Source organism: Cololabis saira, chromosome 19, assembly GCF_033807715.1.
Source record: "Cololabis saira isolate AMF1-May2022 chromosome 19, fColSai1.1, whole genome shotgun sequence".
NCBI classification, from domain to species: Eukaryota; Metazoa; Chordata; class Actinopteri; order Beloniformes; family Belonidae; genus Cololabis; species Cololabis saira.
Window position 1 is genome coordinate 1,696,030 of NC_084605.1, and position 70,690 is coordinate 1,766,719.

The 70,690-nt window shown below is 41.3% G+C and overlaps 1 protein-coding gene across 1 annotated transcript; it reads left to right on the plus strand.

Moving 5' to 3' along the window:
- Positions 1 to 11,644: 11,644 nt before the first annotated feature.
- Positions 11,645 to 60,544, plus strand: LOC133419825 (probable JmjC domain-containing histone demethylation protein 2C). Its single transcript, XM_061709264.1, has 29 exons — positions 11,645 to 11,665; positions 13,033 to 13,176; positions 13,286 to 13,327; positions 14,186 to 14,417; positions 16,364 to 16,840; positions 19,012 to 19,354; positions 21,283 to 22,291; positions 26,485 to 26,640; positions 29,209 to 29,378; positions 30,242 to 30,404; positions 32,792 to 33,241; positions 33,944 to 34,428; positions 36,496 to 37,378; positions 39,156 to 39,624; positions 41,813 to 42,014; positions 43,473 to 43,687; positions 44,526 to 44,678; positions 45,523 to 45,612; positions 45,751 to 45,875; positions 46,731 to 46,989; positions 48,391 to 48,605; positions 49,758 to 50,102; positions 50,948 to 51,116; positions 51,769 to 51,859; positions 51,985 to 52,115; positions 53,322 to 53,444; positions 56,939 to 57,273; positions 58,420 to 58,551; positions 59,836 to 60,544. Exons 1-29 carry the CDS (start codon positions 11,645 to 11,647, stop codon positions 59,911 to 59,913), a joined length of 7,707 nt encoding a protein of 2,568 aa, XP_061565248.1. The 3' UTR covers positions 59,914 to 60,544.
- The last annotated feature ends 10,146 nt before the right edge of the window (positions 60,545 to 70,690 follow it).

Consider the following 70,690-nt stretch of genomic DNA (forward strand, 5'->3'; position numbering starts at 1 on the left):
GAAGAAAAGGAGCAAGAACATATTTATTGTCCGGGATCTGGACTCGTCGGGGTCTCAGAGTTTCTGTCCTTGGTTCTTGTTGTGAAGCAGAAGTTGTAGACGTGAGTCTCATCAGATCGTGATGCTGCTCGTCGTCACGGCGACGGCCTCCGTCCTGGAAGCTGCTCTGCATCCTCTCTTCTCTCTGCCCTGCGCTGCGTCTGGCAGGCGGAGGGGGGAGTGGAGCTCCCTCCTCATTGGTCGGGGGGTTTCTCAGGGCGGGCTCTGATTGGCTGCTGGAAACCTCTGGCTGCTCGTAGTGACGGGCAGATTATCATTATTATTCCAGCAGCACATCTGGTGGGGGGGGGGGACACCAGCTAGAACCTCCGTACGGTCCTTTGTTCCAGCTGTGTGTGTGTGTGTGTGTGTGTGTGTGTGTGTGTGTGTGTGTGTGTGTGTGTGTGTGTCGTCAGGGCCAGTCTCCTCCAGTTACTATGGCAACAGACTCAACAGGCAGCTCCGTCTCCGTCCTGAGTTGTTTACGACGTGATGCCCCGGATAGTTGATAGTCCGACTGCAGCTCTACGTGGGGGGGGGGTTTAACATTTAACAACTAGATTTCTACAATTACATTCTTCCTGTCCACAAATGTCATTTCAGATATCAACAACGTCATTCTGCCGTTCATGTGTGTGTGGTTTCTAATTCCAGATATCTACAATTCAGTTGCAGATATCTGCAATGTGAATTTTTCTTTTTTTTTTTTAACTAATTTTTTTTTCTTTCTATTTTTGAATTTTTTGTTTTGTCTTTTTAATTACATTTTTTTTTTTTTTTTTTTTACGGCTGCCCCGTTTTTCTTTTTTTTTCTTTTTTTCTTTATTATTTTTCTTTATTTATTTTTTCTCTTTTTAAATTTTTTGTTCTGTTTTTGTTTTTATTTATTTTTTTGTTTTTGGGTTTTTTTCCGGACACGCCGTTTTTCCACCGAACCGACTGCAGCGCTCGGGGATGCGTGCGAGCGTTTGTGTGTGTTTGTACGGCAAGCTGTTTTAACATTTAACAGCTAGACTGGATACTTGTTACAAATATCTGCAATTTAATTCTTCCTAAATAAAACGAGCCTTTCAGATTTCTACAATTACATTCTGACATTCATGTGTGTGTGGTTTCTAATTCCAGATATCTACAATTCAGTTGCAGATATCCACAATGTGAATTACACTAGCTGTAATTCCAGTTTCAGATATCTACAATTTAATTCTGACTAATCATAATTCCAGTTAATCCCTGTCACTTTACTGAATGGCTGCAACGGCAGCGCCGTTTTTCTTTTCTTTTTTTTTATTTATTTATTTTTTCTATTATTTAATTATTATTTTTTTTAATGTAATTGTCTTTTTTTTTTTTTTTTCTTATTTTCTTTTTCTTTCTATTTAAAAAAAAAAATTCTCATTTATTTTTTATTTATTTATTTTTTCCCGGGCATGCCGTTTTCCACCAACCGTGCGAGCGTTTGTGTGTGTTTGTACGGCAAGCTGTTTTAACATTTAACAGCTAGACTGGATATGTGTCGCAAATATCTACAATTACATTCTTCCTGTCCACAAATGTCATTTCAGAATATCCACAACATCATTCTGACGTTCACGTGTGTGAGGTTTCTAATTCCAGATATCTACAATTCAGTTGCAGATAAGATATCCACAATGTGAATTACACTAGCTGTAATTCTAGCTTCAGATATCTACAATTTAATTCTGACTAGTCATAATTCCAGTTGGCCACTTAATCCCTGTCACTTTACTGAATGGCTGCACCAGCCGCGCCGTTTTTCTTTTCTTTTTTTTTAATTAATTAATTTTTTTTTCTCTTTTTTAAATTAGTTTTTTGTTTTTTTAATTCAATCTTTTTTTTTTTTTTTCGGCCGCACCGTTTTTCTTTCTATTTTCTCATATATATTATATTATATATTATATTTTCAGCTTATATTTTGGGGGGGGGGGGGGGCATCATCCCACTGACGAAGTTCTGACGAAACGTCTAAATCCATCCCATAATCACCGTAACTATGGACCAGTCTGTCAGTTATCATTGAAACGTGGCGTCTTTTTCAAATTCAAATTGATTTTATTGGCATGAATGGTAACCATTGTTGCCGAAAGCTACATATACAATCAATAAACCACAATACAATTAATACATGAAATATTAAGACAATTATAATAAATATTTAACATTAAATATCTAACACATGCATACGATATTTATACAGAACTATTTTACATTAATAGCCAGGGCTATAAGGAGACTGTGTTGTGTTTCTCTCCATCTATGATGCGCTGATGTATTTAGCTGCTTCTAAAGCACTTTCCTTTTTTTCTCCAATTAAATGTTGGATTTTGTCTTGATCTGAGAGGGAATCAAAATCCTGGACTTGTTTTTTAATTTTAGGAAAGAACTTAGATCTAATGTCTTTGTATTGTTCATTGTTTTCTTTATTTTTGATACTCAGCGGTTCCAGCAGCAGCAGGCCAGAGACATAGAAGCAGTTTGATCATCGTATGAAGCTTTATTTTATTTATTTATTTATTAAACATATATATATGTGTGTGTGTGTGTATATATATATATATATATATATATATATATATGTATGTGTATGTATATATGTGTGTGTGTGTGTGTGTGTGTGTGTGTTTACAGCAGCAGCAGTTGTAAACAAAGGAGTCTCTGCTTCCTCCGTAGTAGCAGCATCACTCGCTCCACTGCAGCCGAGCATTGTGGGTAAAAGGGGGGGTTGCAGCCGAGCATTGTGGGTAAAGGGGGGGGGGGTGCAGCCGAGCATTGTGGGTAAAAGGGAGGGGGGGGCTGCAGCCGAGCATTGTGGGTAAAGGGGGGGGTTGCAGCCGAGCATTGTGGGTAAAGGGGGGTTGTGTGAACTCGTTGATCCCAGGCAGGAGTGGGGGATGAAAGCAGCTCTGCAGCCGCTGACATCACCGTGGTGGGAGGAGCTTAGACAGTCAGGTGGTCTGGGTCCGGTCCTGGAGAGGTCAAAGGTCATTGCTAATGATGCTATTTCTGGTTTTAAGAAGGTCCATGTGTCCCTGCTACAATATTTCTCAAAATTTAAGAATTATATAGATGTTAATTGTTCTTTTTGTCCAAGGCATCCTGAAACATATTCTCTTTTTTTTCTTTATTTTTTCTAGTGATGCACCGAAATGAACATTTTGGCTGAAACCGAAAATAATAATAAACACTTGGCCGAATACCGAACATGGTTCTTCAGCAGTTTTTCATTTATTTTGCCAATTTTTTCACCATTGCATAAATCAAATAAATTTGATTTAGGCTTTTCAAAGAAAAAAATCTTTTACAAAATTACAAGGTAGAAAATATTTATTGAACATTAAAAAACTGAACATTTTTTAATTTCCCAGCATCATGTTGTTTTGGTTCCACCTCCTGGTGAATCTTGGTAAAATTCTTATGGGGTTACTTTTTGGTTGGCCAACGATTTATGTTATGTTATGTTACAGTTACGGAGCGGCCAGTCTATTTCCTTATTTTACAACGCCGTTAGTAATTGTTCGTTTTTTTCCCCACTTATTCCACCGAACACGAAAGTGTTTTTTTGCCATTTTCGGCCAAACAATTTCGGTTACCGAACAATCGGTGCATCACTACTTTTTTCTTTATTTCTTTATTTTTTAAACATATTTGACGTACATGCACAAAAATCGGTACACACCTGTATCATGGTGCAACTTAAAGAAAAGTCTCTTGGCGCCATGGCTGAAACCCAACAGGAAGTCGGCCATTTTGAATTAATCGTGTAATTTTTCCGCAATTTATGCCATTTCTTTGGCAGTTAATACGGCCCGAACCGTAACGTGCACCCAGGTGTGTTATACATCAAAATGTGCGTCTCCATCCTGCGACGACGCGCATTACTTTTCTCTTTCAAAAGTGTTACCGTGGCGACGCTAGACACCAAAAAGCGCGCCCCCCCTTCATCTGATTGGTCCATATTTGATAGTTCCTACTTTTTGCCATAACTTTTGAATGGTTTGACATAAAGACTCGTGGTGGCGTCATCGGACTCAGTTTTGAGTCCTTGACTTTTATTGGTGGAAATTGCACGAGGGCCCGTTCATCGCTGCTTGCAGCTTTAATATTGTTTATTTCTTTTCAATTTGGTGTTGAATTCTATCTGTTTTTGTATTTTGCCTTTGATCTTAATCTTTCATTGTATTTAAAGATTTAAACAAATAAAAAATAAGAAATAATTTTATTAATATTAATATAATAATATATATAATGTGATATATAATATATTAATATAATAATAATAATATAATAATTTAATATTATTATAATTACTATTATTATATTATATAATAATAATTATATAATATTATTATTATTATAGTATATAATAATATTTTATATATATATATATATATATATATATATATATATATATATATATATATACATATATATATATATATATATATATATATATATATATATATATATATATATATATATATATATATAATAATTCATATAATAATTTTATTATTTTAATAACACGTCCCCTGCTCCGGGGGCTTGGTCCCGACTCGCCAGTCACATGACCCTTGGATGTGGAACCTGACCTCTGACCCCTGACCTCTCTCTCTTCAGGTGTACGTGGAGTTTGACGACCAGGAGTGGGAGCAGAGGGAGTGGGTGAAGGTCTCTGAGGACTTCCAGGTCTTCCTGCTGGAGAACCAGCTGGTCTGGGCCAAGAGGACGGAGGGGGCCGGGCCCCCCGGAGCCCCCGGGGCCCCCGGGGCCCCCCCAGGCCTGCAGGGGGCCAAGGCCCGGCCCCTGCAGTGGCCCGCGCTGGTGAGTGCTGCTCCTGGATCTCTATTCAGCTGTGTCGCTGGTATGGACCGATATCAGCCGTCCCTCGGGACCCCCCTACTACCGTATCGTCCCGAATATAAGACGGTGTTTTCTGCATTGAAATAAGACTGAAAAAGTGGGCGTCGTCTTACATTTGGGGTCTAGACGTTATACCCATTCACAACGCTAGATGGCGCCAGATATCTTTAAAGCGAATGCTGAACTAAACTCCCCAGGACAAAGCGAACTCCCGTCACCAAGAAGAAAAATAAAAAATAGCGGTAAGAAAATAAGAGAAGAGATAACAGAAAATGGAGAAAAGTAGCGACAATCTGGAGAAAAGTGGGTCAAAGAAGTTATGATGCAAACTACGATGCAAAATAACATGTTTTTTCTCTCGAATATATTGTTATAATCATTTGTTTTCTGAATAAAAATTTAATTTCGTGTTTAAAAAGTCTTTTTTCAAACTTGAGTCTTGAAAAAGAGAGGGTCGTCTTACAATCAGGGTCGTTTTATATTCGGGCCAATACGGTATCAACTAGCCAGTAGCTAGTAAAGGGGCCCCATTAGGGGGTTCCCCGCTGTCGTTGCAGAGTCTACGGGGGTTTCTAGGGTCGGTGTACTCTGTTTTTTGTTTTGATATTACAAAATAAAAATAGAGAAATAATCCAAAATAATCAGTTTCCCATCTTTTGTTTTGATAATAAAAAACGGAAAACAGATCGTTATCCATTATTCGTTATCCGATTTCATTGATGTGTTTGAAAATCTAAATTGGGAATTAAAACAGCGAGTGTAAAACTCTTTTCTCTATTTCCTATTGGTTTCCAACGATACTGAAAACAAGGATTGGACAAATGGGGGGATATAAGAATACTGCACATGCGCAGTAATAAAAAAGAAAGTTGTTTCTGGTTCTTTTGTTCATCAGATTGAAAATGAACAGTTTTAGATTTTTTTAATGTTGAAACAGAAAATAAATCGAATCTGAAACCTGGGAGTGAAACATGAGTTTAATCTGTAATCTGTCTTCACTCCGTCATGAAACTGCAGTGATGTTGTGACAGTCCGTTCAGCTGCAGCGTCCAATCAATAACAAACTGAACTCTAACATACTGGAAACCAATAAGAAATAGAGAAAAGAGTTTTCCACTCGCTGTTTTAATTCCCAATTTCGATTTTCAACACATCAATTAAATCGGATAACGGATAATGGATAACGATCCGTTTTCCATTTTTTATTATCAAAACAAAAGATGGGAAACAGATTATTTTGGATTATTTCTCTATTTTTATTTTGTAATTTCAAAACAAAAAATGGATGGCCGCGAAGTTCATGGACCTTCTAGCTGTGTCGTTGGTATGGAACGGTATCAGTCGTTCCTCTGGGCCCCCACTACTACCAACTAGCCAGTGGCTAGTGAAGGGGCCCGTTAGGGGGTTCCTGACGGTCGTTGCAGAGTCTACGGGGGTTTACAGCTGTGTCACTGATATGGAGCGTATCAGCCGTCCCTCGGGGCCCCTGCACTACCAACATGGAAAGGGCCCTGTTGGGGAATTTGTGACGTTGTTGCGACGTCTAAAGTTGGTCCATTATTCTGCTGTTGACGTCAGCCGTCGCTCGGGGGCCCTGGTTCTGTGGTGTCTCCGTGGAAACCGACCTACTCTCTCTCTCTCTCTCTCTCTCTCTCTCTCTCTCTCTCTCTCTCTCACGTCAGCAGCAGTTAAATTGTCGGCTCTGTAGCTCGTCCTCTGCTTCTCTCCCTCTCTCCTCACCTCTCTCTCTCTCTCTCTCTCTCTCTCTCTCTCTCCCTCTCTCTCTCCCTCTCTCCTCACCTCCTTTTTCTCTCCTTCCTCCCGTCTCTCCGGCTCCGTGACGCCGTAAGGAGCTGTTTCACGGCTCTGTTTCCATGGAGACGTAGGCTGTGACGGGTCAGTTTCCGTGGAGACGGAGGCTGTGACGGGTCCGTTTCCACGGAGACGGAGGCTGACGGGTCCGTTTCCACGGAGACGGAGGTTGACGGGTCCGTTTCTACGGAGACGGAGGCCGACGGGTCCGTTTCCACGGAGACGGAGGCTGACGGGTCAGTTTCCACGGAGACGGAGGTTGACGGGTCCGTTTCCATGGAGACGGAGGCTGACGGCTCCGTTTCCACGGAGACGGAGGTTGACGGGTCCGTTTCCATGGAGACGGAGGCTGACGGCTCCGTTTCCATGGAGACGGAGGCTGACGGCTCCGTTTCCATGGAGACGGAGGTTGACGGGTCCGTTTCCACGGAGACGGAGGTTGGCGGGTCCGTTTCCATGGTGTGACCCCAGGTGACCTCAGGTGTGTTTTTGTTTCAGGCCTTCAAGCCGGTAAAGGGGCGGAGCTTGCTGTCGTCAGTTACTGCTGTGGAATTTCTGTTGGACCGAAAACTGGACTTTCTGTCGGACCTGACGTCTTTCCAGCCGTACCAGGTAACACACACACACACACACACACACACACACACACACACACACGTGTCCTGCAGCGTACGGTTGCCATGGCGATTCTACAATCATGGAATTGATTAACTGGTCTTTCGGCACAATTGACCAAATTTTTGTGACGAGAAGTCAGGGGGTAAGGGAGCCCTCCTGCCCCGATGGGACATTTTTTACCGGATACACAATGGATTCCTGGAAACATTGGAGACCGTTGTGTTTGGCGATCCTGTCTGTCGAGGACGTTGAAGATGCTTCATAATTGGATTTATTATGCCGGACATGGCTGAAGGGTCAAGCAAGGCGACCAACACTCAGACTTTAACGTTGGGAGAGCAAAACCGCAAGCTGGATGTGATTCTCGAACAGAATCGCAGGCTGGCGGCGTCTTTGAGCTCATTGGCAAGATGGAAAAGACCTTGGAGAAGTTGGAAGCTCGGCTTGGCGGGAATTGATCACAAATTCGTCTGTTTGGAGTCGACATTGATGAACCAGAGACTGAAGGCAGACGGAAAATTACTGGAATCTGCCTGTTTCTTTTCAATACAATTGTTGATTCTTGGCCGGTTGCTCCAGTCACAATCTCCCTGGTGGAATGTAAACAAGGGACTCTGCCCCCACTAACCCTCCCCTCTCAGGAACATCTGTGGACCAGTTTCAGAACTGACCGAGCCGTCTGATAACATCAAGGACATTGGCTGAGAGCAGCTCTGGGCGAAGTTCACAGACTTACTGCTCACACACACACACTTACTGATAACCACACCTCCCCCATCTTCAACGCCTTCCCTCATAGTCACGGGAACTAATTCACAGTAGGGGGTGCGTGCCGGGTGAGATACCTCGAGAAAGATACAGAGAAAAAAAATGGAGTATTATTTCGGTTATTTTACCCTAATTTAATGGATCTTATTGATGGAAATGTAACAATAAAGAACTCAGTAGGCCTAGTAGCAGCACCAATTAATGTGGCACAGCGGTCCAACACACATACAACTGTACAGTAACTATAGCAGCCAGAAGTAGTTGGCACCTGCTCACCCGGCTGATGTTCCCGAGGAGGCGGTGGTGGAAACTCTGGTACGTTTTCCTCCTCTTTTTCCTCTTCCTCCGAATCTGATAACTGGACTACTCATTTGATTGATCTATCCTTTTTGTTTTGGGCCCGGGCCCGGTGCCAAAGAAATCAGATATCCTTTTTTGGGACATACTGAAAGCTAAACACTGAACCCGCCTCATCATAGCGCGCCGGCGATGCGTTTTGGTATACGCTGATTCGATGATAAAACTAAAGTGTAGTTTAAGAATATTTATTTCTAAAATAGTATTTTATTCCCCAACCCAGTCCAACTTTTTATTTATTTGAATAATGTGACAGGTTTTATTTTATTTTATTTTATTTTTTCATCATCCCTCCCTCCTCTGTTGGGGGGGCGGGAGCTGGAGGAGGGGGTGCGGTACCAAGAGGAGGGGTGCTACCGCACCCCCAGCACCCCTACTTCCCGCGGTACTGCCTTCCCTGGCCCCCCCCTCTTATCAGCCCCCCTGACACGGTCGCCGGGTTCGAGCGCCACGAATGCCCTCACTTGGATGAACTTGCCCACCCCCCCATACCCATGCAAGTTATGATGTTGTTTTGTTGTGTGTACGTTGCTTTTCTGTGCTGAGGTGTTTTTTTGCACCTTGACACTAGGTATTAATACACAGTGTGAAGATGCCTTTTTTTCCCTCCTCCCTCCATCCCAGTGTCATCCTTCCTCTAAAAATGGCGTCCGTATTAATCAAGTCAAGTTCTCTCGTCTGATTTATGTCTGACTTGGCAATAAAGCTTTTTCTGATTCTGATTCTGATGAGCTACGCCGAGCCACGGCTAACGTTGTCCCCGTTTGTCCCAGGACGAGCTGGACAGCCAGAACCCGGTTCTGAGGGAAAACCCTCAGCTGCACGAGGAGGTGAAGATCTGGCTGAAGGACCAGAAGGTGCAGGAGATCTTCATGCAAGGTGAGGGACGAAGACGACCTCTGGGGACGAGGGACGACCTCTGGATGACCAGGAACGACCTCTAACAACCTCTAGGGTAGTGCTGGGCGGTATGACCAAAAATTTATATCACGGTATTTTTCAAAATTATATCGGTTTCACGGTATATCACGGTATTTTTCTTTTCATGTACAACTGGGTGTTAACCACATTTTCTAATGATTTGGAAAGGAATTGCTGCAGTAAATTGGCTTAAGGTGCGGGTATGCTTCTGCGTCACACACACGCAGAGCACACGGCGCACCCGTGACGTCGTCACGAATCCTTCGGACTTCTCCGTCTCTCCATTTGGTCGCGGTGCAGTACCCCCCGCGGCCACTAGTTAGCGATCTTTTTCTGAATGGTTTATCCGACTTTTTCCGGTCACAGTAAATCAAAGAGATAAGGACAACTATTGTGCAAAAAACAAAAACAAAAAAAATCACATATAAACGAAGAAAAGAGCCCTGGAAGTTCACTACTGATTCAAACCGGAAACCGGAAATGCTTCGCTTTCAAACGAACCAATCACAGCCCTCTCTGTCTGCGTGTGGTCGGCGTCTCCTCGACGCGTAGTTACAATTTTCGGGAGGTGCACGTCACTGACGGCGCAGGTGACGGCGTGTCCTCTGCGTGTCCAAAAACCACACGCCGTAGGCACGGCGTCGTTTTGACGCAGAACCATAACTCAGCCTTTAGAATGGCCTATTTAACTGTCATGAGGAGGAAATATTGTAGAAAAACATTAATGTCCACACTAGTATAAATACAGGTTTGCACGTGTGCCGGCACTAGGACCCCGCGGACGCATGGCGTCGTCGGGCTGTGTTTTCCTTCATGATTCCCTGCAGCGTCACATGCAAACACAAACACGTACCTGACAGAAACATTTCTTTATATAATGTTGTCTGTCGCCCGCCATATTTTTTCTTTTTTTGGCCGGCGCCATAGTTGGCTAGCTACAAACTCTATACATCCCATAATGTATAATAATATGCCCGCGCTCTCAGCAGCGTACGTAGGGTACGCAGCGAGCGGCCGTACGGTGCACGTCACCGCGTGGCGCGGCAGAACGTAGCGCCGGTATTCGGTATGGACCGGTATACCGCCCAGCACTACTCTAGGGTCAACGACCTCTGGGGACGACCTAACAACCTTTTGTGACGACCTCTGAACGACCTCTGGACGACCTCTAACGACCCCGGACCTCTAACGACCCCGGACCTCTAACGACCCCGGACCTCTAACGACCCCGGACCTCTAACGACCCCGGACCTCTAACGACCCCGGACCTCTAACGACCCCTGACCTCTAACGACCCCTGACCTCTAACGACCCCGGACCTCTAACGACCCCGGACCTCTAACGACCTTTAGGGACGACCCCTAGTGACGACCTCTAACAACCTTTTGTAACAACCTCTGGTGACGGCCTCTAGGGTCGACCTCTAGCGACCTCTGACCCCGGCGGTGCTAACGCCTCCCGGCGGTGCTAACGTCTCCCGGCGGTGCTAACGTGTTCCGGAGGTGCTAACGTCTCCCGGCGGTGCTAACATCTCTAACGTCTCCCGTGTCCGCAGGTCCCTACTCCCTCAACGGTTACCGGGTTCGAGTTTACAGGCAGGACTCGGCGACGCAGTGGTTTACCGGCATCATCACCCACCACGACCTGTTCAGCCGCAACATGGTGGTCATGAACGACCAGGTAGGAACATGGTGGTCATGACGACCAGGTAGGAACATGGTGGTCATGACGACCAGGTAGGAACATGGTGGTCATGACGACCAGGTAGGAACATGGTGGTCATGACGACCAGGTAGGAACATGGTGGTCATGGCGACCAGGTAGGAACATGGTGGTCATGACGACCAGGTAGGAACATGGTGGTCATGACGACCAGGTAGGAACATGGTGGTCATGACGACCAGGTAGGAACATGGTGGTCATGGCGACCAGGTAGGAACATGGTGGTCATGACGACCAGGTAGGAACATGGTGGTCATGACGACCAGGTAGGAACATGGTGGTCATGACGACCAGGTAGGAACATGGTGGTCATGGCGACCAGGTAGGAACATGGTGGTCATGACGACCAGGTAGGAACATGGTGGTCATGGCGACCAGGTAGGAACATGGTGGTCATGACGACCAGGTAGGAACATGGTGGTCATGACGACCAGGTAGGAACATGGTGGTCATGACGACCAGGTAGGAACATGGTGGTCATGACGACCAGGTAGGAACATGGTGGTCATGACGACCAGGTAGGAACATGGTGGTCATGAACGACCAGGTAAGGTCAAGGTCGTCATGGTAGTTGGTAGGGGTGTAACGATACACTAATCTCCCGATACGGTACGATACACGATATTGAGGTCACGATAACGATACGATATTATAGCAGTATTTTTTTAACAACCTTGAATGAGGAACATATGACTGGAAAAAATGGTCTTTTATTTGAAAGACACAAAATACAAAACAATACTGTACGTTTGTCCTATTGTTACAGTTTGTAATGTTTTATAACTGTTTAAGTTTTAAAGAGAAAGCCAGGCCAACCATTTTCCACAAACTGAACTAAAAGTAAATGTCAGGTTTGCATTATGATCTTCAGTTTCATACAAGTACAAATATTTAGACACAAACTGAATAGTTTCTCTCATGTATGATATGACTTTTTTCTTTTCCAGAAATTTAACATCTAAAATTGAATAAATAAATACAAGTAAATAAATACATACAATTTTACATCATAAAAAGATTAATTCATGCTCACCTTATAAGTGTAAGAGGAGATTTATTTTTGTTAAAAAGGTTATTTAGGTAATTCAGGGTTCATTATTTTATAAATCTATTCTTTATATTGTGATGTAAATCAGGGACTATAATGACACTAGTCAGTTTATCTGTAGTGATTAGTCTGTTTTAGATTGGGCGGAGTGATACGCCACAGTACGGCACTAGGTGCTGTGTTGATGTTCTAAAATCCTACACTGTTGAGGGACATTAAAGTACACTGGAACTCAGCAGAAGTTTCCCCGTGTTTATCTACTCACGACCCCAAAAAGGTTTAATTTAATAAGGTAAGGCTTAACTCTACACCAGCCTTACATCAGTAAAAGTTCAGAGCTCAAAACGGGACTAGTTTCTTCTGAGCGGAGGAAGATTTTGGTCCACGGGTCGAGGCGCGGTCGGATGCGCGTTTCTAGTCAACACAATAGATTCATATTAATAACACAATATCAGATACACCTTGTCACCTCCACGACACGTATCGTGACGTTTTTGTATCGCGAAATTTCGTGGCACCATATATTGTTCCACCCCTAGTAGTTGGGTTCCTAGCCCCGTAGTTTGGGTTCTTAGCCCTGTAGCTATGTTCCTAGCCCGCTAGTGTGCTAACGTCCAGACCCTGGACTGACCCGGTCTCTCTGCAGGTTCTCGAGCCTAGCTTAGCCTAGCTTAGCATAGCCCGCTAGCGTGCTAACCTCCGGACCCTGGACTGACCCGGTCTCTCTGCAGGTTCTCGAGCCTAGCTTAGCCTAGCCCGCTAGCGTGCTAACGTCTGGGCCCGGTCTCTCTGCAGGTCCTCGAGCCTAGCTTAGCCTAGCTTAGCCTAGCCTAGCGTGCTAACGTCTGGGCCCGGTCTCTCTGCAGGTGCTGGAGCCCCAGAACGTGGATCCTTCCATGATCCAGATGACGTTCCTGGACGACGTCGTGCACTCGCTGCTGAAGGGCGAGAACATCGGCATCACGTCCAGACGGAGGTCTCGGTCCAGCCAGAACAACAACTCGGCCCACGTGAGTCACGACGCCGCCGCTAGCTTAAACCGAGCTGCTTCACCTCTTCTTCTCTCCTCCTCTCTCTTTTTATTCATTTAATTTCTTTGTTTTTGTTGATACGTTAAAGATGGCGGGAGGGAGACCCGGCGGGACGACCGGCAACACTCAGGTATCACTAACATTCTAGCATAGAATATTATTATTATTATTATTATTATTTTTACTATTATTTTTACTATTATTATTATTGTTATTATTATTATTATTATTATTATTATTATTATTATTATTATTATTATTATTACTATTATTATTATTACTATTATGACTATTATTATTCAAATCATAATTATCATTATAATTCATTATTACTATTATTAATATTATTATTGTCACTATTATTATTTCTGTTATTACTATTATTATTCTTATTATTATTAGAATTCTAATTATTATTATTGTTATTATTTTTTATGCTATTAAAATAATAATAATTATTACCCTATATTATATTTATATAATTTATATTATATTTTTCTGGTTGTTGTTTTGTTATTATTATTATTATTATTATTATTATTATTATTATTATTATTATTATTATTAATTATTATTATGGTTACTATTATTATTATTATAAAATGATTATTATTACTATTATTATTTATTGTTATATTAATTATATATATATATATATGTATATATATATATATATGTGTGTATATATATATATATATATATATATATATATATATATATATATATATATATTATGATATTATTATAATTCATTGTTATTATTATGGTTATTATTATTATTATAAAATGATTATTACTATTGTTATATTATTATTTATTTATATATATATATATATATATATAATATTATTACTATTATAATTATTGCTGTTGTTATTATCATCATTATTATTATTATTATTATTATTATTATTATTATTATTATTATTACTATTATAATTATTGTTGTTATAATCATCTTTATTATTCCCGTACCTGCTCTGGTTAGCAGAGTCATTATACGAGAGCCCAGGCCAACAGTCCCCGCCCCATTATGACGTCATCGGGCCCCTCCCCTAAAGGCCCCCAGGGGGCCCCGCCCCCCCAGCAGCAGAGCCCGGCCCTGCCGGCCCAGCCGGGCGAGCAGCGCAGCTCGCGCTCCTCCCGGAGGAAAGGCTCCGACAGCAGCGTCCCCGATGAGGACAAGGACCGGCGGGAGGACGCCGCCGCCGCGGGGCGAGGTGAACTATTATTATTATCATTGTTATTTTTATTACTATTATAATAATAATTATTATTATTACCCTATATTATATTATTGTTATTGTTATGGTTGTTGGTGTTTTTATTACCATTATTATTATTATAATTAATTACTACTATTATTATGGGAATCCTGGGCTGTGATTGGACGCTATTTGAGATATTTCAAATTGATGCTCCGGACGCCTCTGATGCGTTTCGCAGCGCGCAATGAATGGCAGCCGGACGCCTATGTCGTTACGTTTGAATTATTGTCGTTACGTTTGTATTATTTTATTGTTACGTTTGTATTATTATATCATTACGTTTGTATAATTATATCGTTACTTCATATTATTGTGTCATGTTTGTATTATTATATCGTTACGTTTATTATTATATCGTTACGTTTGTATTATATTGTTATGTTTGTGTTATTATATCGTTACGTTTATGTAATTATATCGTTACGTTTGTATTGTTATATTGTTACGTTTGAATTATTATATCGTTACGTTTGAATTATTATATCGTTACGTTTGTATTATTGTGTGGTTACGTTTATTATTATATCGTTACGTTTATTATTATATCATAACGTTTATTATTGTGTCGTTATGTTTGAATTATCGTGTTGTTACGTTTGTATTTTTATTTTTTATTTATCCTTTAAAGTCCCATTGAGATACAATATCTCTCCTGCCAGGGAGTCCTGGTCAAGACGGCAGCAGAAAAATAAATTCAGTTTCATATAAAAGAAAATACATACAAGGACAAGTAACTTTACAAAAAATAAAAAAATATCAAAACAAGAAACAAACATAAAACATAGAAGGATCAGAAAGCTGAAAAGAATTCATGACAAAGAATGACACTTGATTAAAAACAATGACATTGTTCTGTAAAAACTGATTTTAACATATGTTTGAACATGTTAAGAGAGGGTAAATATTTAAGGTTGAGTGTGTGTTGTAGCTCATTCCAGCTTGTGTTGTAGCTTGCGGTGCAGAAAAGGAAAAGGCCGATTTACCAACTCTGTTCCGGTGTTGGACCATGAGGAGAATTTTCTCTGATCTGGTGTTATAGCTGCTAGAGTAATATTTTAATAAATTGGATATGTACAGAGGTAGTTTACCCAGTAATGCTTTTGCAATAAATATTAACATGTGTTTTTCTCGTTTCTCGATACATTTGTATTATATCGTTAAATTGTTTTATATCGTTACGTTTCTATTATTGTGTCGTTACATTTGTATTATTGTGTCGTTACGTTTGTATTATTATATTGTTACGTTTGTATTATTATATCGTTACATTTATTATTATATCGTTACGTTTGTATTATATCGTTAAGTTTATTATTATATCGTTACGTTTGTATTATTGTCATGTTTGTATTGTTATATTGTTACGTTTGTGTATTATATCGTTACGTTTGTATTATTATATTGTTACCTTTGTATTATTATATCGTTACATTTATTAATATATCGTTACGTTTGTATTATATCGTTAAGTTTATTATTATATCGTTAAGTTTGTATTATTGTCATGTTTGTATTGTTATATTGTTACGTTTGTGTATTGTATCGTTACGTTTATTATTATATCGTTACGTTTGTATTATTATATCGTTACGTTTGTATATTATATCGTTACGTTTGTGTGTTATTATATCGTTACATTATTATTATTATGTGTTATTGTGTCGTTCCGTTTGAATTGTTATATTGTTAAGTTTGTATAATTGTGTCATTACGTTTGAATTATATTGTTACGTTTGTATTGTTATATCGTAACATTTGAATTATTGTGTCGTTATGTTTGTATTGCCGGTGCCGGACCACCGCTCTAATCATGTGGTCCGATCTCTCTTAAAGCCTCATCTCGGTCTGTGGGGTTTTCAGCGTGAATCCAGCGGTAACCCGTCTGTCCTTCTCCTCAGAGTCCAAGTCCAAGGCGAAGCAGCCGCTGAGCAAACGCAGGAAAGGCGAGGAGGAGGAGAAGAAGGCCGGCCTGAAGAGGCTGAAGGCCGACGTGACCTCCGACCTCTCGGAGAGCAGCGACTCGGAGAACCCGCAGCACAAGCGCAACGCCGGCTCCTCCTGCTGCTCCTCGTCCTCCTCGTCCACGTCGTCCTCCTCCTCGTCCTCGTCCTCCTCCTCCGAGCCCAACTCGGAGAACGAGCTGAAGAGCTCTGCCGTCTGCAAGATGGAGGAGGACGAGACGCCCGTCACCAAGGGGGCCAAAGTAGAGCGGGCCTCGGCCCTGATTGGCCGGGCGTCGCCGTGGGCGGAGCTCCAGGACGACAAGAAGAGCGTGTTGAAGGAGAAGCTGATCACCAAGGAGGAGGAGGAGCTGGTGGCCGTGACGCAGATCGCCACGCCGCCGTCCTCCGACTCGGAGAAGAAACCCCTGAAAGGTACGAGCTGCCGAGCCGCCACTCTAGTCCAGTGTTGTTTCTGGCAGACATTTTAGATTTAGTCTTAGTCTTTTGGACGAAAATGCTTATTAGTTTTAGTCCCATTTTAGTCATTTCTACATGTGATAGTTTTAGTCGACGAAAACTCAAAAAGGTTTTAGTTTTAGTTGACAAAGACTCAAAAAGGTTTTAGTCGACGAAAACTAAAAAAAGGTTTTAGTCTAGTTTTAGTCGACGAAAACTCAAAAAGGTTTTAGTCTAGTTTTAGTCGACGAAAACTCAAAAAGGTTTTAGTTTTAGTCGACGAAAACTCAAAAAGGTTTTAGTTTTAGTCGACGAAAACTCAAAAAGGTTTTAGTCGACGAAAACTAAAAAAAGGTTTTAGTCTAGTTTTAGTCGACGAAAACTCAAAAAGGTTTTAGTTTTAGTCGACGAAAACTCAAAAAGGTTTTAGTTTTAGTCGACGAAAACTCAAAAAGGTTTTAGTCCGGTTTTAGTCGACGAAAACTCAAAAAGGTTTTAGTTTTAGTCGACGAAAACTCAAAAAGGTTTTAGTTTTAGTCGACGAAAACTCAAAAAGGTTTTAGTTTTAGTCAACGAAAACTCAAAAAGGTTTTAGTTTTAGTCAACGAAAACTCAAAAAGGTTTTAGTCAACGAAAACTCAAAAAGGTTTTAGTTTTAGTCGACGAAAACTCAAAAAGGTTTTAGTCGACGAAAACTCAAAAAGGTTTTAGTCGACGAAAACTAAAAGGCTTTAGTCTAGTTTTAGTCGACGAAAATTCAACAAAGTTTTAGTCGACGAAAACCTAAAAACGTTTTACTCAACGAAAACTCAAAGGTTTTAGTCTAGTTTTAGTTGATGAAAATTCAAAAAGGTTTTAGTTTTAGTCGACGAAAACTCAAAAAGGTTTTAGTTTTAGTCGACGAAAACTCAAAAAGGTTTTAGTCCGGTTTTAGTCGACGAAAACTCAAAAAGGTTTTAGTTTTAGTCGACGAAAACTCAAAAAGGTTTTAGTTTTAGTCGACGAAAACTCAAAAAGGTTTTAGTTTTAGTCGACGAAAACTCAAAAAGGTTTTAGTCGACGAAAACTAAAAAAAGGTTTTAGTCTAGTTTTAGTCGACGAAAACTCAAAAAGGTTTTAGTTTTAGTCGACGAAAACTCAAAAAGGTTTTAGTCGACGAAAACTAAAAAAAGGTTTTAGTCTAGTTTTAGTCGACGAAAACTCAAAAAGGTTTTAGTTTTAGTCGACGAAAACTCAAAAAGGTTTTAGTTTTAGTCAACGAAAACTCAAAAAGGTTTTAGTCGACGAAAACTCAAAAAGGTTTTAGTTTTAGTCAACGAAAACTCAAAAAGGTTTTAGTCAACGAAAACTCAAAAAGGTTTTAGTCTAGTTTTAGTCGACGAAAACTCAAAAAGGTTTTAGTTTTAGTCGACGAAAACTCAAAAAGGTTTTAGTCGACGAAAACTAAAAAAAGGTTTTAGTCTAGTTTTAGTCGACGAAAACTCAAAAAGGTTTTAGTTTTAGTCGACGAAAACTCAAAAAGGTTTTAGTTTTAGTCAACGAAAACTCAAAAAGGTTTTAGTCGACGAAAACTCAAAAAGGTTTTAGTTTTAGTCGACGAAAACTCAAAAAGGTTTTAGTCAACGAAAACTCAAAAAGGTTTTAGTTTTAGTCGACGAAAACTCAAAAAGGTTTTAGTCGACGAAAACTAAAAGGCTTTAGTCTAGTTTTAGTCGACGAAAATTCAACAAAGTTTTAGTCGACGAAAACCTAAAAACGTTTTACTCAACGAAAACTCAAAGGTTTTAGTCTAGTTTTAGTTGATGAAAATTCAAAAAGGTTTTAGTCTAGTTTTAGTCGACGAAAACTTAAAAACGTTTTAGTCCACCAAAACTCAAAAAGGTTTTAGTCCGGTTTTAGTCGACGAAAACTCAAAAAGGTTTTAGTCTAGTTTTAGTCGATGAAAATTCAAAAAGGTTTTAGTCGACGAAAACTAAAAAAAGGTTTTAGTCTAGTTTTAGTCGACGAAAACTTAAAAACGTTTTAGTCCACCAAAACTCAAAAAGGTTTTAGTTTTAGTTGACGAAAACCCAAAAAGGTTTTAGTCTAGTTTTAGTCATCGTTGATGAAAACACTGCTCTAATCATGTGGTCTGGTCTCTCTTGAAGCCTCGTCTCGGTCTCAGACGCCGTCATCCCAGCTGCACGGCGGCGGCGGCGGCGGCGGCGTGGAGCTCCCGGACGACGCCCAGGCCACGGTGCACCAGGAGAGTTCGGAGGCCGTGTCGGCGCTGCTGGCCTCCCAGAAGGCCGAGTCCACGGCGCTGTCGCCCTACCTCCCCCTCAACCCGTCGCCCGTGTCCTCGCCGCCCGTCCCGCCCTCGCCCTCGCCGTCGGAGGGAGGCCGGCGCGGCGAGGCGGAGCCGCACGTCAAGCAGCAAGGCGTCGTGGTCGGCGCCGCGGCGGCGGCGGCAAAGTGCAAGATGGAGTTCGCTCCCTCCGAAGTTATCAGGTAAAGAACTTTAACGACATAATAATACAAACGTAACGACAAAATTATACACAAACGTAATGATAGAATAATACAAACGTAACTTTGTAATAATACAAACGTAACTTTGTAATAATACAAACGTAACGATATAATACAAACGTAACGATATAATAATACAAACGTAACAATGTAATAACACAAACGTAACGATACAATAATACAAACATAACAATATAATACAAACGTAACGACATAATAAAAACGGAACGACACAATAATACAAACGTAACTTTGTAATAATACAAACGTAACGATATAATACAAACGTAACGATATAATAATACAAACGTAAAGATACAATAATACAAACGTAACAACACAATTATACAAACGTAACTTTGTAATAATACAAACGTAAAGATACAATAATACACAAACATAACGATATATTAATAAAACGTAACGATATAATAATAAAACGTAACGATATAATAAAACGTAACGATATAAAAACGTAACGATACAATAATACAAACGTAACGACGTAATAATACAAACGTAACGATGTAATAATACAAACGTCATGATATTATACAAACGTAACGACACAATTATACAAACGTAACGATATAATTATACAAACGTAACAACATAACACAAACGTAACAATAAAATAATACAAACGTAACGATATAATACAAACGTAAATGTATAAAATACAAACGTAAATATAATGTATAATGTCTTCTTCCGGCTCTCGACGAAGGCGGACGCTTTTCTGCTCCTCTCCCTTATCTTCCTTCCCTGCTACTGCTTGTTTGTCTCGTCTTCAGAGTCTCTCCTTTTTCACTCCTCCGAAACTACAATCATGGAATTGATTAACTGGTCTCTCAGCACAATTGACCAAATTTTTGCGACCAGAAGACAGGGGGGTAAGGGAGCCCTCTTGCCCCGATAGGATGTTTTTTTCTGGATACACAATGGATTCCTACAAGCACTGGAAGCCTTTGTGCCTCCAGATTCTGTCTGTCGAGGACGTTGAAGATGCTTCATAATTGGATTTATGATGATGATATTATGCAGGATTTCTCTTGATCATCCTCCTGATAGGAGGGGGGGGGATTCCTGGTCTACCGACAAACGCGTAAGTCGTCGACAGCTGTTCTGGCTCTTTCAGAGCTGCCGGACGTGGCTGAAGGATCAAGCAAGACGATCAACACTCAGACTTTAACGTTGGGGGAGCAAAGCCGTAAGCTGGATGTGATTCTCGAACAGAATCGCAGGCTGGCGGTGGTCTTTGAGCTCATTGGCAAGATGGATAAGACCTTGGAGAAGTTGGAAGCTCGGGCTTGGCGGGAAGTGATCACAAACCAGAGACTGAAGGCAGACGGAAAATTAATGAGGCTGCCTGTTTTCAATATAATTGTTGATTCTATAATCTGGCCTTGACAGGGCGGTTTTGGCCGATCGCTCTGGTCACAATCTTCCTGGTGGAATGTAAACAAAGTGACTCTGCCCCCACTAACCCTCCCCTCTCAGGAACATCTGTGGACCTGTTTCAGAACTGTACCGAGCCGCCTGATAACATCAAGGACATTGGTTGAGAGCAGCTCTGGGCGGAGTTCATGGACTCATCGCTTCACATAGACTTACTGATAAAACACACCTCCCTTGGAGAACAGGCGCACAATACCATCGTGCCGCCGCCGGTGTATCCGAAGTCAAAAACTTTTTTATAAGCTGACTTAATAAACTTGATTCTGATATAACACAAACGTAACGACAAAATAATAAAAACGTAACGACAAAATAATAAACGTAACGACAAAATAATAAAAACGTAACGACACAATAATAAAAAAGTAACGATATAATAATGTTCTCTTTAAGCGGTGCTTTGTTGTTGTTGGAGTAACGATTGTTGTTCCCTCTGTTTCCGGTTCCAGGGCCGTGGCGTCGGCGGCCGACGACCCCCCCCAGGTGAAGGAGGAGAAGCCCGCCCTTCCTCCTCCTCATCTTCATCAGCACCCGCACCTGCACTACAGCTCCGTCTACGCCGGCGTCGCCGCCCCGTCTCCGTGTGAAGACCCCAGGAAACCTCTGCAGCTGCCCCCGCCCCCCCACAAGATGAACTCGGCCCCGCCCCCACCAGACCCGGTCAGCGCCAGAACCAGCCCCAACCCGGGCTCGGCCCCCCTCGAAGGCCTGAAGCAGCGGTCCCAGGGGCCCCAGGGGTACCAGGGGTCTCAAGGGTACCAGGGGTCTCAAGGGTACCAGGGGCACCAGGTCTCCCAGGGGCACCAGGGGCACCAGGGGTACCAGGGGTCCCGCACCTCTCCGGGTCTTCCCAAGCCCCCCCCAGGCCCGCTGGAGCCCCCCAAACCCAAACCCAACCCGTCCCCGGAGCTCCCCAAACCTAAAGTCCTGCGCTACCCCGACCCCTCGCCGCCCCCGCCGGTCCGCCTGCCCTCCAAGGTGGAACCGGAACCCGCGCGGTCCGGTTTCAAGCCCCTCCCCCTGCGGGCGGAGGGGGGCGGAGTCAGGCCCGCCAGCACCAAGAGCCCCCTGATCATCGACAAGAACGAGACCTTCACCGTGTACCGGGACCCGGCGCTGGTGCAGTCCGACCCGGACGTCTCCGCCCCCCCGGCCGGCTCGTCCAACCACGTGACGGCGGCGTACCTGCACCCGCACATGCACCCGCACCTGCACCCGTCCTCCTCCCCCCACCCGCCCTGCCTGGCCCCCGGGTCCCACGCCCTGCTGGCGCCGCCCCGCCACTCCCCGGGCCTGCCCCACCAGCACCTGCTGCCCCCCGGGATGCTGCCGGCCATGCCCCCCCCCTCCGCGTCTCTGCTGGGGGGCCACGCCCGCCTGGACGCCCCCGCCGGCCTGGGCCACCTCGCCCTCCCACACCCGGTCGCCGCCGCCGCGCACCAGCAGCAGTTTCTGCAGGTCGGTCTACGCTAGCGCCGCCGTTATATATATATAATATATAATATATAATATACAAACGTAACGATATAATATATAAACGTAACGATAAAATATACAAACATAACGATATAATATATAAACGTAACGATATAATATACAAACGTAACGATATAATATATAATATACAAACATAACGATATTATACAAACGTAACGATATAATATACAAACGTAACGATATATAATATACAAATGTAACGATATAATATATTATATACAAACGTAACGATATAATATACAAATGTAACGATATAATATACAAACGTAACGATATAATATACAAACGTAACGATATAATATACAAAGGTAACAATATAATAATACAAACGTAACAATATGATAATATAAACGTAACGATATAATACAAATGTAACGATGTAATAATACAAACGTAACAATATAATACACAAACGTAACAATATAATATACAAACGTAACAATATAATATACAAACGTAACAATATAATATACAAACGTAACAATATAATACACAAACGTAACAATATAATATACAAACGTAACAATATAATATACAAACGTAACGATATAATTATACAAACGTAACAATATAATATACAAACGTAACGATATAATTATACAAACGTAACGATATAGTATACAAACGTAACAATATAATACACAAACGTAACAATATAATATACAAACGTAACGATATAATTATACAAACGTAACGATATAATATACAAACGTAACAATATAATATACAAACGTAACGATATAATATACAAACGTAACGATATAATACAAATGTAACGATATAATAATACGAATGTAACGATATAATAATACGAATGTAACGATATAATAATACGAATGTAACGATATAATAATACGAATGTAACGATATAATAATACGAATGTAACGATATAATAATACGAATGTAACGATATAATAATACGAATGTAACGATATAATAATACAAATGTTGTGGTGGCAAAAATTGTTGTTCAAAAAGAATGTCAGGACACCTCAGCTGTCTTTCGGAAGTTTAATGAAAAGAGGAAGAACATTCAATCGAATGGAGTCACACAGAGCAACCGGTCACATGAACCGTCTGTCCGGAGTGCGCTGAAGAAGATTAGGGACAGGTTATTTTATAGTTGGGAGCTGGAAAAGACAAAACATCACCCATCACCCTGGCAACCGTGCCAGGGTCTGTGTCAAAGGAACATGACCTTGGCATAGGAATGAAAACAGGCAACAGACAGTGTTATACCAAAATTTTCCATTACAATGTAACGATATAATAATACAAACTTAACAATATAATACACAAACGTAACAATATAATATACAAATGTAACAATATAATATACAAATGTAACGATATAATAATACAAACGTAACAATATAATACACAAACGTAACAATATAATATACAAATGTAACGATATAATAATACAAACGTAACAATATAATACACAAACGTAACAATATAATACACAAACGTAACGATATAATACACAAACGTAACAATATAATATACAAATGTAACAATATAATATACAAATGTAACGATATAATAATACAAACGTAACAATATAATACACAAACGTAACGATATAATAATACAAATGTAACGATATAATAATACGAATGTAACGATATAATAATACAAACGTAACAATATAATACACAAACGTAACAATATAATATACAAATGTAACGATATAATAATACAAATGTAACGATATAATAATACGAATGTAACGATAAAATAATACAAACGTAACAATATAATATACAAAAGTAACGATATAATACAAATGTAACATTAAAATAATACAAATGTAACGATATAATACAAACGTAACATAATACAAACGTAACAATAAAATAATACACAAATGTAAAGATATAATACAAATGTAACAATATAATTAACACAAACGTAACGGTATAGTAATAGCAACGTAATAATACAAACGTAACAAAATAATACAAACCTAACGATAACAAACGTAACGACACAATAGTACAAACGTAACGATATAATAAAGAAATTATTGAGTACCGTTCCACAGTTAAAGTCATTTAACACGTACCAGGAAAATAAAGGATAAATGGGTAACCCTTTCTTTTACAGTACAGTAATAACCAGGTAATACCATGGTAATTACCCTGTAATTACCTAGTAGTACCTTGTATTTACAAGGTAATTACATGGTAACTACCGGGAAATTTTTTGCCCATTAAGTACTAGGTAATTATTACATAGTTTCTTGTACCATGTAATTATGTGTATTTACCATGTAATAACATGGTAAATACCTGGTTGTTTAAACTAAACATTACTAGGTAATTACAAAGACATTAGATGGGAACTATGAGGGAAATGACAGGTATTTACTAGGTTAATATTGGTAACTACCAGTCAATTTATCATGTAATTACTCTGAAATTACATGAATTATTTCTAAGTAAGTACCAGGTAATTACTAAGTATTTTTCTGCAAACTACCAGGAAATGATAACCTATATTTGAGGTAGTTACCAGCTAATTACACTTCAATGACCATGTAGTTACCTTGTATTTATATACATTTCATGGATAACTACCGGGTATTTACCCATTCATTATTGATTTATGTATTATCAATGGATTGGTGCATGTACCCCCGAGGGTGTAAATGACTCTATTGACCTTGTTATTAACCTGATAGTTACCATGTTTTACCTGGTAATCCAGGTACTTACCTTGTAGTTACTTGCCCAGTAATTCTATTTCCTAAGTATTTACCCAATAAGTACAGACATTTTTACCTGGCTTTTACTCAGTAATTAAAGTGAAACTAGACTGTAAAAGAAAGTGTGTGTTGCTTCCATAATATTACCTGGTACTTCCTCATTAAGTACAGAAATAATTACCTGATATTTACCCATTAATTAACGTGAAACTGGACTGTAAAAGAAAGCGTGTGTTTTGTATAAAAAAACATATTGTACAGTGTAAAACGTATTGCATAGTGTAAAACATTAAACTAGGCACAGTGTTGAAAATATAGGCACATTCAGTCAATCAATGCAACAAATAAAAAATACAGTGCATTCAATAACGATATAACCACATATTTAGATCTCAATCTGGCATGTCCAGATGCATTTGGCCATCACACTTAATCTCCATTTTATTTTCCAGAGACCCTCACAGAAGCAAAGATTTGAGACATGTAAACAACAAAAACACGGGGTGAACCACAATAAAATAACTTTTCATAAGTTTTAACACAAAATATGACAAGTTAATCATTTGCTTGCATATTTTACCAACTCTGGAGCAGCGTTAGCATGCTGCTACGCTCGGATGGGAACAGGAAGTTAAGCTTCGTCAATAACGGAAGTAACAGAGGAAGAACGGTGCTCTTCAAAATAAAAGCATAAAATAAAACGTAAAATGACAGAAGTGCTTAATTCACTCGTAACCTGCACGTAATCTGCTGCCTTTTACACGCACCACCTGTCAGTAAATACAACATAAAAATACATACATGGTCATTGAAGTGTAATTAGCTGGTAACTACCTCAAATATAGGTTATAATTTCCTGGTAGTTTGCAGAAAAATACTTAGTAAGCTTAATTATTGGTACTTAATTAGAAATAATTCATGTACTTTCAGAGTAATTACATGGTAAATTGACTGGTAGTTACCAATATTAACCTAGTAAATACCTGTAATTTCCCTCATAGTCCCATCTAATGTCTTTGTAATTACCTAGTAAAGTTTAGTTTAAACAACCAGGTATTTACCATGTTATTACATGGTAAATACACATAATTACATGGTACAAGAAAATACATAATAATTACCTAGTACTTACTGGGTAAATTACCTGGTAGTTACCATGTAATTACCTTGTAAATACAAGATACTACAAGGTAATTACAGTGTAATTACCATGGTATTACCTGGTTATTACTGTACTGTAAAAGAAAGGGTTACCGATAAATGATCTCGCCAGTGATACGGTGTTTCCTCAAACCAGAGCTTTTATTTATGAGAAAACCCCCGTTGGTGGACGCAGACCCGAGTAATCGATCCCTGATCCTGCCGGATCTAAACCTACATACCGGTTTTTCTCGTTTTTTTCTTGTAAATACACACCATTGTCTCTTCCTACTCCATTTCCAGGGCCACGGCGCGGCCCCGGGGCTCGGCCTCTACCCCCTCCTCTGGCCGTACGCCAACGGGACGGCAGCGTCGTACCCGCCGGGACTCAACCTGCCGGCCAACTGGGTCCACTCGGACGGGCCCGTCACTGTGAACTCGGAGACGTCTCTCAGGAGGGTAAACATGCTAAAAACATGCTAATCTCATGTAGCCGTAACGGTCGGGTATCGGTGGACGTGACGCTTTAGTACCGAGGATTTTTAGTGCCAAAATTAAACAAATACATCGTTAATTAATTAATGAATTGTTTCATCAATTAATTAAAATGGAAATGAAATATATCATTCATTAACTAAATGTATCATGAATTACTTAAAAGGGAAATTAAATATATCATTCATTAATTAAATGTATCATTAATTAATTAAAATGGGAATTAAATATATAATTCATTAATTAAATGTGTCATTAATTAAATGTGTCATTAATTAATTAAAATGGGAATTAAATATATAATTAAATAAATGTGTCATTAATTAATTAAAATGGGAATTAAATATATAATTAAATAAATGTGTCATTAATTAATTAAAATCGGAATTAAATATATATGTAATTAATTAAATGTGTCATTAATTAATTAAAATGGGAATTAAATATATAATTAAATAAATGTGTCATTAATTAATTAAAATGGGAATTAAATATATAATTAAACACATGTGTCATTAATTAAAATGGGAATTAAATATATAATTAAATAAATGTGTCATTAATTAATTAAAATTGTAATGAAATATGTCATTAATTAATTAAAATACAATTCATTTTAAGTGATATTTTTATTATTTAAGTATTTAATTAATTATTTCAATATTTAATTAATTAATGACACATTTAATTAAGGGTTTATTTCCCTTTGATTTGTTTAATGACTGTTTTGTATTTGTATTCTTTTCTGATGTTTTGTGTAATTGTTTTTCTTTTTTATTTAGTATGCTTGAAATAAAGATTTCAATCAATCAATTAATGACACAATTAATTAATTATATATTTAATTCCCATTTTAATTAATTAATTATGTATTTATGTATTTAATTTTGGCACTAAAAATCCTCCATACTTTAGCCTGAAGCTACAGGGCCGGTAGATATGGGGGGTTTGGGGGGGCTTTAAATCTGCTGGTTCTGGTTCAGGGGGCTTTGTTGCCGTGAGAACAGCTGATGAAGAGAAGGCCCTTGTTGGAGGAAGGATCTGAGCTTTGAGGCGGTTCACGGGTCCAACGGCGCCCCCGTGTGGCCGTTCCCCCGACAGCAGCATCGTGTCCAGGAATTGTTCCCTTTAGATAATTCTTTCAGTTGTTATTAAATGATCTTTTAGTTATTTTATTAAAACGAGCTGAACATTATTATTTCCTGGATGCATCTAAACGTTTGCCCTCGTTTGAAAACCCCCCGGTTTGATCGGACCACAACCTTTCAGCAGTGACGGTTGTCCAGGTCTACATGAACACATGAACCCCCCCCATCTTTAGGTGGATTACTCTGGTCTGGGGGGTAAATCCGGGCTGTGGCAGCTGCTGGGGGGTATTAGAGTTAATCTGCCCCCCCCACCCCCGGGGCTCCACGGCCCGTACGGCTCACGTCGGACCTCGTTGCAGCTCCAGCATCGTTGGTTCTGTCCGGTACCAACGATGTGTCCGGTATTTAAAGGAATAAGAGAAAATGTTCATAATACGTTAACATGAAAGGTCTTCTTTTACAACATTCATGTGCATCAACCCATTTGTACCAATACTTGTCGAATTTATCAGAGTCTGAGAGAAAATGTCAGCCTTTTAGAGCTGGGTTTCATCACTGACCTCCCGATACGATACGATACACCAGGTCCCAAGTCGGTACGATTTCATACGATTCGATATTCTAGTTACAATACCAATTTTGCTTTGGCAATTGAAGGGATTCTCAAAAAGACTAAGGGTTGGTAGAGGGAGCAACGCCCGGGACTGACTTAAGGCTGAATTATGGTTCTGCGTCAAAACGACGCCGTGCCTACGGCGTGTGGTTTTTGGACACGCAGAGGACACGCCGTCACATGCGCCGTCAGTGACGTCACCTCCTGAAAATTGTAACTACGCGTCGAGGAGACGCCGACCACACGCAGACCGAGAGGGCTGTGATTGGTTCGTTTGAAAGCGAAGCATTTCCGGTTTCCGGTTTGAATCAGTAGTGAACTTCCAGGGCTTTTTTCTTCGTTTATATGTGATTTTTTTTGTTTTTGTTTTTTGCACAATAGTTGTCCTTATTTCTTTGATTTACTGTGACCGGAAAAAGTCGGATAAACCATTCAGAAAAAGATCGCTAACTAGTGGCCGCGGGGGGTACTGCACCGCGGAGAAATGGAGAGACGGAGAAGTCAGAACGATTCGTGACGGCACCACGGGTGCGCCGTGTGCTCTGCGTGTGTGTGACGCAGAACCATACCCGCACCTTTAGGTAGAACACTGGGGGGTAAAATGGGGAGAAAAATTGGGATAAAAAATAATGTATTTAGTTTTTTTAAATCGATACTTGGATTTATGTATGGATAATCGTTCCTACACATGTATATTGATAAGATATCGATATTTTTTAACCCACCTCTAGCTACCGCCCTTATATGCATCAATGAATATGCTGACGATGTCCTTTTCATTTTCTTTATTCATTTTTATATTGGTGACCGTGTGTTTTATGTTGAACCCAGACGTCCACCAGTCCGTGGCTGCACCAGACCGCCTGCAGCGCCAGCGACGGTCTGGGTTTGCTGAAGCACATTCCAGTCCGGCCGGCGAGCGCCGACGCCTACCGGCCCCCCGTCAAGATGAGCACGCACAGCAGCCCCCCCATCCCCAAGGCCATGATGGGGCATAAAGAGTAAGTTACAACACCTAGAAAACTAATACAAACCCTATTTTATTATTACTGAAAAGAGATTTAAGGATCATTAATAGATCTGACTATTATGAACCAACAAATAATCTCTTTATTAAATATGATAAATGTAAATAAATATATTTATGTAAATAAATATAAAACACTATTATTTTAAAGTATATTATCAAAAACATTCTAGAATGTGCAACGTCAATTTTATATAAGGTCTCATTTTTTCCTTTCTTTCCTTTTTTCCTTCTTTTTTCTCTTTTTTTTCTTTTCTCTTTTTTCCTTATTTCTCATTTTTTCTTTTTTTTCTCTTTTTTTCCTTTTTCTTCTTTTTTTCCCTTTTTTCTCTTTCATCTTTGTTTCCTTTTTTCTTTTTCACTTTTTTTCTCTTTTTTTCTTTTCCTTTCTTTTTCTTCCTTTTTTCTTTTTTTCCCCTTTTTTTTCTTTTTTTCTTTTTTTTTCACTTTTTTTTCTTTCTTTTTCTTTTTTCCTTTATTTTCTCTTTTTTCTTTTTTTCTTTTTTTCCCCTTTTTTTCTTTTTCTTTTTTCCTTTTTTTCTGTTTTTTTTCCTTTAAGTACAATTTCAGGAAAAAAGTCTAAATGTCGGGAAAAAAGTCTAAATGTCGAGAAAAAAATAGAAATGTTGAGAAAAAAGTCAATGTCGAAATTAATGTTGAAGTACAATTTCGAGAAAAAAGTCGAAATTTCGCGAATAAAGTTGAAATGTTGAGAAAAAAGGCAAAATTTTGACTTCCTGAAATTTCGACCGCGGTCGAGGGCCAACGCTGCAGGTCTGGTAGGTCATGTGACCCTCAGCTGCCGTCGCTCTGACTCCTCTGACTCTCCTGTTGCAGAGACCATTCTAAGAAGAGCTTCTTGGACCCGGTCCGGACTCTGACGCTGGCCCAGCTGAAGCAGGAGCAGACGGACCGGAGTCGCCCCGCGGCGGGGAAGGACGTGCACATCCACCGGCTGTACCTGGACCCGCACGGCAAGGCCCGGCTCTCCAACGCTCAGGTACAAACACCGCCACCGTGGAACCCACGTGCACGTGAATTATGTAGAGTTTAAGCAAGAGTTTAAGGCAAGGCAAGTTAATCTGTATAGTACAATTCAACACAAAGTCATTCAAAGTGCTTTACATCAACATTAAAAGTTGTTAGTCAGTAAGGGCAGTAGATCCAGCAGGTTCATCTCATTCTTACAATGGCAAGAATTACGTTTCTATACGGTCAAAACGTACAAAGACCGGGTCAAATACAGTATTACAAAAGTAATCTGTGCCGATTCGTGCGGTGAATCAAACCAATTTGACAATTCTACGTCACAATGCTTAAGCTAGTTTGGGCCAGGTGGCGCCGGGGGGACGTTGGGGGGACGTTGGGGGTACGTTGGGGGTATGTTGGGGGTATGTTGAGGGGATGTTGGGGGTATGTTGGGGGTATGTTGAGGGGACGTTGGGGGTATGTTGAGGGGACGTTGGGGGGACGTTGGGGGTATGTTGAGGGTATGTTGAGGGTATGTTGAGGGTATGTTGAGGGTATGTTGAGGGGACGTTGAGGGGACGTTGGGGGTATGTTGAGGGTATGTTGAGGGTATGTTGAGGGTATGTTGAGGGTATGTTGAGGGTATGTTGAGGGGACGTTGAGGGGACATTGAGGGGACGTTGAGGGGACGTTGAGGGGACGTTGAGGGGACGTTGAGGGTATGTTGAGGGTATGTTGAGGGTATGTTGAGGGGACGTTGAGGGGACGTTGAGGGGACGTTGAGGGGACGTTGAGGGTATGTTGAGGGGATGTTGGGGGTATGTTGGGGGGACGTTGAGGGTATGTTGAGGGTATGTTGAGGGTATGTTGGGGGGACGTTGAGGGGACGTTGGGGGTATGTTGGGTATGTTGGGGGATGTTGGGGGGACGTTGGGGGGACATTGGGGATATGTTGGGGGGACGTTGGAGGGACGTTAGGGGGACGTTGGGGTACGTTCGGGGTATGTTGAGGGGACATTGGGGAACGTTGGGGGAACGTTGGGGGTATGTTGGGGTTATGTTGGGGTTATGTTGGGGTTATGTTGGGGTTATGTTGGGGGTATGTTGGGGGTATGTTAAGGGTATGTTGAGGGTATGTTGAGGGGACGTTGGGGGGACGTTGAGGGGATGTTGAGGGGATGTTGAGGGGACATTGGAGGTATGATGGGTATGTTGGGGGTATGTTGGGGATATGGTGGGGGGACGTTGGGGGGACATTGGGGATATGTTGGGGGGACGTTGGAGGTATGTTGGAGGTATGTTGGAGGGACGTTAGGGGGACGTTGGGGTACGTTCGGGGTATGTTGAGGGGACGTTGGGGGGACAGAGGTATGTTGGGGGGGACGTTGGGGGAGCGTTGGGGAACGTTGGGGGAGCGTTGGGGGAACGTTGGGGGTATGTTGGGGGTATGTTGGGGTTATGTTGGGGGATGTTGGTGGTACGTTGGGGGGATGTTGAGGGTATGTTGGGGTTATGTTGGGGTTATGTTGGGGTTATGTTGGGGGTATGTTGAGGGTATGTTGGGGGTATGTTGGGGGTATGTTGGGGGGACGTTGAGGGGACGTTGGGGGTACGTTGGGGGGACGTTGGGGGTACGTTGGGGGGACGTTGAGGGGACGTTGGGGGTACGTTGGGGGGACGTTGAGGGGACGTTGGGGGTACGTTGGGGGGACGTTGGGGGGACGTTGAGGGTATGTTGGGGGTATGTTGGGGGTATGTTGGGGGTATGTTGAGGGTATGTTGGGGGGACGTTGGGGGTATGTTGATGGGACGTTGGGGGTACGTTGGGGTGACTTTGAGGGTATGTTGGGGTTATGTTGGGGGATGTTGGGGTTATGTTGGGGGTATGTTGGCGGTATGTTGGGGATATGTTGGGGGTATGTTGAGGGTGTGTTGGGGGGATGTTGGGGGTATGTTGGGGGACGTTGGGGGTACGTTGGGGGTACGTTGAGGGTATGTTGGGGGTATGTTGAGGGTATGTTGGGGGTATGTTGAGGGTATGTTGGGGGGACGTTGAGGGTATGTTGGGGGGACGTTGGGGGTATGTTGAGGGGACGTTGGGGGTATGTTGGGGGGACGTTGAGGGTATGTTGGGGGGACGTTGGGGGTACGTTGGGGGGACGTTGAGGGTATGTTGGGGGGATGTTGGGGGTATGTTGAGGGTATGTTGAGGGTATGTTGGGGGGACGTTGGGGGTATGTTGAGGGGACGTTGGGGGTACGTTGAGGGTATGTTGAGGGTGTGTTGGGGGGATGTTAGGGCGCCCTAGAATTCCTGGTCCTGGTTCGTCTCTTCATCTCTGGCCCAATGATGTGTTTAGTTTTACATTTGTGAAGCTGGAACCCGAGGATTAAAAGGTGCTTCCCTTGTCCCGTCCAGGATGCAGGTCTGGGTTCCGACCGGTCCGTCGTCAAGTACAAGGAGGAGAACCGGCAGATCCTGAAGGAGAGCATCGAGGTGGCGCCGTTCACGGCTAAGATCCATCACCCCGGGACGGACCGGGACCGGGACCCGCCCAGGGACCAGGTCTTCCCGGTCCGGGTCCCGGCCCTGGCCTCCCAGAGCTCCAAGAGCACGTACTTCACCACGCTGTCCAACAGCATCGTCAACGAGCCGCCGCGGCTCTTCCCCTCCAAGGAGCTGGGGAGCTACTACGACCCCCGGGGGACGTCGCCGGTTAGCGCTGGCGTTAGCGTCGCCGCGGCGGCGGCGGGGAACTCCTTCGCTAGTTTCACCCCCAAGGCCTCGCTGTCCAAGCCGCCCCCGCTCATCAAGCACAAGCCGGAGGAAGGTCTGGCGGGGAAGATCACGGAGCAGCTCAGCCAGCAGGTCAGTTAGTTTAGTTAGTGAAAATCTTTATTAACTCGGTCAATTATGAACATGAAAATCAATAAGCAAGATAATAAACATTTACAGGTTTTTCTTTGATTATTTTGACCGAAAAGGTCTGGGCTTGAAGCATAAAGCTTATCTTGCCTTTTAACATAATATAATATGCAAAAAGAACAAATGAAGTATCATGAGGCTGCACAAAATATTAATAATAATAATAATAATAATAATAATAATAATAATAATTACAGCTGAATTCGCTTGCAATTTTCACCAATAAAGGTCAAGGAGTCAAAAGGAAGTCCGACGACACCACCCACATGTCTTTATCACAAACCATTCAAAAGTTACGGCAGAAAATAGGATCTATCAAATATCGACCAATCAGAAGAAGGGGCGGGGCTAATTTGCACCAATTATGGTTAAGGACTCAAAAACCGAGTCTGATGACACCACCCACGACTCTATATCTGATTGGTCGATATGTGATAGTTCGTATTTTCTGCAATAACTTTTGAATGGTTTGACATAGAGAGTCGTGGGTGGTGTCATCGGACTCGGTATTGAGTTGTTGACCTTTATTGGTGAAAATTGCACACGAGGGCCCGTTCATCGCTGCCTGCAGCTTTAATATTGCTATTGTTTTAGATCATTTTCTTTTTAAGGTATTAATGTAAGGCTTCCATGTGAGTTTTCCAGGTGTCGCTGGTGCAGCAGCAGGTTCACGCCGCCGTGGATCGGATGGAACGCCGCAGTCCAGCCGTGGACGTGGCCCTGTCCTCGGCCCCCGCCCACCACCACCACCCGCTGCAGCAGCACCTCAGGGCGATGCCGTCCCTGCACCGCGCGCCCGTCTTCCACCCGCCCACGCAGCTAGCGCTGGAGCGTAAGGAGGCGTCGGAGCGCGAGCGGGAGTGGGAGCGGGAGAGGGCGGCCTACGGCGGGCGGCTGTCGCCCCCCACCCTCACGCCCATCCAGCCCATGAGCACCAAGGCCTCCGCGGAGCAGCAGAAGCCGCCCACGCTGGTGCCCGAACTCAGGGACGTCAAGGGCCACGGCGGCGGCAGCATCGTCGCCGTGACCTCCGCGACCTCCGCCGGCAGGGGCGGGTTTTACAACCGGGAGAGAAACCCCCCGGCGGCGGCGACGGCGTCGGTCATCGTACGTCCAACCATGTCCCTGAGGTACGACTAGGGGTGGGACGATACGGGGTGATACGTGGCCCACGATAATTTATTTATTACGTTTATTTGTGTCAGGGACAATGTACAAAATTACATTAGTCTCAGAGATGAGAAAAGACCGGATTTAGCTTACTAGCTACTCTCCATCCGTAGTCCGTGGACTAACGATAATATCACGATACACGATATCTACAATATTCGATATATTGTAAGAAATTTCATCGATATATCACGATATATATGTGACTGAAAAAATGTTAACTCACGATTCAATACTGTGGCGATATGTGGCCCACGATAACGATAACATCACGATACACGACATCTACGATATTCAATATATTGTAAGAAATTTCATCAACGATATATCATGATACACAATATGTACGATATTCGATATATTGTAGGAAATGTAATCGATATATCACGATATATATGTGACTGAAAAAGACACATTCAAACACATTCACACGGGGCAAGCAGGGTAAGGTGTCTTGCCCAAGGACACTACGACAGCAAACTGGGACAGAGCGGGAATCGAACCGCCGACCTTCCGATCATTGGACGACCCGCTCTACCACCTGAGCTACTGCCGCCCCAATGTGGCCCACGATAACGATATCACGATATCTACGATATATTGTAAGAAATTTCAACAATATATTACGATATGTGACTGAAAAAGAAAAAATGCCAAATCCCACGATAACATCACGATACACCATATCTATAATATTCGATATATTGTAAGAAATTTCTGATATATCACGATATGTGACTGAAAAAGAAAAAATGGTAACTCACTATTCAATACCGTGGCGATATGTGGCCCACGATAACGATAATATCACGATATATCTACGATATTCGATATATTTTAAGAAATTTCATCAACGGTATATAACGATATAAATGTGAGTGAAAAAGAAAAAATGTTAACTCATGATTCATTACTGTGGCGATATGTGGCCCACAATAACGTTAATATCACTATACACGATATCTACGATATTCGATATATTGTAGGAAATTTAATCGGTATATCACGATATATGTGACTGAAAAAGAAAAAATGGTAACTCACGCTTCAATACTGTAGCGATATGTGGCCCACGATAACATCACGATATCTACGATATTTGATATATTGTAAGAAATTTCATCGATATATCACGATATGTGACTGAAAAAGAAAAAAATGGTAACTCACGATTCAATACTCTGGCGATATGTGGCCCACGATAACGATAATATCACGATACACGACATCTACGATATTCGATATATTGTAAGAAATTTCATCAACGATATATCATGATACACAATATGTACGATATTCGATATATTGTAGGAAATGTAATCGATATATCACGATATATATGTGACTGAAAAAGAAAAAAATGGTAACTTCACGATTCAATACTCTGGCGATATGTGGCCCACGATAACGATAATATCACGATATCTACGATATTCGATATATTGTAAGAAATGTCAATGATATATCACGATATGTGACTGAAAAAGAAAAAAATTGTAACTCACGCTTCAATACTGTGGCGATATGTGGCCCACAATAACGATGATATCACGATATCTACGATATTCGATATATTGTAAGAAATTTCAACGATATATCACGATCTATTTGACTGAAAAAATGGTAACTCACGATTCAATACTTTGGCGATATGTGGCCCACGATAACAATATCACGATACGTCTACGATATTCGATATATTGTAAAACATTTCATCAACGATATATAAAAAGGAAAATGTCTGTAGTTATGCATTTATTCAATGCCAAAACGTCATACAATGTATAAAGAGAGTGCATTTGTATAGTCCTGGGGTCGGCAACCCAAAATGTTGGTGGTGTCATCGGACTCCGCCCCTTCTTCTGATTGGTCGATATTTGATAGTTACTATTTTCTGCTATAACTTTTGAACGGGTTGTGATAAAGACATGTGGGTGGTGTCATCGGACTCGGTTTTGAGTCCTTGATTAGAGAGCGCGACAATATATCGCAATATCGATTTATTTATTTATTTTTTTCCCCACTAGGTACGACGGTCCGCTCGGTGCTAACAACAAGTCCTCTTCTGGTGCTGCCATCCATAAGGAGCCCCACCCCCCAGGGAGGCCCGAGGGCGGGGGGGGTACCAGGACCGCCGCCGGGGAGCCCGGCATCGGCCGGGTGATCCAGCCCAACTCCAGGCTGGATCTCACCTGCGTCCAGTACAAAAGCACCTCCGTTCCGGGCCCCCAGGGGGCCCCGGGGGTCCAGGGGGCCCCGGGGGTCCAGGGACCCCCCCCTTCCAGCAGGGCCGGGGTTTTGGTCTCAACAGACTCCCGGTCCGGGGGCCCGTCATGGGACGGCTTGGCCCCCCTGAGGGTCCAGAACCACGACGGCCGCCCCACCACGTCTCCGGGCCCTTCGGCGGGGCCGCCCCCCGCCCAGAGCCCCGCCCAGGCCCCCCCGGGCCCCCCCACCTCCGTCTCCGGCCCCCAGCAGCCGCCGTACCCGCCCTCCTTCATCCACCTCAAGAAGCACAAAGCCGCTCTGGCCGCCGCCCAGTCCAGAAGCCACGCCCCCCCCTCGGCCCCCCCCGTTCCCGTGACGACCAGAACTGGAACCCCCCCCTCGGGGTCGGACTCGGCCCCCTCCGGCCACAGCCTGACCCCCCCGCCCTGCTCGTCCGGCGGTTCCACGCCGGGCACCTGCAGCCCCCTGCCCAACGGCCAGCCCTCAGGCCCCGCCCCCTCGGGCCCTGGCCCCGCCCCCTCAGGCCCAGGCCCCGCCCCCTCAGGCCCCCCCAGCAACTACCACAAGCTGAAGAAGGCGTGGCTGACGCGGCACTCGGAGGAGGACCGGAACACGGCCGTCGCCGTGGTTACCGCGGTGCCCGCGGCCCCCCCCGTTGCCGCCGCCGTCGTCAGCATCAAGGTTAGTTAATCTTTATTTCGGTCAATTATAAGCGTGAAAATCAATAAGCAAGATAATAAACATTTACAGGTTTTTCTGTTGTAGTATTTTATAGGGGTGGGTATTGGGAAGGACTTCACGATACGATACGCATCACCATACTTGAGCCACGATACGATACAAATTGCGATATCCCGATTATACGATACATCCCGATATATCGCGATATTCTATATAGTTCACCGAAAAATTTAAAAATGCATTACACATCTTAAAATCCAAGTTGTATATATGTACAACTTCAACATCTACAACTTTCCATTTTAATTATGCAACATATTTGCATGAAAAAACACGCTGAAACACAATGAAAAGTGCAGTGTGTGCATTATTCTTAGATACAAAATACTCAAAATAAAATGCAGTGTCTCACCCACACTGAAATTGAAATCACAAAAATACACAGCTACTTGCCCCTGAGTTAAAATGACAAAAATAAAATACAGTGTCTCACCCACACTGAAATCACAAAATAAAGTGCAGCTAGGGGTGGGCAAAAATATTGATACGGCAATATATCGCGATACATACATTGAATATCGATATCGTATCGGGAGACTATGTATCGCGATATATTGCCGTATCAATATTTTTGCCCACCCCTAGTATTTTAGCTCCAGTTGTAGTACTTTAGGTTCACTTGTAGTATTTTAGGTCAAGTTGTAGTATTTTTAACTGATTTATTTATATTTTATGATTCATTTCTAACTAACTAAGCCAGTTTGAAGTTTGACGCGGCGCCACGGCCACGCCATTTCACGAAGACTCACGATTTTGATAACTTTTCATCGTTAACGTCTTTTGTGTCTCCTGAGCGAGTTTTATGGCGAACGGACGATCCTGCTAGGAGGAGTTCGTTAAAGTACGACACGTGAAAATGGCATAAATTGCGCCAAAATTACGCGATTAATTCAAAATGGCCGACTTCCTGTTCGGTTTTGGCCATGGCGCTAAGAGTCTTTTCTTTAAGTTGCGACCTGATACAGGGCCTTTTTGCCCCCTTAAACGTGCCCCAAAAGTCACCAAATTTTGCACCAAGCCAGTCCTGGTGATAAATGTGATATTTAATGGTTTGCATTAATGGGCGTGGCCTAACGGCTCAACAGCGCCCCCTAGAAAACTTTGTTCCTCAAGCCCCACAATACGGTTTGACGTACATGCACGAAAATTGGTACACACCTGTATCATGGCACAACTTAAAGAAAAGTCTCTTGGCGCCATGGCCCAAACCCAACAGGAAGTCGGCCATTTCGAACATTTTGAATTAATCGTGTAATTTTGGAGCAATTTATGCCATTCCTTCTGCCGTTAATGCGGCCCGAACCGTAACGTGCACCCAGGTGTGTTATACATCAAAATGTGCGTCTCCATCCTGCAACGACGCGCATTACTTTTCTCTTTCAAAAGTGTTACCGTGGCAACGATAGACTAAAAAGCACGCCCCCCCTTCATCTGGTTGGTCCATATTTGATAGTTCCTACTTTCTGCCATAACTTTTGAATGGTTTGATTTAAAGACTCGTGGGTGGAGTCATCGGACTCGGTTTTGAGTCCTTGACTTTTATTGGTGAAAATTGCACGCGCGAGGGCCCGTTCATCGCTGCTTGCAGCTTTAATTTTATTTGGTATTTATGTTTCAAGTGTGTCTTGCCGCTTTTAATGTTGATGTAAAGCTCTTTGAATGACCTTGTGTTGAATTGTGATGTACAAATAAACTTGCCCTCTCTTGCCTTGATCAGGTGGCGAAGCCGCTCGTCACGACCGCCAACGCCTGCAACGCGGCGTCGGTGTCGGACATGATCAAGCCGTGCACCGTCAACCTCTGCGCCTCCACGTCCGGCGAGGAGCTGGGCAAGGACTGCGCCAGGGCTGAGCGTGAGCGGCAGCAGCAGCAGCAGCAGCAGCAGGAGGACAAGGTCGCGGCGTTGGGAGGCGGCGGCGACGACAGGAAGTCGACTCACCCGTCGCGGCGGGCCAGCAAGCGCTCGTACGACTCCGGCTCAGAGAGCGGCGGCGGAGACGACTCGGACTCGGCCAGCGAGAGCAAGACGGAGGGCCGGGCCAAACGGCAGCCCAAGCCCACGTACAAGAAGAAGCAGAACGACATGGCGAGGCGGAGAGGAGACGACCGCGAGGACGACGACGGGAAACCCAACGGCATCTTCAGGTCGGCCCGTGAGAAGACCAAGCTCAAGCTGGCCAGCAGCAGTAAGTCCTTCCTGGTTCCTTCACACATTCACAACGCTAGATGGCGCCAGATATCTTTAAATGCTGAACTGAACTCCCCAGGACAAAGCCAACCCCTGTCATGAAAAATAAAAATACAAATAGCGGTAAGAAAGAAAAGATAAGAGAATAAGAGAAAAGAGAACAGAAAATGTAGAAACGTAGTTTCTCCAATCTGGAGAAAAGTGGGAAATACTGTACCCACTAAACTAACCTTTCTGAAGCAGCGGTGGTGATCAGGGATCCAGATAATACTCTGAAACACTTGCAGGTGGCAAAAATGGCTGCAACTATTGGAGAAGACGGGATAACAGCTGATTATGGGCTTAAATTAAAGGCGGTTGGACTTGACAGTGACCCGTACAGTTACCCCAAGAACCAGTGGTCCATGGACATTAATATTTGGTACAGTTACCAAGAACCAGTGGTCCATGGACATTAATATTTGGTACAGTTACCAAGAACCAGTGGTCCATGGACATTAATATTTGGTACAGTTACCAAGAACCAGTGGTCCATGGACATTAATATTTGGTACAGTTACCAAGAACCAGTGGTCCATGGACATTAATATTTGGTACAGTTACCAAGAACCAGTGGTCCATGGACATTAATATTTGGTACAGTTACCAAGAACCAGTGGTCCATGGACATTAATATTTGGTACAGTTACCAAGAACCAGTGGTCCATGGACATTAATATTTGGTACAGTTACCAAGAACCAGTGGTCCATGGACATTAATATTTGGTACAGTTACCCCAAGAACCAGTGGTCCATGGACATTAATATTTGGTACAGTTACCCCAAGAACCAGTGGTCCATGGACATTAATATTTGGTACAGTTACCCCAAGAACCAGTGGTCCATGGACATTAATATTTGGTACAGTTACCCCAAAAAACAGTGGTCCATGGACATTAATATTTGGTACAGTTACCAAGAACCAGTGGTCCATGGACATTAATATTTGGTACAGTTACCAAGAACCAGTGGTCCATGGACATTAATATTTGGTACAGTTACCAAGAACCAGTGGTCCATGGACATTAATATTTGGCCACAAATCCAGTTTCCTGATATTTATATGTACTTAATTTCTACGCCGGGGAAATACACGAAGCAAAGCCTGAAGGCTTACAAAAGTCTTGACGCTTGGTCCGACTTCAAGGCAGGATTTGTTCAACTTCAACTTCCTTTTATTGCCACACGGCTAGGCCGGTGGAATTATTTTTTTTAAATTATTTTATAGTATTAGTTTTAATTTGTTGTAGAAATTAAAGTGATGAGGACACCGAACTTTATGATTTGACCGTTTAACGTTAGCTACCCAAAAATCCAACATTACCTGATACAAAATGGGAACCACAAATCCACGTTTCGGTGCCTGGAATCCAATTGTTTCTGTGAATTGCAGCGATCCATTTGTCTCTCTTAAGCTTATTTTTCAGCAGTCTGTAAAACGATAGCTCTGATTTCTTGCTAAATAAGATAAGATAAGATGGATCTTTATTGTCTCCCTTAGGAGAAATAATAAATCTATGAGAACAGTCGATCGAGTATCAGGGCCATGCAGGAGAAAAAATATTTTAGAGGAGGAAGATTTTTTTTTATTGTGCATGTCGAGAAAAAATTTGAAATGTTGAGAAAAAAATCAACATTTCGTGAAAAAAGTCGAAATGTCGAGAAAAAAGAAATTTCGCCTTTTTTCCTCAACACTTTTTTCACGAAATGTTGACTTTTTTCTTAACATTTCGACTTTTTTTCGAAATTGTTTTTCAGCATTAATCTCAACTTTTTTCTCGACATTTCGACTTTTTTCTCAAAGTGCATAATGAAAAAAAAATCTTCCTCCTCTAAAAAATTATTTTTATTTTTCTCCTGTCCGGCCCTGATTCTCTTCCGTATATTTTAGATGTTTTCCAGTTGCTCAAACCGAAAATTTACGCTGCAACTCAGTCTTTCTGACACTCATCTGCGTCATCTGCACATTGTGGTAGTTTATGTTCTTTATAATCTGTGTCAGTGGGAGCATGTAGATTTTAAACAAAAGAGGTCCCGGGATGGAACCTTGGGGAACTCCACATGTGGTTCTTGTCTAATCAGAAGTAACTGACCTGTAACTGTCGGCCATGCTTCTGACCCGTGTTTCTGACCCGTCCTCTGTCCAGACGGAATCCCCCGCTCGGTGCTGAAGGACTGGAGGAAGGTGAAGAAGCTGAAGCAGACGGGCGAGTCGTTCCTGCAGGACGACTCCTGCTCCGAGATCGGGCCCAACCTGCAGAAATGTCGCGAGTGCCGGCTGGTCCGCAGCAAGAAGGGCGAGGAGCCGGCGCACTCCCCCGTCTTCTGCCGCTTCTACTACTTCAGACGGTAAAGTGCAGGCGCCGCTCGTCCCTCGTCACGTCTCAGATCCAAACGCACCAGAAAAAAGCATCGTCCTACATATTTACACTAATCAGTTCCACACAATAAACAATTAAACACAAACTCTGTAACTGAAAAAGGAGTTGGCTGAAGCCGAAGCTTATTTTTACCGATCCTGTACTTTCCAAAAGATAACCCAGTTTATCAGGAATACTACGGAAGAGTATCAGGGCCATGAGAAAAAATATTTGATTGTGCACTTCGAGAAAAAAGTCGAAATGTCATGAATAAAGTCGAAATTTCGAGAATAATCTCCTTTTTTCTCAACATTTCAACTTTATTCATAAAAATTTTGACTTTTTTCTCAAAATTATACTTCAACATTTATGTAAACATTTCAAATTTTTTCTCGACATTGCGACTTTTTTCTCAAAATTTCAACTTTATTCACGAAATTATGACTTTTTTCTCTAAATTGTACTTCAACATTAATCTCGAAAGTTCCACTTTTTTCTCGACATTTCAAATTTTTTCTCGAAGTGCATAATGAAAAAAAAATGGACCCAGACTGGGATTCTGCATCTGCTCACCATATTTGTACAGAAAGATCAGCAGGTTTACCTGTGGCGACGAGGCCCAAGACCCCCCTCCTCTTTTCTGTCTCATTCAACTGAAACTCAATAATACATATCCACTGTTTTGATGTCAAATGTGAGCGGTTCTGGGTTGAATTGAATTGAAATTTTATTTTGAACATGAAACAGTAGTGAAAACAAAACCAAACAATAATAATCAATAATAAATAAATGTAAATAAGCAAAAGAAAAGACACAAATATAAATAAAAACATGCATCCATCATTATTAAGATGCTGGAAAAGGAGTAGGAAGAAGTAAACACTTATTAAATCCTACCCCCTAAACTTTATTTAATTATAATCTTAATTAATTATATATATATGTGTGTGTGTGTGTGTGTATATATATATATATATATATATATATATATATATATATATATATATATATGTATATACATATATATATGTGTGTATATATATATATATGTATACATATATATACACATATATATATATATACTGTATATATATATGTGTATATATACGTATATACATATATATATGTGTATATGTATGTGTGTATATACATACAAATGTTGTATGAATATCAATAATAACACATCTTCACACATATATATTCTTATATAAATATACCCATTTATAAATTAATATATCAGTGTCAACAATATACAAAAAAAGAAAAACAACTCATAATTATATCATAGTAAGTTTATATTTGTTTTAAACTGGTTGATGCTTCAGATCCACTCAGTCTGTTCCATGTCCTTCCTTCCTTCCTTCCTTCCTTCCTTCCTTCCTTCCTTCCTTCCTTCCTTCCTTCCTTCCTTCCTTCCTTCCTTCCTTCCTTCCGTCCGTCCATCCAGACTGTCCTACAGCAAGAACGGAGTGCTCCGGACGGACGGCTTCTCGTCCCCGGAGCAGTTTGACGACGAGGCCCTGGCGTTGTGGGTCCCCGGGCCGGCCCAGGACGGCCCGCTGGACCACAACACGGCCAAGTACATCCTCAGCTTCATCGGGGACAAGTTCTGCCAGATGGTGACGACGGAGAACACGGCGGCCGGCTGGATCAAGAAGGACGGTGAGGAAAATAGATTCAAACTCTGGATCTCAGAAGGAATAACTACTTTCTACTCTCTAACAGAAAAAGGGACAATTAAAAGATTTTGAAAGCTTAAGAAAAGAATACTGCCTTGAAAAATCTGACTTCTATAGAGGGTTTGCATTGACGTCACTTCCCCTCTGGACCAGCCCCCTTACTGCACTGAGTGGCAAAAATGTCTGCAATTAGTGGAGAAGACGGGATAACATTATCGGCTTAAATTAACATTTAGACTTTTTTCTTGACATTTCTTTTTTCCCGAAGTGCATAATGAAAAAAAAATATTATTTTTATTTTTCTTCTCAGTCTTTCTGCCACTCTTTTTGCCACTCAGTGGATGTAACCCGCTGTGAAGTCGCATCTGTGACCTCATGCGTATTCCCTCTATATCAAGAGAATGTACAGGCCTCAGACTCCTGGTGACATTGTAATATATATCTGCGTGTCATCTGCATATTGTGGTAGTTTATGTTCTTTATAATCTGTGCCAGTGGGAGCATGTAGATGTTAAACAGAAGAGGTCCCAGGATGGAGCCCTGGGGAACTCCACATGTGATGTCGCATCTGTGACGTCATGAACATTCCCTCTATTGAGTTCTTTGTAGTTTTCTTTCTTTTTTCCTTTTCTAATCTCTTAATATGTTTACTTAAAATGGAAAAAACTGGATGACGAATAAGAATATTACTGCTTTTACTTTGTGATATGTACTGCCATAGCTAAATAAAGGACGGTAAGTCGTCGGCGCGTTGCGGCAGCAGACGCTCCGACGGGGTCGTCTTCAGCACCTTCCTGAACTCGTGTCTCGTGTCGTTGCAGCCAAGCCGGCCTGGAAACGGGCGGTGAGGGGCGTGAGGGAGATGTGTGACGCCTGTGAAGCCACGCTCTTCAACATCCACTGGGTCTGCCAGAAGTGCGGCTTCGTGGTCTGTTTGGACTGCTACAAGGCCAAGGAGCGGCGCAGCTCCAGAGGTACGAGATAAACCGGACTGTTAGCTTTAGGGTAGCACTGGAATGTTAGCTTTAGAGATAAACCGGAATGTTAGCTTTAGGGACGCGGAAATGGAGCGCTTGTTCCTAGCCCAGACTGTGTTCGTGGTCCTGAACCAGCTCTGATGACGACTGGGGATTATTGGCGTCACTTTAGTTATTATTGTTATTATTAGTCTCGCTTTAATTATTATTATTATTATTATTATTATTATTATTATTATTGTTAATATTATTATTATTAGGGCCCGAGCACTCGTTTTTCTTCAGACGAAATAAGGTCCTTTTTTCCCCCTAAACGTGCCACAAAAGTCACCAAATTTTGCACCAAGCCAGGCCTGGTGATAAATGTGATATTTAATGGTTTACATTAATGGGCGTGGCCTAATGGCTCAACAGCGCCCCCTAGAAAACTTTGTGCCTCAAGCCCCACAATACTGTTTTACGTACATGAACGAAAATCGGTACACACCTGTATCATGTCACAACTTAAAGAAAAGTCTCTTGGCGCCATGGCCCAAACCGAAAATTGCACGCGCGAGGGCCCGTTCATCGCTGCTTGCAGCTTTTTTTATTATTATTATTATTATTATTATTATTATTATTATTATTATTATTATTATTATTATTGTTGTTGAAACAGCTACTTTTATTATGTGTTATTGCACCATGTGGTCCCAGAAAGCGCTTTGATCCAGACTGGACGGTTAGTCCTCGTTGGTCCCTCTCTCGTTGAGGCGACGGTAGCGTTAGCGTCTCGTTGAGGCGGCGCTAGCCCCACTAACCTCCCTCTCACTGACTCTGACGTCTCTGCCGTCGTTAACAGATAAGGAGCTGTACGGCTGGCTGAAGTGTGTCAAAGGTCAACCTCACGATCACAAGCACCTCATGCCGACGCAGATCATCCCTGGAACAGGTACTTACTTTAACTACATTCGTCCCATAATTCCTTCCTGCCTCGTTTTCTCGACCCCTGTATCAGATCATTGTCAACAGAACCAAGTAAGGATTTATGTTCTTATTCCTGATAACTAACCTGCACCTTCTTGTTTAGTTCTGGCAGACTTGGTGTCGTCCATGCACTCCCTGAGGGACAGAAACAACATCCGCTCTCACTGTCCCTGCAGCAGCAAGCAGAACGTCCTCTCCAAGCTACCGGCCACCAACGGCGTCTCTCAGGTACGGCAGACGTCCAGGAGCCGGACCGAGGCCTCCAGACTCGGGTCGGGGCAGGTGCAGCCCGGTCCCGGTCCTGGTCCCGGGCCGGACGGTTCTCTAGTGTCCGGGGTTTAGCTTTATAGCAGAGGAAGTGCTTTATGATGACGTAAACTAGGGATGCCCCGATACTGGTATCAGGGTCGATACTGCTCTCATTTACTCGTACTCTCAAAAACTCTCCGATACCACTCCATTGTTGTTGTAGTTACTGGTTAGCGCCTCTAGGGGGAGACGTTGAGCTGCAGTCAGCGTGGTGAGAAGAAGAGAGTGATACCCTTGAGTTAGGGCTGGGCGATATATCGAGATTTTAATATATATCGATATATTTTCAAACGCGATATGGTACGAGACAACATCGTTTATATCGATTTTTAAAAAAAATCTTTTTTTTTATGATTTTGATATAGCTTAATTTGTGACAAATTGACTTTAATGTTTTATTTGAGATTTGCACAAATGTTTTGTTATTTGCACAACTGTCAACCTCAGTGGAAAAGATATTTGTTTTATTTTATTCAAGAAGCATTTTTATTCTATATATGCAGGCAGTTTATTTTTATTTCATTTGTTTTATACATTTTGATATACGCCGTTGCCGTTAACGCTGTGACGCCGTTGCTGTTGTGTATAATAACTAGTGAAATCGATATGTATTAAGTAATAGAATAATCAATACAAATAGACACAGACTAATTCCATAAATGTATTTAAAAAACAAACATTTACATTTTCCCCTGAAGCCGAGGTGAGGCGGCTGCCGTACCTTCATACCCGACTGACGCCCCTGGGTGATTCTGTTGTCCGTCTGTCCGGCAGGTTCTCCAGAACGTCCTGAATCACAGCAACAAGCTGTCGCTGGTGAAGGCCGAGCCGGGCCCTCAGAACCACGGGGGGGTGAAGGCCGAGACCAACGGAGGAGACGGAGGAGGAGGAGGAGGAGGAGGAGCTGCAGGAGCAGGAGGCAGCAGTCCCGCCAGCAACGCAGCAAGTTCCCCCGTCTCCCCCCCGGAGTCCCAGTCGCCGCTGCACTTCCTGGCCGACCTGGCCGAGCAGAAGTCCCGGGAGGAGAAGAAAGGTCAGAGAAAACCAGGAGAAACAAAGAGGAAAGATACTCACTTGTTTTTTATGGAGGATTTTTAGTGCCAAAATTAAATAAATAAATACATCATTAATTAATTAAATATTTCATTAATTAAAATGGAAATTAAATATATCATTAATTAATTAAAGGTATCATTAATTAATTAAAATGGGAATTAAATATATAATTCATTAGTTAAATGTGTCATTAATTAATTTAAATTGGAATGAAATATGGCATTAATTAAATAAAATACAATTCATTTTAAGTAAATATATTTAATTATTTCAGTCTTTAATTAATGACATGTGTAATTAATTTATGACACATTTAATTAATTAATGATATATTTAATTCCCATTTTAATTAATTAATTATGTATTTATTTATTTGATTTTGGCACTAAAAATCTTCCAGAAATAAATAAATACATTTAATTATTTCAGTATTTAATTAATTAATGACACATTTAATTAATTAATTATATATTTCATTCCAATTTTAATTAATTATGTATTTATTTACTTAATTTTGGCTCTAAAAATCCTCTCTAGTATGGAAGATTTTTATTGCCAAAATTAAATAAATAAATACATTTAATTATTTCAGTATTTAATTAATTTATGACACATTTAATTAATTAATGATATATTTAATTCCCATTTTAATGAATTAATTATGTATTTATTTATTTAATTTTGGCACTAAAAATCTTCCATAAATACATTTAATTATTTCAGTATTTAATTAATTAATGACACATTTAATTAATTAATTATATATTTCATTCCAATTTTAATATATTAATTATTTATTTATTTATTTAATTTTGGCACTAAAAACCCTCCATAGTATGGAAGATTTTTAGTGCCAAAATTAAATAAATAAATACATTTAATTATTTCAGTATTTAATTAATGAATTACACATTTAATTAATTAATTAATTATATATTTCATTCCAATTTTAATTAATTTATTAATGTATTTATTTATTTAATTTTGGCACTAAAAATCCTCCATAGTATGGAATATCTTTAGTGCCAAAATTAAATAAATAAATACATTTAATTATTTCAGTATTTAATTAATTAATGACATATTTAATTAATGAATTATATATTTAATTCCAATTTTAATTAATTAATTATTTATTTATTTATTTAATTTTGGCACTAAAAATCCTCCATAGTTTTTAGTTTTAAGAGTAGCATTAATGAAACAAATTACAAGAAAAATTAGTTTCGACTTTTTTCTCTGCATTTTGACTTTTTTCTCGAAGTGCACAATAAAAAAAAGCTTCCCCTCTCAAATATTTTTTCTCCTGCCCGGCCCGGGATTTAGACTACGAATCGTAAACTGTTTGGATCTGACTTCCTCCTGTTTCTCCTCACAGAGAACAAAGAGACGGTGGTTGTGAGTAAACCGGTGAAGGAAGAAAAGGACGGCCTGGAGGTTCTGCAGCAGTGCCGGGCCTCGTCTCTGGGGGCCGGCGGCGGCGAGCAGGGATCAACCCTCCGGGACCTGCTCACCACCACGGCCGGAAAACTGAAGCTGGGATCCACCGACGCCGGCATCGCCTTCGCACCCGTCTACTCCAGCGCCTCACAGGTAAAACTGCTGAATATCGTCGTCAAAGAAACCTTCATCACCTGAGGAAAACGAGACCCAATGAAAATGTTGGTCATGTGATGATAATTAAATATATAATGCAATATCGTAGAGGAATAAAAACTAGACTGAAATGTAGATTACAAAATAAAAAAAGGATCCTAATCATGAGAGTTCAACGTAGATCTGGGAATCATCTGCATAAGCTGTGACAAGAGGAGCTTGCGTCAACCAAAATTATCACTAAATATCGTCGTCAACGAACCTTTTATCACCTGAGGAAAACGAGACATCCTTCCTTCCTTCCATCCATCCGTACATCCATCTAAAGTTGCTTTCGTCAACCAAAATTATGACTAAATATTGTCGTCAACGAACCTTTATCATCTGAGGAAAACCAGACGCAACGAAAATGCTGGTCATGTGACGATAACGATAATTAAATATATAATGCAATATCATAGACAAATAAAAACCAGACTAAAATGTAGATTACAGAATAAAAAAAGGATTCTAATCATGAGAGTTCAACGTCGATCTGGGAATCATCTGCATAAAGCCTGATTTAAGCTTCTGCGTTAAACCAATGCAGAGCCTACGCCGTTGCCGTGACGCCGTTGCCGTGACGCCGTACTTTATTGCAAAAATATTAAACAAACTTTCAAGTATAAACAAGTATATGTGCAATGGTCCAGTGCAAGAAAAGTAGTCAAAAGTTAATATTAGAAAGGTGCATTAAGAACAAATTAACAAGAGATAAGGACAACTATTTTGCAAAAAACCAAAACAACCCAAAAAAAAAATTCACGCACACGAAGAAATCCTTCCATCTATCCATAAATCCTTCCTTCCTTCCTTCCTTCCTTCCTTCCTTCCTTCCTTCCTTCCTTCCTTCCTTCCTTCCTTCCTTCCTTCCTTCCTTCCTTCCTTCCTTCCTTCCTTCCTTCCTTCCTTCCTTCCTTCCTTCCTTCCCTCCTTCCATCATCCATCCATCCGAGATGGAGACTAAAACTAGACTAAAATGGACAATTCTGACTAAAATAAGTCTAAAATGCTCAGACCTTTAGTCTTCGGATCACCAGATCTAATATGTGGACATTATCTTGGGTCAGTAGCGAGAAGGTCATGTTATATCTGTTCTCTCCGTTCCAGACCGGTAAGGGCGGCCAGCCGATGCCCAACATCCTGGACGACATCATCGCGTCGGTGGTGGAGAATAAAATCCCCGCCAGCCGCCAGAACATCACGGCCAAGCTGTCAATCAAGCAGGAGGTGATCGTCCCCGCCGCCGCCGCGGAGGACGCCAAACCAGAGAAGAAGAAGACGACGACGGGGACGGCTCCGACCGCGGCACCGCCCCCGGCGGCGGAGGACTCGGCCAATCAGCACGCGGGGATCCCCCACTGCTGGCTGAGCAACGGCCGGCTGCTGTGGCTCAAGGACCACCGTAACCACGGCAACTGGAGGCTGTTCAGGGAGAGCTGGAGGCTGGGACAGGTAACCGTCGCCATGGAAACGGGGCTCGGGCGGGGACGTCCTGGGCGGTTTGATTTGATTTCATTTATTTATTTGCACATTTTTGAAAGAAGAAAAGAAGGAAATACAAGCACTAGCGTTTAGAGAAAATAAAAAAAATTATAAAAGAAAATTTGAAAAAGAAAAAGTTTTAATGAAAAAAGAAATCTGCTCTGTTTTTCTGAATTAACAAGATAATTATCTCAGAATTCCAAGAAAAGTATTAATTAAAAAAAATCTTTTCTGTTCTCCTGAATTAACGAGATAATTATCATCATAATTCCAAGAAAAGTTTTAATAAAAAAAAAAAATCTGCTCTGTTTTTCTGAATTAACGAGATAATTGTCTCAGAATTCCGAGAAAAGTTTTAATAATTCAGAAAAATAGAGCAGATTTTCTTTTTCTCAAGTGAATGCAATACGCTTCTGTAAATAATATTTAAAATAGACATCGTAAAAAATATGATGAAAGGAGCAGAATGTAGCATAAACCAAAACAAAGAGCATCTGGATATATAGTATATTCAGTGTACTTGTATGTGTTACTGGGTCAGCAGCTGCTACAACTCAGCTAGGAGTTAGTTTTTGAATCCTGTTTTTGAAAAAAAGGGATTAAAATAATTTAAGAAATTAAATAATAATAAAATAAATAAAATAACAATAATAATAATAATAATAATAATACAAATAAAATAAAAATAATAATAATACAAATAATAATAATAATAATAATAATAATAATAAATAATAATACAAATAAAATAAATAATAATAATATTAATAATAATAATAATTACAATAATGATTTATCTCTTTCTGTCTGTGCAGCCCGTCCTGGTGTCGGGGATCCACAAGCGTCTGAACGTGGGTCTCTGGAAGGCCGAGTCGTTCAACCAGGAGTTTGCAGATCACCAGGGAGACCTGCTGAACTGCAGAGACCAGGTGGTGACGAACTCCGGCATCAAGGAGTTCTGGGACGGATTCGAGGACATCACCAGTACGTCTGGTTTTATTATTACTGCATGGAAGTTTGGGGAAATGCTGGCAAAAAATATGAAAGACAACAATTAAAGATAAGATAAGAAAACAAAACAAAGAATTTCATACTTTAACACTTAATATCTTAATTTATATGTGCAAAAAGGAGTAGGAAGAAGTGTAAACTTATTTAATCCTATCCCCATTCACTAATCATTTATTAACACGTATTTATAATAACTATATATATACGAACTAAGTATACTATAATTTTACTCACACACTTACCTATACGTACATTCACATAGTTGAATATTTCTATATATTTGTACACACATGCCCATATAAATATTTATATAAATATACTTATTTACACCATACTAACTATGTTTATTGTTTATTGTTCACCTTATACCATAGAGAGCTAAACTACCGGATTCAAATTCCTTGTTGGACAATGTTCGAACCTGGAAACCAATAAAGATGATTCTGATTCTGATATTAACTCCGGAGTTAATATAGATACATATTATATATCTAATTAATATAGGTGTAAATAAGTATATTTATATAGATATTTATATGGGCATGTGTGTACATAAAGGATAAAGGAGTTTTATAATCCCAGATAAGTGTTATCGGTCTGACTGCGGTTCTTCTTCTCCCTCCAGAGCGTCCCCGGTCCGAGGACGGGGAGCCGATGGTTTACCGTCTGAAGGACTGGCCGTCCGGGGAGGAGTTCATGGCCCTGATGCCGTCACGGTGGGCGCCTCACTCTTCTCTCACTCTTCTCTCACTTTTCTCTCACTCTTCACTCACTCTTCACTCACTCTTCACTCACTCTTCCCTCACTCCTAACTCACTCTTCCCTCACTCTTTTGTTGCAGGTACGACGACCTGATGAAGAACCTTCCCCTCCCAGAATACTCTGATCCCGAGGGGAACCTGAACTTGGCGTCTCACCTGCCCTCGTTCTTCGTCAGGCCGGACCTGGGACCGCGGCTCTGCTGCGCCTACGGTGAGATGATTCATCCTCTGGAGTAACTCTCGCTGTGGTCATTCCTTCCTCTGGAGTAACGCTCACTGTGGTCCAAAATAAGAAAAACAGAGGAAAATGGAAAAGAAATTAACAAAAACAAAAACAATTAACAAATTTAACAAAATGGAAAAAAGGAAGAAAAAACAAAAGAAAAATTAACCCCCCCCCCACATTCCTAGGTCAATAATACTATAAAAAGTGCCTTTGCTGTTCACATAAAACTATACACGACTCTTTATGTCAAACCATTCAAAAGTTATTGCAGAAAGTAGGAACTATCAAATATGGACCAATCAGATGAAGGGTGGGCGCGCTTTTTGGTGTCTATCGTCGTTTTGAAAGAGAAAAGTAATGCGTGTCGTCGCAAGATGGAGACGCACATTTTGATGTATAACACACCTGGGTGCACGTTACGGTTCGGGCTGAATTAACTGCCGAAGGAATGGCATAAATTTCGCCAAAATTACACGATTAATTCAAAATGGCCGACTTCCTGTTGGGTTTTGGCCATGGCGCCAAGAGACTTTTCTTTAAGTTGCGACATGATACAGGTGTGTACCGATTTTCGTGCATGTACGTCAAACCGTATTGTGGGGCTTGAGGCACAAAGTTTTCTAGGGGGCGCTGTTGAGCCATTAGACCACGCCCATTAATGCAAACCATTAAATATCACATTTTTCACCAGGCCTGGATTGGTGCAAAATTTGGTGACTTTTGGGGCACGTTTAGGGGGAAAAAAGGCCCTCCTTTCATCGGAAAAATAAAAATGAGGAAAACCACAATAAAAAAAAAACATCTCCTCCAGTGCTCAGGCCCTAAAAACTAAAAAAAGAGAAGAAAAAAAAGAAAGAAAAACAAAATTGAAAAAAGGAGAAAAAAAGAAAAAAACAAAAAAAAGGGGAAAAATAAGAAAAAAAACTGAAAAAGGGAAAAAAAAAAATAAAGAAAAACTAAATGGAAAAAAAGGAGGAAAAATTAAATTAAAAAAAAAAAAAAAAAAACAAGAAGAAAAAAAATGTAAGTATTCAAATGTGCTTTGTGCTTAAAAAGTTAAAAACAATCATTCCTGAGATCCACCGAACCGGTCAGGGACCTCGGGTCAGGTCTGTGTCGTGAAACGTGTTCTGGTTCTGGTCCTGGTTCTGGTTCTGGTTCTGGTTCTGATCTTCTCCTCCTTCCCTCCAGGTGTAGCAGCGTCTCAGGACCAGGACTTCGGCACCGCCAACCTGCACGTGGAAGTCTCCGACGTGGTCTCGGTCCTGGTCTACGTGGGCATCGCCAAGGGCAACGGAGTCCTGTCCAAGACCGGTGAGACCCCAAAAACACCCTAGAACCCTAGAACCCCCAGAACCCCCACCAGGACCCCAACGGGGGTCACCGGAGACCAGGATTATGTTTCCATGCAGTCAAAATTCGGGTTATTGCTAATATTCCGGTTACTGAAACATTCAGAATAATATGTTGAAAAAAGTCGAAATTTCGAGAATAAAAGTTGAAATACATTTAGACTTTTTTCTCAACATTTCGACTTTTTCCTCGACATTTCGACTTTTTTCTCGACATTTCAACTTTTTTCTCGACATTTCAACTTTTTTCTCGACATTTCAACTTATTTCAAGACATTTCGACTTTATTCACGAAATTTCGACTTTTTTCTCGACATTTTGACTTTTTTCTCTCGAAATTGTACTTTAACATTAATCTCGACATTTTGACTTTTTTCTCGACATTTTGACTTTTTTATCGAAGTGCATAATGAAAAAAAAAAATATTATTTTTATTTTTCTTCTGTCTGGCCCTGATTCTCTTCTGTAATATTTCGTTTGGCGTTTACATGAACAAATATTCGGGTTTTAAAAGGAGTAACCCAGGGCTCATATTCGGGTTTTTAAAAACCAGAATATGAGCAAATTCGGGTTATTCAAAGGGGTTATTGGTGTTTACATGGCCGTGCAAAACCGGGTCATTGCCAATATTCGGGTTAGAAAAGGGTTATTGATACCATCTCTTTAATTTAAAAAAAAGAAAAGGACCCTTTACTGTGCAGTAGCTATAGACCAATTTCACTTCTAAATGTGGACCTTAAAATCCTCTCAAAAATACTCGCCCTCCGTCTCCAGCGGGTACTGCCCTCAGTGATCTCACTGGACCAAACAGGCTTTATGCCGGATCGACAGTCCTCCCACAACACCAGGCGGCTGCTCAACATTATTCACTCACAGAGCTCTGTGACCCCTGAGATAGTAGTATCCCTCGAGGCTGAAAAAGCTTTCGATAGGGTAGAGTGGACGTACCTTTTATGAAGTGATGGATAAATTTGGCCTTAACAAGGATTTCATTCTCTGGGTTAAGCTCTTATATTCTTCTCCCATGGCCTCAGTACAAACGAACGACACGCTGTCGCCACCCTTCTCTCTCAAAAGAGGCACGAGACAGGGTTGCCCCTTGTCACCACTTTTATTCGCTATTGCGATAGAGCCCTTGGCGATTTGGCTGCGCTCTGAGAAAGGCTTTGAGGGTATCATCCGCTCGGATACAACACACAAAGTCTCGCTGTACGCGGACGATTTGCTCCTGTACATCGCTAATCCAGGTAGATCCTTACCCGTGGTCCTTAACATCTTGAATCGGTTTGGAGCGCACTCCGGCTACAAACTGAACTACCAGAAAAGCGAGATATTCCCTATCAATTTGTCGGCTAAGCAGACCACACGCTCTTTGACCCCGTTTAATTCAATTCAATTCAATTTTATTTATATAGCGTCTAATACAACAGATGTTGTCTCTAGACGCTTTCCAGAGATCCGGAACATGAACATAAACATAAACATAAACCCCCGAGCAATTATTATATAAACAATGGCAGGTAAAAACTCCCATAGTGGGAGAAAAACCTTAAGCCAAACAGTGGCAAGGAAAAACTCCTTGCCACTTTATGGGCTGACGATGGTTTCCGCTATCTTGGCATCTTTATCACGGAGTCTATATCTGATATGTTCCGCGCTAATTTTCTCCCGGTAACTCGTCTGAGAACGAACCCAATTGTATCGGCCTCGCTGAAAATATGGAGCCAACTCAGAAAGGAACTCGGCCTGCAGGCTCCTTCTGTCCTCTCCCCACTTTTTAAAAATCACGCCTTTACACCCTCAAACGTAGACCCGACGTTTAAAACCTGGCACAGTAAGGGTATAATCAGTATTAGAGACCTATACACAGATTATATTTTTTCGTCCTATGCGCAACTCTCATCAAAATTTAACTTGCCGAACTCCCACCTTTTTCGCTTTTTCCAAAGTAGAGACTTCGTTAAAAAGAATTTTCCCCATTTCCCTAATCGCCCGCCTGAAACCCTGACAGACATACTCCTAGCCGTGGACCCCAAACGAAAGAAATGCATTTCAATGTTGTATAACTCCCTTCGGCCGACAACTTTAACACCTCTTAATTTGACCAGGACTGCGTGGGAGAATGACTTGTCTATGGTTCTGACGGATCAACAGTGGACCGCAGCTGTAAACCTGACCCATACCTCCTCCATCTGTGCTCGGCACGGCCTGATTCAAAATTCTGCACAGGATCCACTACACAAATGCAAAACTTGCTAAGATCTATCCCACGGTTAGCGATGCCTGCAATAGATGTAACCATTCCCCTGCTAGCCATTCACACATGTTTTGGTCGTGCCCTAAACTGACTCCTTTTTGGCAAAGTATTTTTGATACCATAGGTAGAGCCTATGGCCTGACTATTCCCCCTGACCCAGTATCGGCTATTTTCGGATCCCCTCCTGACATCAACCTCTCTGTTGGAGCAAAACGGGCCCTGATTTTTCCCGACCTTGCTGGCTCGCCGGCTGATTCTGCTTGATTGGAAGCTCACCCGACCTCAATCGTATAACCGCTGGGTTAAAGAAGTCCTTTACCTGAAACTTGAAAAGCTTAGGTTTTCACTCAGTGGCTCCACCAAGAGATTTCAAGACACATGGCAACCCTTTCTGGAATTAGTTAACTCCCCTGACCTAGCCTTGGATGCGGAGGACTTGTTCTGGCTCTTTTCATTTCAAACCCGCCCCCCCCCCCCCCCCCCCCCCCCCCCCTTCTTTTTTTTTCTTTTTCTCCTCTGTATGTGTGTGAATGTGTATGCGTGTGTGAGTATGTTGTTTGTTTCAGTCTGCCTCGGACCTGAGGTGGGTGGGTGGGATTGGGCGGGTGGGTTTTATTGACAGATCAATGTTTTTCAGACTGTTTTGATGTCTGTATGTCAGTCTATTGTGAAAATCTCAATAAACAGATTTGGAAAAAGAAAAGGGTTATTGATGCATGGAAACACAGTCCAGGACCCTACGGGGTCCCGGAGACCAGGACTACGTTTCCATGCAGTCAAAATTCGGGTTATTGCTAATATTCCGGTTACTGAAACATTCGGAATAATCTGTTGAAAAAAGTCGAAATTTCGAGAATAAAAGTTAAAATACATTTCGACTTTTTTCTCGACCTTTCAACTTTTTTCTTGACCTTTCAACTTTATTCACAAAATTTCAACTTTTTTTCTCAACACTTTAGGGCCAGACATTTTTCTTCTGTCTGGCCCTAATACTCTTCCGTAATATCCCGAGGGTCATATTGGGGTTTTTAAAAACCGGAATATGAGCAAATTCGGGTTATTCAAAGGGGTTATTGGTGTTTACAACCGGGTTATTGCTAATATTCCGATTTTAAAAGGGTTATTGATGCATGGAAACGTAGTCCAGGACCCTACGGGGCCCCAGGGACCAGCACTGACCCCCCTGTCTCTGGTTTCAGGGGTGCTGAAGCGTCTGGAGGAGGAGGACCTGGACGACGGCGTCCGGCGGAGGCTGAAGGATTCCAGCGAGACTCCGGGGGCGCTGTGGAACATCTACCTCAACAAGGACCTGGACCGGGTCCGGGACTTCCTGCACAAGCTGAGCAGGGAGCAGGGCCTGGACCTGAACCCGGACCAGGACCCCCTCAGGGACCAGGACCCCCTCAGGGACCAGGGCTGCTATCTGGGCAGGAAGCAGCGGCAGCGGCTGCTGGACGAGCACGGGGTCCAGACCTGGACCGTAGTCCAGTTCCTGGGGGACTCGGTGCTGATCCCTGCAGGCTGCATGCACCAGGTAACACCTGGACACCTGTACACCTGTATAAACACCTGTACACACACCTGTATAGCTATATACACACACCTACACACCTGGACCGTAGTCCAGTTCCTGGGGGACTCGGTGCTGATCCCTGCAGGCTGCATGCACCAGGTAAACCACACACACCTGTACACACACCTGTACACACACCTGTACATCTATATACACACACACCTGCACACCTGGACACACACCTGGACCGTAGTCCAGTTCCTGGGGGACTCGGTGCTGATCCCTGCAGGCTGCATGCACCAGGTAATACCTGGACACACACATATATGAATATATATATATATATATATATATATATATATATATATATATATATATATATATATTAGGGTTGTCCCGATCATTTGAGTTTCTGCCGATCCCGATTTTTCTCGATCCGATCACTTTTTTTGGCTCCCGATACATTTCCGATACTTTTTCCCGATCAGATACATTTTGGCAATTAAAAAAAAAAAGTTTCTTTTCTTGTCCATTGGAAACAACATGGACATTTATTTCAACAAAGCTTATCAGCTCTGGTGCCACAAAATGTAAAAACATGAAATTGTAAACTAAAACAAAAAAGTGCAGAATTAGTGCAATAACGAAAATAAATACATTTAACTTCAAAAGAGGTCGTTGAATGACGTCCAGTCAAACTCACAAACACAAGAAAATTAAGATACTTTTTGGCTTAACCTTAATGCAACATGAACATATATAACATTTCACAACAATTCAAAACATTAATAACTAGGTTTGTCCCGATACTTTTTTGGCCGATACCGATGTTTTGAAAATGCCTGATCGATTGGGACAACACTAATATATAATGGGCAATGTTGCTAGTATTTTGCTAACAAGCTAAAGTCGCAAAAGTCCCTGTTGAGCCGCATTTTGTAATAAACGTCCAAAATGTAATAACTTTGTCATTTCATTTTGTAATAAAATGCCCCAACACATTTTGTAATAAATGTTGCCGCATTATGTAATAAGTTATTACATTTTGAGAAGATTATTACAAAATTCACTTGCAACTTTTTTATTCTCTAGAAAAAAAAATGTTAGTCTCAGGTCCAGGTCCTGACTTGTCTCCTGACTTGTCCCCCTTGTGTCCCCGTGTCTCAGGTCCAGAACCTCCACAGCTGCGTCCAGGTGATCAACGACTTCGTGTCTCCGGAACACGTGACTCGGTCCTTCCAGCTGACGCAGGAGCTGCGGCCGATCAAGGAAGAGGTCAACTACGAGGACAAGCTGCAGGTGAGGAGCCGGGGGGGCTGGGGGCCCCAGGGGGGTCAGGGGGGGGCCCTGGGGGGCCCGTCAACTACGAGGACAAGCTGCAGGTGAGGAGCTTAACCATAATTAAATATATAATGCAACATCCTAGACAAATAAAAAACAGACTAAAATATAGATTACAACATAAAAAAAGGATCCTAATCATGAGAGTTCAACGTAGATCTGGGAATCATCTGCATAAGATGTGACAAGAGGAGCTTTCGTCGAACAAAATTATGACTAAATATCGTGGTCAAAGAACTAAAATGCTGGTCATGTGACGATAAAGATAATTAAATATATAATGCAACATCATAGACGAATAAAATCGAGACTTTCTTAAAGATGCATATTCAAAACTGTTACCAAGTAACAGACTCGTTAGGAGTAAAGTTGCTTTCGTCAACAAAAATTCACATGAAATATCATCGTCAACGAAAATTCAGACTAAATATCGTCGTCAACGAAAATTCAGACTAAATATCGTCAACGAAAATTCAGACTAAATATCGTCAACAAAAATTCGGACTAAATATCGTCAACGAAAATTTGGACTAAATATTGTCGTCAACAAAAATTCGGACTAAATATCGTCATCAACAAAAATTCGGACTAAATATCGTCGTCAACGAAAATTCTGACTAAATATCATCAACGAAAATTCTGACTAGATAGATAGTTCTTTATTGTCATTATAACTTATGTACAACGAAATTAAAAGTGCTCTCCAGTGAGCGCATCATAAATAAAAAAAATAAAAGAACTGAAAATATCTAATAAAATGTCATTTAAAATATAAACAAATACGTCGTCATCATCAAAAATTCTGACTAAATATCATCAACAAAAATTCGGACTAAATATCGTCAACGAAAATTCGGACTAAATATCGTCAACAAAAATTTTGACTAAATATCGTCAACGAAAATTCGACCTAAATATCGCCGTGAATAAAAATTCGGACTAAATATCGTCAACAACGAAAATTCGGACTAAAAATCGTCAGCAACAAAAATTCGGACTAAATATCGTCGTCCACGAGGAAAACGAGACGAAAACGCTGGTCATGTGACGATAACGATAATTAAATATATAATGCAGTATCGTAGAGGAATAAAAACCAGACTGAAATGTAGATTACAAAATAAATAATAAAAAAGGATCCTAATCATGAGAGTTCAACGTAGATCTGGGAATCGTCTGCATAAGCTGTGACAAAACGAGACTCTCTGTTCTGACAAAGACCCTGAATGCCCATGTTTGCAGGTGAAGAACATCCTGTTCCACTGCGTGAAGGAGGCCGTCCGGTCCCTGAAGAGGAGCCCGTCTGACGAGGACTCATGACACCCGCCTGGCTTTGGCCACGCCTCCAGGGCGGGGTTAGCCACGCCCCCTCGGCCCCCCCGCCACTCGCTCATCGTCACGGCGGTTGGTCAAAGCTGGTCACATGACCTGGTCACATGACTGCTCGGTCGTCACGGGTGGGACGCCTCCATCCCCACCTGAGCTGCAGGGCCGAGAGGAGACGCAGGGCTGCACCGCCGGGGGGGGCCGAGGGGGCCCCTGGACCCCCGGGGGGCCGGGGGGGCCTGAAACTATAATGGAATAATTTCCTGAAAATGTAAAAAAATTTGCACTTAACTCAATCGAAAATGTAATAAAACCCAATAATGTAATAACTTCACCAACAATGTAATAAAATATCCTGACGGATATTGTAATAACATTTTTACCGATAATGTAATACCTTATTACATTATTGGGAAGTTATTACATTTTCAGGTGGGTCTTTTTTTCCAAATTTTCCTGATAATGTAATACTTGACAAATTCCAGTCCAGAGTTCTATGGAGGATTTTTTGTGTCAAAATTAAATAATACATAATTAATTAATGTATTTATTTATTTAATGTGTCATGAATTATTAAAATTGGAATTAAATATGTCAAAGTAATTAAATGCTGAAATAATTAAATACTGGAATAAAAAAAAAAAGTTTTACTTAAAAAGAATTGTATTTTAATTAATTAATGATGTATTTAATTTAGGCACTAAAAATCTATGGAGGATTTTTTTGTGCCAAAATTAAATAATGAAAATGAAATATATCATCATTAATTAAATGTGTCAATTAATTAATTAAAAACAATTCATTTTAAGTAAAAAAAAAAAAAAAAATCAATATTGAATTAATTATTTCAGCGTTTAATTAATTAATTGCACATTTAATTAATTACACAATTAATTAATGATGTCCTTATTTATTTAAATTTGGCACAAAAAATCCTCCATAGAGTTCTACATTTTGTGTTTTAAGAATCTAAGAATGTTATATATGCTGGATTTGAAACACCAGAATGACTATTGGGTTAAATTGCAGACTTGCAATTTATTACAATATCAGTCAGGATATTTTATTACCTTATTGGTGAAGTTATTACATTATTGAATTTTATTACATTTTCGATTGTAGTTAAGTGCAAATTATATTACATTTTCAGGAAAGTATTACATTAAAGGGTGCTACAGGGCCGTTGGTCCCCTGGGGGGCCGAGGGGGCCCCCAGTGCCCCCTGAAGCAGCTTTTACCTCCGTCTCTGGCAGCAGGAGACCGTCACCATGGCAACAGCATCACCAGCAGAAGAAGAAGAAGAAGAAGGGCCCCGAACCCGAGCAGCTGCCCCGGGTCCCGTCTCCGGTCCCGGATCCGTCTCTCGTTTTTGTGTTTTCAGTTCCTGAAGTATTTATTTTCCTTTCCGTTGATGATGAAATGTTATTTAGGAAAAAAACAGCATTAATGTAAATGTGATGTACAGTTTATTGTTTTTCAGTGGTGACACGTCTGTACTGTGATGGAGGACACACACACACACGCACGCACACACACACACACACACACGCACACGCACATACACACACACTCTTGTACACACACACACATACACACACACTCTTGTACACACACACACACACACACGATGCCTGTAACCACGACAACGGTCCTCCCGCCATAAACGCCGCTCTGAGAACGAACTGCCAAACTGTACATTTGTAGAAAAAAAACAGGCGACCGCAGCTTTTATCCTTTTACCGGACATTTACAGAAAAAAGATGTAATTTATTTAAGAAACCGTCTTCGCTTTCCAGATTTACTATTGTGAACTTTTGAAGATTAAAAAAAAAAAAATGACAAAGTTAACTATAAAGTGTAAATATATACATATATACATTAACGGAGGTATTTTTTTAAAACACGGCTTGCTTCAATTTTACATTTCCAAGTGCAAGTGTTACATCTTTGTATATTGAAGTTCCACAAAGTTTTACATTTTCCATTAAAATGGATTTATCAACGTCTGGCTTGTTTGTGATTCAGGAGCTATTAGCTATCATATATTAGCAGGCATTAGCATATATTAGCAGGTATTAGCTTATATTAGCAGGTATCAGCAGATATTAGCTGGTATTAGCAGGTATTAGCACGTAACAGATATTAGCAGAGGTATTAGCAGAGGAATTAGCAGGTATCAGCAGGTATTAGCATTTATTAGGAGGAATTAGCAAGTAGCAGGTAACAGCAGATATTAGCAGCAGGTATCAGCAGATATTAGCATGTATTAGCAGGTATCAGCATGTATTAGCAAAGCTATTAGCAGATACTAGCCTATATTAGCAGGTATTAGCAGTTATCAGCAGGTATTAGCAGGTGTTAGCAGGTATCAGCAAGTATTAGCAGGGGTATTAGCAAAGGTATTAGCAGGGGTATTAGCAAAGGTATTAGCAGAGGTATCAGCAGGTATTAGCAGAGGTATCAGCAGGTATTAGCAGGTATTAACAGAGGTAGTAGCAGGTATCAGCAGGTATTAGCAGGTATCAGCAGGTATTAGCAGGTATCGGCAGGTATTAGCATGTATTAGCAGGTATCAGCAGGTATTAGCAGGTATTAGTAGGTATTAGCAGGGGTATCAGCAGGTATTGGTAGGTATTAGCAGGGGTATCGGCAGGTTTTAGCAGGTATCAGCAGGTATTAGCAGGTATCAGCAGGTATTAGCAGCTATCAGCAGGTATTAGCAGGTATCGGCAGGTATTAGCAGGTATTAGCAGGGGTATCAGCAGGTATTAGCATGTATTAGCAGGTATCAGCAGAGGTATTAGCAGGTATCGGCAGGTATTAGCAGCTATTAGCAGGTATCAGCAGGTGTTAGCAGGTATTAGCAAATATCGGCAGGTATCAGCAGGTACTAGCAGGTATTAGCATATATTAGCAGGTATCAGCAGAGGTATTAGCAGGTATCAGCAGGTATTAGCATATATTAGCAGGTATCAGCAGGTATTAGCAGCTATTAGCAGGTATCAGCAGGTATTAGCAGGTATCGGCAGGTATTAGCAGCTATTAGCAGGTATCAGCAGGTGTTAGCAGGTATTAGCAAATATCGGCAGGTATCAGCAGGTATTAGCAGGTATTAGCAGAGGTATCAGCAGGTATTAGCAGAGGTATCATCAGGTATTAGCAGAGGTATCAGCAGGTATTAGCAGGTATAAGCAGGTATTAGCAGGTGTTAGCAGGTATCAGCAGGTATTAGCAGGTGTTAGCAGGTATTAGCAGATATTAGCAGGTATTAGCAGTTATTAGCAAGTTTTAGCAGGTATTAGCAAGTATTAGCAGGTATCAGCAGGTATTAGCAAGTAGCAGGTATTAGCAAATATCAGCAGGTATTAGCAGGTATCAGCAGAGGTATTAGCATGTATTAGCAGGTATTAGCAAATATCAGCAGGTATCAGCAGATATTAGCAGGTATTAGTAGATATTAGCAGGTATTAGTAGATATTAGCAGGTATTAGAGGTATTAGCAGGTATTAGCAGGGGGCTGTGACTTTTCTGGGTTTATCCTGCCGGATGCTGATGTTCCCCCGAACCGCCACCAGGGGGCGGTGTTGCCCCACAGTCGGACTTCATCCTGAGACCCTGAAACATCAGCCGCTGGTGAACGGAACAATCTTCTTTTTACTTTTTATTTTTTCCTTTTTCTCCTCTTTTTACAACAACCCTTTTTATGTTTCATCCATGTATAATATTATATTATACTACTACTACTACTACTACTATTTCTACTATTATATAACTATAACATTCGAGTAAATTATATATTGCAATTATTGCATCTTCGCGGATCCTACTCAGGATTCCTACGCCTTTTTCAAGGTCAAATTCAAGCACTTTCAAGAGTCATTTTCAAAATCTTCAAGCACCTTATTACTGGGGTAAAATATCTACTGGAATATATATAGTCATTATTTTTTCCACTTTTTAGCACAATTATGTACATTGTATCGTGTTGTAAACATCTAGTTATGTTTCATCTTGATTTTATTTCTCCTTGTAATAACTAAACTACACAGTCTGATCCCAATTTGGTGAAAGACACAGAGTTATAATTTCAAGCACTTTCACTAAAATTCAAGCACTTTTCAGGCCTTGAAAACACAACATTGAAATTCAAGCACTTTCAAGGATTTCAAGCCCCCTGCGTACTCATGTCGCTCTGGTCAGCAGCATCACCGCCCACCGTACCCACGTCGCTACTTCAGGAAAACAACAGGTTTCACCAATAAATAGTCTTTATTGATTCCATCGACACACATCTACAATGTTGCAGAGGGAAATGTTTCTGGATCCACTCTCTGGTCTCGGGGTCCCTGCGGTTACCAGCGGAGGAGACCGAGATGTGGTTTGCATTTTGCTTATTTAACGAAAATGCACAAATCTGAACGGCTCGTAAAAGTCACATGACACTGGAAGGATCCTCCGGGCGGGTGAACAGACCCTGCAGAATTCAGTTGCATTCCTCCTTGTCTGAGTTGTCAGGGTGAGGGGAGACCACTGTATGTTAAAGCAAGAAAAAACCTGTTTTTCATAATAGGTCCCCTTTAAGTAAAACAAACTCTGCTTATTGAACTACAATGAGTAAAATGCTTGGTTTGTGTTAAAATGATTATGCATTTAAAAGGTGATGATGAAATGATTATGAATACTAAAATCATTTGAAATATTTGATTTCATTAAAATTAAGTGTGATTTAAATATGTCATAAAATGTGTAAATGTGTAAAATAATCTTGGTTAACACACAAGGTATTCAATTCAATTCAATTTTATTTATATAGCGTCTAATACAACAGATGTTGTCTCTAGACGCTTTCCAGAGATCCAGAACATGAACATAAACAAAAATATAATTATAAATATAAATATAAAAATGTTAGGTAATTTACCTTTTTTTTAAATAAAAAGGTAAAATGTTAACTTAAAAGTTGTCCTACAGTAGGTGGTTCTAGGGAACTGGCTTTTTGTTTGAAGCTAGGCCTAAAATTGTTTGCCCGTTATGTGTTATGTGCCTGCTTACTTACAGAATATTTGCTTATCTGCCTTATGTTTAAAATTAAGTAATGGCTCATTAATATAGGCCATTTACATTTACATCTATGCCAAGTTTAATTTGATCATTTGCTTTAGATGTTTAAACTAAAATAATTATTCATGCATGTTTAAAATAGGCTATTTACCTTTGCTTAGTTATATGATGTGTTTTTTGTTTGAAAGTCTGAGTAATTTACATTTTGTATTTGATACTACTTTAATTTGATTATTTTCTTGGTCCTTTTTTAAAGGTTTTTCACCTAACGAACTACCTAACTACCTACCTTATTAACTACCTATCTAACTAACGAATTAAGTGAGTGAAATCCTGAGTCTGGTGCAAATCCTTCCCTTTTCAAGTGTGGGAAACCCACCACGTTCAAGATACACTTGACAGTCACCACTTTTTCTCTCTTCTTTCCAACACAGAGAGGTGGAGGGGTGGCAAAGTCCCTGACAAGGTTGGAACACTTAAGTTACAACGATGTGCGACACTACAGCCGCAAGGTGAACATTGTGTGGGGCAAGCTTCCCGCTTCAGCTCCCATGTCACTCGGCAGTACGGTGATAGTTGAACCAACTCAAGCAAGGTGCAGATCCAGAAAAACCTTGGTTGGTAGCAGGGCCGGGTCTAGAAAATGATGACTACGGTGCATCTCAGATCAGAGGGGGTGCACATGCCTGGCACGTTATTCAACACTAAATTATGCATTTTCCCATAATTTCAAGCGGAATGATACTAGTAAAACAAGAATATTTAAAGTGTATTTCAAATGCTTTATTGCAGCAATATTGCTGCAGAACAAAGAAAATGCTACATTTAGTCTGGACTACCTCACCCATCAGATAATCTACACTGCAAAAATTCAAAATCTTAACAAGAATATTTGTCTTATTTCTAGTTAAAATGGCTCATTTTTAGTCTAAAAAAATCTTATTACACTTAAAACAAGATTCATCACTGGAAAAAAACAACAATTTACACCTGTTTCAAGTAGATTTTCACATAAAATAAATAGAAAAATCTGCCAGTGGAACAAGATTTTTTTGCTTGTAATAAGAAGATAAATCTTATTCCACTGGCAGATTCTTCTACTTATTTCAAGTGAAAATTGACTTGAAACAGGTGAAAATTGTCAAATAAGTTATTTTTCTGGTAATTACTCTTGTTTTAAGTGTAATAAGATTTATTGACTAAAAATGAGACATTTTAACTAGAAATAAGACAAATATTCCTGGTAAGATTTTAAGTTTTTGTCAGTTTTTTTTCCCGTCTTTTCAACTGAGCATGCAAACACATAAACTAAGGGTGCAATGCATGCTTATGCACCCTCGTAGAACCGGGCCTGGTTGGTAGGATTATTACACCCATGTGGGGTATGAAAATCATCAACCTCACCAGTGAGCCCATAGCGCTGAAGAGAAATACTAAGCTGGCAGATGTGTTTCCCTGCATTACTGCTGAAGATTTGCCTCAACCGACCACATCCAAGTTAACTCTCAAACCACGACTGATGCTGCAACGCCGAGGTCCAAAGAGGATGTCAGGAAGGCATTGGATGAGCTTGGTCTACAAGATCTGGACCTGGACGAGTGTGCTGTTTCTGACCTGTGGAGAGACAGGCTTCTCTGGATCATTCAGAGACACGAGTCAATCTTTTCACGGGATGAGATGGACTGTGGAGAGGCATCGGATTTTGTGCACAAGATACATCTGGTGGATGAGAGGCCATTCCGTCTGCCTTATCGCAGGGTGCCGCTTAACCACTACGAAGTGCTAAGAACAGTCCTGAATGACATGGAAGAAAAAGGCATCATTCGTAAATCCAGTAGTGAGTATGCATCACCCCTGGTCCTTGTGTGGAAGCAAAATGGAGATCTGCGCATCTGCACGCATTTTAGGTGGCTCAATGCGAGGACCGTGAAGGACGCGCACCCAAAAGTGCCCCGAAAAGTCACCAAATTTTGAACACAAGCCAGGTCTGGCAAAAGATTTGATATTTAATGGTTTGCATTAATGAGCGTGGCCTAACGGCTCAACAGCCCCCTAGAAAACTTTGTGCCTCAAGCCCCACAATACGGTTTGACGTACATGCACGAAAATCGGTACACACCTGTATCATGTCACAACTTAAAGAAAAGTCTCTTGGCACCATGGCCGAAACTGAACATGAAGTCGGCCATTTTGAATTAATCGTGTCATTTTGGCGAAATTTATGCCATTCCTTCGGCCGTTAATACGGCCCAAACCGTAACGTGCACCCAGGTGTGTTATACATCAAAATGTGCGTTTCCATCCTGCGACACCACGCATTACTTTTCTCAGTCAAAAGCGTTACCGTGGCGACGATAGATGCCAAAAAGCGTCTGATTGGCCGATATTTGATAGATACTATTCTCTGCCATAACTCTTGAATGGTATGACATACAGAGTCTTAGGTGGTGTCATCGGACTCGGTCTTGACTCCCTCACCTTAATTCACCTCACCAGGCTGATTCTCTTGCTGCACTGGGGGGGAAATGTCTTCTTCTCCACCATGGACCTCACCTCTGGTTTTTACAATGTGCCTCTGCATGAGGACCACAGAAAGTACACTGCGTTTTCTTCCCCATTTGGCTGGCATGAGTACAATCGGATGCCTCAGGGTCTATCCAACAGTCCGGCTACATTCATGCGGATGATGCTCTCCATTTTTGGTGATAAGAATTTCACCAGCCTCTTGTGCTGCTTGGATGACCTCATGGTTTTTGGTCCGATGGAGCAGATAGCACTTGAGAATCTGGAGATGGTGTTTTCTCGCTTAAAGAACCGCAACCTCAAGCTTGCACCAAAAAAGTGTCACTTTCTGTGAAGAACTGTGAAGTTCCTTGGCCATGTTAGTTTTGAGTCAGGGGTGCAGACAGACCCTGGAAAGGTTGAAGCCATCAGCCAGGTTCAGGTCTCTGATCTGATGGACAGTGATGGCATCACTCCTTCACCGAAGAAGATTCGCTCATTCTTAGGGATGGTGATGTACTATCAGCATTTCATCGAAGGCTGTTCCGCGAAAGCCGGACCTCTTTTCAAACTCATCTCAGAACAGAAGAGCGAAAGGAAAACCCTGCAAAGGAGGAGGCGCGAGAAAAAGTGCCCCACTCATGTGAAGCTCTCTGATACTCTCTGGTCCCGGGGTCCCTGCGGTTACCAGCGGAGGAGACCGAGGTGTGGTTTGCATTTTGCTTATTTAACGAAAATGCACAAATCTGAACGGCTCGTAAAAGTCACATGACACTGGAAGGAATCCTTCCAGTGTCATGTGACTTCAGGATCCTTCCGAACCCTATAGAATGCAGTTGCATTCCTCCTTGTCTGAGTTGTCAGGGTGAGGGGAGACCACTTTATATATGTTAAAGCAAGAAAAAACCTGTTTTTCATAATAGGTCCCCTTTAAGTAAAACAAACTCTGCTTATTGAACTACAATGAGTAAAATGCTTGGTTTGTGTTAAAATGATTATGCATTTAAAAGGATTAAGATGAAATGATTAGGAATACTAAAATCATTTGAAATATTTGATTTCATTAAAATTAAGTGTGATTTAAATATGTCATAAAATGTGTAAATGTGTAAAATAATCTTGGTTAACACACAAGGTATTCAATTCAATTCAATTTTATTTATATAGCGTCTAATACAACAGATGTTGTCTCTAAATGCTTTCCAGAGATCCAGAACATGAACATAAACATAAATATAATTATAAATATAAAAATGTTAGGTAATTTACCTTTTTTTAAAAATAAAAGGTAAAATGTTAACTTAAAAGTTGTCCTACAGTAGGTGGTTCTAGGGAACTGGCTTTTTGTTTGAAGCTAGGCCTAAAATTGTTTGCCCGTTATGTGTTATGTGCCTGCTTACTTACAGAATATTTGCTTATCTGCCTTATGTTTAAAATTAAGTAATGGCTCATTAATATAGGCCATTTACATTTACATCTATGCCAAGTTTAATTTGATCATTTGCTTTAGATGTTTAAACTAAAATAATTATTCATGCATGTTTAAAATAGGCTATTTACCTTTGCTTAGTTATATGATGTGTTTTTTGTTTGAAAGTCTGAGTAATTTACATTTTGTATTTGATACTACTTTAATTTGATTATTTTCTTGGTCCTTTTAAAGGTTTTTCACCTAACGAACTACCTAACTACCTTCCTTATTAACTACCTATCTAACTAACGAATTAAGTGAGTGAAATCCTGAGTCTGGTCCAAATCCTTCCCTTTTCAAGTGTGAGAAACCTACCACGTTCAAGATACACTTGACAGTCACCACTTCTTCTCTCTTCTTTCCAACACAGAGAGGTGGAGGGGTGGAAAAGTCCCTGACAAGGTTGGAACACTTAAGTTACAACGATGTGTGACACTATAGCCGCAAAGTGAACATCTTGTGTGGGGCACGCTTCCCGCTTCAGCTCCCATGTCACTCGGCAGTACGGTGATAGTTGAACCAACTCAAGCAAGGTGCAGATCCAGAAAAACCTTGGTTGGTAGGACTCTTACACCCATGTGGGGTATGAAAATCATCAACCTCACCAGTGAGCCCATAGCGCTGAAGAGAAATACTAAGCTGGCAGATGTGTTTCCCTGCATTACTGCTGAACATTTGCCTCAACCTGACCACATCCAAGTTAACTCTCAAACCACGACTGATGCTGCAACGCCGAGGTCCAAAGAGGATGTCAGGAAGGCATTGGATGAGCTTGGTCTACAAGATCTGGACCTGGACGAGTGTGCTGTTTCTGACCTGTGGAGAGACAGGCTTCTCTGGATCATTCAGAGACACGAGTCAATCTTTTCACGGGATGAGATGGACTGTGGAGAGGCATCGGATTTTGTGCACAAGATACATCTGGTGTATGAGAGGCCATTCCGTCTGCCTTATCGCAGGGTGCTGCTTAACCACTACGAACAGCTAAGAACAGTCCTGAATGACATGGAAGAAAAAGGCATCATTCGTAAATCCAGTAGTGAGTACGCATCACCCCTGGTCCTCGTGTGGAAGAAAAATGGAGATCTGCGCATCTGCACGGATTTTAGGTGGCTCAATGCGAGGACCGTGAAGGACGCGCACCCAAAAGTGCCCCAAAAGTCACCAAATTTTGCACACAAGCCAGGTCTGGCAAAAGATTTGATATTTAATGGTTTGCATTAATGGGCGTGGCCTAACGGCTCAACAGCGCCCCCTAGAAAACTTTGTGCCTCAAGCCCCACAATACGGTTTGACGTACATGCACGAAAATCGGTACACACCTGTATCATGTCACAACTTAAAGAAAAGTCTCTTGGCGCCATGGCCGAAACCGAACAGGAAGTCGGACATTTTGAATTAATCGTGTCATTTTGGCGCAATTTATGTCACTTCTTCGGCCGTTAATACGGCCCAAACCGTAACGTGCACCCAGGTGTGTTATACATCAAAATATGCGTCTCGATCCTGCGAAGATGGGCATTACTTTTCTCAGTCATAAGCGTTACCGTGGCGACGATAGATGCCAAAAAGCCCCCCTCCTCCCACCTTCATCTGATTGGCTGATATTTGATAGATACTATTCTCTGCCATAACCTTTGAATGGTATGACATACAGAGTCGTAGGTGGTGTCATCGGACTCGTTTTTGACTCCCTCACCTTAATTCACCTCACCAGGCTGATTCTCTTGCTGCACTA

Bases quoted from the DNA above. Each gene is read 5' to 3' on its own strand.
- LOC133419825 (XM_061709264.1), top strand. From the start codon at position 11,645: ATGGTGGTCATGAACGACCAG. The intron at 39,625-41,812 runs GTAAGTCCTTCC...TCCTCTGTCCAG, and splicing joins GCTCAAGCTGGCCAGCAGCA to ACGGAATCCCCCGCTCGGTG. The intron at 43,688-44,525 runs GTGAGGAAAATA...GTGTCGTTGCAG, and splicing joins CGGCTGGATCAAGAAGGACG to CCAAGCCGGCCTGGAAACGG.